The following is a 60,948-nucleotide window of genomic DNA, read 5'->3' as shown; positions in this document are numbered from 1 at the left end:
ATTGCTTCTGTTTATGTGATTGTTCTAGTAAATTGTTATGGGTTTTTTTTGTATTCTTATAGCATTTTATAGTGTTTTCAGTGTTTTATTGTACAATGTTTTATGCTGATTTTATATTGGAAACCACCCCGAGTCCCTTTTGGGAGAGAGGGCAGTATACAAATAAACTTTTACTTACTTACTTACTTACTATTCCTGTGTGGAATGAATACAATTACATGGATCAGGAGAACCGTAGTTTTACCAGGCCTTGATCCATCTCTGCCAAAGAAGGCACCAAAGTACAAAGCCAAGCAATAGAGCAAAGGTGGTGTCGAACTGCATTCCGTGTGGATGCAGCCTTTGTTTTGCTTCCCAGGGAGGGGGGTGGCAGTCACAAGGCCGCTTTGATTCCCCACCAGGAATGTGGACAAGCCAGGCATGGTGATGTTTCCTGGAAATGTCCTCTGCCTGGCAGCCAGAGCCCAGCCTTCCCCGCCTTCCCTCCCCTTCGGACTGGACCCTTGCTCTCCCCGCGGCGAAGAGGAGCCCGGCAGGGAAGCCCATGCGGACTTCCTGCTCGCCTTCCCGGCCCCCGAGACAGCCCTCCTCCTCCGCCCCCTCCGCCCCTCATCTAAGCCCCAGCAAGAGCCGCAGCCGCCGCCACAGCGCTTCCCGCTCAGGATGAGGCTTCCCTGCCCGCTCTGCCTCCTCCTCTCCTGCGTCTTCCTCACCGCCCTGGCCGAGGCGAGGACGTGTAAGTCCAAGCTGACCAACTTCCCGTTATTATTGATTACTATTTATTATTAATTGCTCCTTCTTCCTTCCCCTTGTGCGCGTTGCCCTCTTGCTTGTAGCCAGAACCAAGCGGGGATTAGGACACCAGTCAAAGAGGGAGGGAAATAAATAAGATTAAATAATGAAAAGGGGAGGTGGTGCTTAAAAGGCACGTAGGTTTCAATGGAGGGGAAAAGCTTTCGCTCGGAGCAGAAAAGAAGTCTGGTTCTTCTCAAAACTAAACCCCATTGAGTAAGGGGTGTCTTTGAATGCAGTTTGACAAATTGACACCCTTTGTAACAGCCATGGCTTGATGAAGTTATAGTTTCATCAAGAGGGGCATCTGCTACGCTATTAACTGCCATGGCTCAGAGCTAAGGGATCATGGAAGTTGTAGTTTCCTCTGCCACAGACTGCTTATGCCTCATCAAACGCAGTTTGACTCCACTTTGACTGCCATCATTCAATCCTATGGGATCCTGGGAGTTGTATCTTTGCAAGGACTTCTCTGCCAAAGAGTGCTGATGCCTCACCGAAAGACAGATCTCATGATCCCATTGAGACATGTGGCTTTAAACTGCATTGATTGTTGAACAAACCTCTCAAGTGCAGTCCTTGTTCATGAGGCTGCAGGTTTAGGATGATTCAGCTCCTTGGATGAGATTTTTTTGTGTGTGTCAGGAGCGACTTGGGAAACTGCAAGTCACTTCTGGTGTGAGAAAATTTGCAAGGACGTTGCCCAGGGGGTGCCCGGACGTTTAATGTTTTACCATCCTTGTGGGAGGCTTCTCTCATGTCCCTGCATAGGGAGCTGGAGCTGACACAGAGAGCTCACCTGCTCTCCCCGCATTCGAACCGCCGACCTGTCAGTCAACAGTCCTGCCGGCACAACGTTTTAACCCATTGCACCACTGGGGACTTCTGGATGAGATGATAATAATAATAATAATAATAATAATAATATCTTTATTTATATCCCGCTTTTTTTCTCCCTCACGGGACCCAAAGCAGCTTACAACATATTAATGTCATACAAACAACAATCCAAATACATAAATCCAAACCAATAAGACAATAAATAAATATAAACACATCTTAAAATGAGTAATTTAAAGATGTGTTTATGAGAAGATGGGTTCATAATAAGACGAGGCAAAAAGCTGCTTTTCCGGGGAGGGACATTTATGTTTCTGCTTTTAAGCAAGTTCCCATCAGCTCACCCTCTGCAAACTTTTTTTTTTCAAAGGGGAGATAAGGTCTGCTGGAAGGGGAAGTCATTGCTCTGGAAAATAAACAGCAGAACTAGCAAGTAAACAGATTTCTGAAGGTTGTGAAATAATAGGGAAACTCGAAAGGAACAATTTATTTTCACAGGATGAAAACCTTTAATGTGAGTTATCCCAGATTATTGTTATTTTGACCAAAATGTATTGCTCTCACCCATCCATGGATAAGAAAGCCTTTGTCTCATAATATATCCACATAATTTAGAGATGTTGCCTTCCACATGGAGTCCTCCAGTTCTCCCACTGTTCTTTCATTATTGACCTTACCAGCAAAACAAAACAATACAAAGTGAAAGAGAGAATATCCATTTTGACATTTAGTATACATTTATTAGTTATATTTATATCGGACTCCTCCTCCAGTAAACTCATGCTCCTCTCATTTTATGTTCATAGCAGTCTTGTGAAACAGGTCAAGCTGAGAATGTAACTGTTCCTAAGGTCACCCAGTGAAGTTCATGGCTCACTGTTGACTAGAGTCCCATGTCATGAGCCAATTCTAGAGCTGGCACAGATTATGATGAGGGATGCTGGAAGTTGCAATCCAACAACACTTGGGGGCCTTCCACACAGCCATATAACCCAGGATATCAAGGCAGAAAAGGCACAATATCTGCTTTGAACTGGGATATCTGAGTCCACACTGCCATATATTCCAGTTCAAAGCAGAAAATGTGGGATTTTATTTAGTTGTGTGGAAGGGGCCTTGAAGGACTGATTTATTCACCCTTGCAATATATATGATCTAGTAAACTACTGTAGAGCCAGCATAATGTAGTGGTTAGAAAGATGGGTAGGACTTTGGGAGATCAGGATTCAAATCTTCTCTTTACTATGGAAATGCACTAGATGACCTTGGGCAAGTCATGCTTTCTCGGCCTTACATGAAGTCTATGACAAGCCTCCTCTGTACAAATCTTGCTAAGGAAACCCCACGACAGGTTCGTCATAGGATCATCATAAATTGGAAATTACTTGAAGGCACACATGAACAAGCACAAAATAATGTAGGGGAGTTTATTTTCAGACAAGGAACTTAAACTAGTAGATTTATGGTAGTTGTTGTTGTTATGTTTATTTATACCTCATGTTTTCTCTCCACAAAGGAGACGCAAACTGTCTTATATTAAAAGCCTTTCAATATAATTTAAAATCCATAAAACTGATTAAAAACGTATTTAAAGCTAAAACCACAGCACTTTAAAGAACCCTCCTTTTAAAGCCTGCCTGAATAGAAAGGTTTTAGCCTGCCGCTGGAAGGTCAGCAGGGGCCATTTTGGCTTCCCTGGGCAAGGAATTCCAGAGTCGAGGGGCAGACACCAAGAAGTCTCGCTCTCTCGTTCCCACCAATCGAGATTGAGATGAAGCTGGGACTGAAAGAAGGGCCTCTCCTGAGGATATCAGGGACTGAGCAGGTTCCTATGAGGAGATGCAGTCAGCCAAATCGCCTGGGCCTGAGTTGTATAGGGCTTTAAAGGTCGTAAACAGCACTTTGAATTGTGCCTGGAAAGAAACTGGCAGCCAGTGGAGCTGCTGCAACAGCGGGGTTGTCTGCTCCCTGTAGCTACTAGCCAGCCCCAGTGAGCAACCTGGCTGCAGCTCTTTGGACCAGCTGAAGTTTCCAAACACTCTTCAAAGGCAGGCTTATGTAGAGCATGCTACATAATCCAGATGGAATGATGATGATGATGATTATTATTATTATTATTATTTTCCTTACCCACTGTCAAATACCTGTCCACAGAATCTCTCTTAACTCAGCTACTTACCATATTTATAGGGAAATGACACCCCTGTTAAAGCAGTTTCCTGTCCCAATTCAAGGTGCAGGTTTTGACCTACAAAGCCCTAAATAGTTCGGGCCCTACCTATCTTCGGGATCGTACCTCCTCCTATAAACTGACGTGGGCTCAAAGATCTGCCGGGGAGGCTCTCCTCTCACTTCCATCGCCATCACAACCATGGCTGGTGGCGACCAAGGAGAGAGCCTTTTCGATGGTGGCCCCACATCTCTGGAACACACTCTCCAGGAAGATTAGGCAAGCTCCCACACTGCCCCTTGTTAGGGATCTGAAAACTTGGATGTTCCAGAAAGTTTTTGAGAATGATTAGTTCCTAGGCTCAATCCCTAGGTAACCAGATAGCACACTGTCCTGCACTTCATCCACCTCCCCAGCCCTGTGATATGTTGTTGCACTATCCCTGGCCCATCTCTTTTATAGTTGGCCACGGTCATTTTGAAATCCGGTCCATTGGTGTATTGAACCTTTTACTGATGGAGCCACAATGAAATTGATTTTTAATATTTTATTTTTACTTTTAGTGTGTTTTAACAGATTTTTGGCATTTTAGGATGCTTTAAGTTGTTGATATTTTGGTTGTTAAGTTAATTAAGCTATGTTACATTGCTATTTTGATGTATTGTCTGTACGGGTTTCTTTCCGGCAACTGAATGTTTGCCTTACATATTGGAAACCACCCTGAGACCCTTCGGGGAAATATGGCAGTATACAAATTATCATCATCATCATCGTCATTATCATCATCATCTCCTTGTAGTCAAAAGCAGTCTGAAATCATATACAGCAATCACTCCAACAAGGGCAAAGCATATGAATAGTCCAGAGTTCTTTCCAAGGGCCAAACCCAAGCAATCTCACCAACTCAAGCTGTAGTACAAAATGTAGTCCAGTCACCAAATCAAGGTATAATCAAAAAGTTCACCGACAAAGATTGCAACTGTATCCATTCCATAACATTGCCCCCAACAGCTACCAGTTCTAGCCATCAACTATTTATGCCACTTTCACAAGTGCTCTCACCTGTTGGCCCTCCTCTAAGCCATCTGACTAGATCTCCTCACTTGGATGGCATTAGTCCTTAATTGCATCCAGCTGGAATGCTTAACTCCTGGTCTGCTTCCTGAAACTCCTGATCCTAATGACATACATTTTAACTTATTAATTTGTTTAAATTTAGTATGCATTTTGTATTATCTGTACATTTGGCACACTTGGTACACAAGTTTTACTTGTTCAAAGACCTTCCTGGCCACCACAAATACCTGGCCCTCCAGGTTCAAGGCTGAGTCCAGGAGTATCCCCAAACTGTGAACCAGTGTCTTCAGGGGATGGGTAAACCTACCCAACACATCTGCCTTCTGACTGAACAGGAGCACGTCTGTCTTGTCTGTTTTAAGTTTCAATTTGTTTGCCCTCATCCAGTCCATTACTAATGGCACTGGTTTAGAGTCAGGACAGTTACCTTGACTTTAGATAGGAAGTTCACTTTATCCTCACTCCAACTTTGAGTGATAGGGTAAACAAGGTGACCAGTCCAAGATTGCCCACTAAAGTGCACAGTTGCTTACATTTTTACATTCGTATCTTTCTGGTCCTCGATTTGAATATCTAACCACTGTTCCATGCTGGTTCTCGAGATATTCCAAAGGACATACATTAAGTATGAAATAAATCTTGAGGAACAAGATAGATTTTACATTGATTTCAGACATGCTACAAACAATGTAATAAAAACTTGAGCTAAAAATAATGGGATTCTGTTCTAGCAAATTATACTCTAACTACAACTGGCAAGGTAAACAATGGTTTCCCCTTGAATTTCCAAATGCATGAAGAGCAAATAGAGAGAGAGATGGTAAGCCAATAAGCCTACATCAGCTGTCACCAACCTGTTTTAAAAAACCCAAACTAAAACATAAGTAGATCTAAACATTTAGCTACTAAATGCAGATAATAAGACAAAAAACTGGCAAAAGAAAAAAAATCATTGAGTGCATTTGGGAAAAATTTCTCAAACAGCATGTAGAAAGGTTCAAAATGTTTTTGTTTACTTATGAAAGGCTTGCCTGACCTGGTTGTTTCATTTTATGTGTGCATATTGTATTACTTTGGACATACTAGTAGATGATGTGAGTGATTGGAAAAGACAACATGCTTAGTAAACTGGAAAGCATTAGGAAAAAAGGAAGACCGCATGACAGATATATTGATTCAACAAAAGAGTTTTTAAGACCTGAGCAGGACTATTGAGGACCATAGAGCTTTCTTATTCAAAGGGTCATTGTAAGGCTAAGTCAACTTTCTGGTAAGTTACAACAGCAACAGGGATAGGTATTAAACTAATAGAGAGTTGGAAGAATTCTAGATTCCAACAACTATCATGTCAGACTACACAGAGAAGCCATTGAAATCCACAAGCATGTGGACAACTTTAACAGAAAGGAAGAAACCATGAAAATGAACAAAATCTGGCTAACAGTATTACAAAACTCCAAAATCAAAACAGTAGATGGGAACCAACACAATGAAGGCTTGACTGAACAAAGGATGCCCCCAGGCAAGGGACAAAACATCTCCAATGCTAATTAGGGTGATTAACTGAAACATTAATGCTGGCTCCCAGTGACAAAGGACTCTTGCCATACCTTGGACTCTACACAGATATATATTCTTTCCTTTCCTTACTTAGTTTATCCATACCTCACAACCTCTGAGGATGCCTGCCATAGATGTGGGTGAAACGTCAGGAGAGTACTTCTGGAACATGGCCACACAGCCCAAAAAACATACAACAACCCTGTGATCCCGGCCATGAAAGCCTTCGACAACAAATTCTAGATTAGCTTTACTGTGAATATCACACAAGTTCAATGATTATGTGACTATTGAACTTCATCAGACAGTTGGGGAGAAAGTGGAAGGAAATGTCTTACCCCATTTCCTCTCATTTTTCCCCATATTCTGGAATGGCCATCTATCCCATGTCCTTTCACTGTCTTCCCTTGTCTTTTGTCCGCTTACCCCATTTTTCTCTGTTAGGAGTGGATTAACACCTGACTCCTGATAGAGGTCTTTGGGCTTTGTTTCCTTGAGTTTGGGAAGCGGAGTACCATGGAGTCCCACAGAAAGTGCCCTTATGTCATCTGAAGGCCTCCATGGGACTCCTGTGGCGCTCCGTTTCCCAAACCTATGGAAGCAGGGCCCAAAGACCTTCTGATGAAGTCCTAGATCTTGAAACAGGATGCTCTCTCCATATAGACAGAATATGCAAATGGTTAAAGATCAGAACACTGGGAAAAAGTGGAAATGGCTGAAATGCAGAACCCAATCTTTTATATACAGTATATAACCTAGTATTATTATATATACTGTATATTATATACTGTTATTATTGCTATATATTATAAGCACCAACATAAGCACTATATGAATGCTGTATTAAAATCACAAATGCAGTATAAGAGATGTATGTGACTGAACCCAGACTGAATGAAAAAGACGGCACTTAGTCGACTGAGAGGAAAATAGGCGCCAAGCTGACTGAAAGGGTAAAAGAAGCAGTGCATGGTCTCAAAAGGATTGTCCAAACAATGATGAAAGAACAGATTACGTGTTGAATATGTAGGTTCTTGGAATAGTCAAAATAGCAGGTTGTCAAAAAATGAGACTTTAAAAAGTGGGGCATGCTTGCAATTCATGAATATCCATGATTGCCATGTTGCAAGTAGATTAAAGCAAGGGACTAAAGTCATAATATTTAAAGAAGAAGATTTTTCTTAAAATTTTAGAAAGCATTGATAGAACAAACCCTATTGGTTTCCATAGAAGTTAACCCCTAACTATCTTGACAGTCACTAAAATTACATGAGAATAGAATTTCAGCAAAAATGAGAAGATAAGGGGATCCTTGACCATTTGATTTGCCATTCCAACCTGCATTGCTGTGTTGTGCCAGAAGATCTCTTGCACCTTTAAACCTTAATAACAGGCGAAAATCTCATGCTTGCTAACTCATGTCACTTCAAAACCACCAGGAAGCTCTAAATAATAACCCCCCCCCCCAAAAAAAAAAAACAAAAAACGGGGGGAAATAGACTGTTTTCAGGATATGGACTTAGAAACTGCACCCAAACCACCTCAAAAGATTATTTAGCAGGGGTCACCCAAGTTTTTATTTCAATTTCAACATCTTTGGTACAAAAAGACCAGTTTTACATACTAAAATGCCTGAACAATTTTATGCCAAAAGTTGCATATTATGCCCCTATTCATTTGATAAATGCACATTCTGTTGCCAGATCACTTTTGATAAAACTTTAGTCTTAAACCAGTGGTTCCCAACCTTTGGTCCTCCAAGTTTTTTGGACTTCAACTCCCAGAAATCCCAGCAAGCTTACCAGCTGCTGGGAACTGTGGGAGCTGTAATCCAAAACACCTGAAGGCCCAAAGGTTGGAAACCAATGTTAAACATGCAGTAAACACAGAAAGAGAGAAAGCGTGAGAAGCCATACTATGAATGAAATAACATTTTAAAAATATAGTATTATTCAAAGTCTGTATTTGCCTAACTAGGGAGTCTTACCTGTGAGTAAACATCTTTGAAATTCCACAATAAATGGAATTAAATTGCAGAATTTATCACCCGAAGCCCTGTATTATACTGTTTAAACAATAGTATATCCCACTAACTAAATTCAACAATGCTTACTTACATAGGCCAACCAGATGCAAAAAAGGGGCAAAAGCCAGGGTGCAAGAGCCATGCTATTATATCTGGCTTCCTTTCTCAAGTAAGTATGCACAGAATTTGCATGTTTGCAGTACCCTCTGTTCTGTGTAATTGGGCTTACATTCTGTTTGCCATTTAATGCCAGCAAAACAGCTGAACAGAAAGTCTTGAAAGGGGAAAAAGTTGAGTTATAACATCAGTGCATTACTTTGGGCCAACAATTGCCCAAAAATCATGCTATGTTAGGGGAAAAAAATAAATATATGGGGACAGGGATGTTTTAGGGGCTGCAAGGAAAAGGCCTTCAGGGACCACAAGAGTGACATTCAGAGATCACATGAGAGGCAACATGCTTCCACCTTTACCCTAGTACAGTGGTGGTCAACTTTGGTCTTCCAGCTGCTTTGGATTTCAGTTCCTGGAAACACTAGCTAAGAAGACCCATGTTTAGCAATTCTAAGAGCTCAGGGACAAAACCAATTGAGAGCCAAAGGTTGACAACACCTACTCTGTTGTGTTTAGGACTGAATATTCAAAATTTCAGAAGTATGCGATTTCTGTGTTTCACAGTTCTCATGTCAGAAACAAAATCTATGTAGATTATTACACAGAACTCTTCTTCAGAATTAATATGAAAAACGAAAATCAGTTATGATGCTACATAGCTGCTGAGTAATTTTTTAAAGAAGAAAAATGCTTCACCACTGGTTTTAAAATTATTCTCTTGTACATTTTTCTGATATTTTGTACATTTTTAATCAGTTTTGGTTTTAATGTTCTGTAAGCTGGTTGAGGAGCTCCCAGTTGTGGAGCAGGTTAAACCGCTGAGCTTGCTGACTGAAAGGTTGGTGGTTTGAATCCGGGGAGCAGAATGAGCTCCTGCTGTTAGCTCCAGCTCCTGCCAACCTAGCAGTTCGAAAACATGCAAATATGAGTAGATCAATAGGTACTGCTCCTCAGGAAGGTAACGGCACTCCATGCAGTTATGTCGGCCACATGACCTTGGAGGTGTCTATGGACAACATCAGATCTTCGGCTTAGAAATGGAGATGAGCACCAGCCCCCAGAGTCAGACACAACTAAACTTAATGTCAAGGGAAAACCATTACCTTTACCTTAAACTAGTTTGAATTCCAGTTCTGGGGAAAAGGCATGATAATATCTGTACCATCTCCAATATAACTCAATTCAAAGTTATGGTTGCGCCTATAAAACCTTATATGGCTCAAGACCAGGTTATTTGAAATATGACACCTCCCTGTTTGAGCCTGCCAATGTCTTGAAATTTTCTGGGAAAATTGCTACCTCTGTCTACCATTCTCACAGGTATATGTGATTAGAAAAAGGGAGAGGGTCTTCTTGGTGGTTGCAGCCAAGTTGGTTCTCAACTCCAGAAGTTTTGGCCTTCAGCTCCCAGAAATCCTAATACAGTAGAATCCCGGTTAACGGAGCTCTGGTTAACCGAGGCTCTGTATTATCCGAGGCGCCGCCAGGAACCAGGGGTTTGAGAGAGGGAGAGGGAGGAGGAAGCGCCCCACGATAGCTGCTGCCTAACAGCAATGGCGAGGCGCTTCCCAAGGGGCGAGGTCTCACTGAGGGATGTCCCTCGGCAAGACCTCAGCCCAGGCAAGTGCCTCGCCATTGCGGCTGCCTAGACAGCCACGATGGCGAGGGGCTTCCCAAGGGGCGAGGTCTAGCCAAGGGATGTCTCTCAGTGAAACCTTGGCCCAGGCAAGCACCTTACCATCGTGGCTGCCTAGACAGCCGTGATGATGATGGGCTTCCCGAGAGGTGAGGTCTCACCAAGGGACGTCCCTCGGCGAGACCTCGGCCCAGGCAAGCCCCTCACCATTGCTGTTGCCTAGACAGCCGCGATGGCGGGGGGCTTCCCATGGGGCGAGGTCTCGCCAAGAGATGTCTCTCCGTGAGACTTCACCCTATCCGAGAAATTCAGTTATCCAAGGTGGGGCCCCTTTATCTCGGATAACCGGGGCTCTACTGTTGCTGGTAAATTGGCTGTGATTTCTAGGAGTTGTAGGCCAAAACACCTGGGGACCCACAAGCTGAAAATCACTGAGCTAGAGTTTCTTTGTTTATCTGTTTGGAAGGGCCTTGGAGGAATTATTTCTCAAAGGAGAAGGGTTTTACACAGCATCCTATATTTTTGATGATGATGATGATTGGTGTAATTATTAGTGGAATATTAAAGAGTGTTTTTCCTAGAAGCTCATATTGAAGCTCCTTTCTTGACAAAACAACTGAATTTCAGTACTGGTATAGTTTTGCACCACTTAGTAAAACCTCTCTTATAAAAAGCATGCAGTTAATTTGGAAAGGTGGTCAGAGAAATTGACCAAAGTTAGATGTGCTAGTGAAGAAAATAGAAGGTAGAAATGTTAGTGGCAAACCTGTGGTGCCATTCAAAAGAATTGTGCTGAGCCTAGTGAAATAGAACTTCTTTTCTCACAGAAGTTCATTACATGCCAATCTGTGTTGAATGCCGTTTGCCTCTTATGTGTGCCCAGTACACACATTGCTTTGGAAACCAAGCACCACTCTCTTCTTTGACTTTTGTTGCTGGCAGCGTCCCTTGGCATCAACAACAGTCTTAGAGCTTTTCTTCTCTTTAGAAATGTAATTCTTATACCTGACTATGGTGAAGTATATGTTAGTGTTGAGAAGGACTTGGGGATAAACACGCTACAGAGAAGCAGCTATTCGGCTGTTTATTCCACTGCTCTTTTTTAAGGGTCCGTCCAGACAGTACCTTTATCCCAGGAGCTCCGCAGCAATCAGGAGGGTGGCCAGACGCCGTTCCCTGTAAATCTGAAGCAATGTCTACAAAAGGCAAAAAATGTGAGATTTCCAGGTGCAGGAATATCACGGTTTTTAGCCAAATATATGGATCTTCACATGTCTCTATGTCCCTACAATCGGAAATCACAGAATTTTTATCTGGGCTTGTTCCCAGGTTTTAGATGTTTGTTCCTGACTGGTCAGTTCCTAAAAAGTAGGTGATACTTGAGTAGAAGGCAAAAACTTTGTCCAGGGAAGAGGAAATTTGTGGCAGAAAAATGAAGTTCCTGGGATGCAACAAGTACTTTCATACTAAGTAGTACACAATGAAACAGGAACAGACACTTTCAAACCAGGAACAGAATATCATCATTATTGTAGTTAGTCAGACCTTGTTGTATGGCCATCTCTGCAGACAGGTTTCATGGTGTACTTGTGCCAGAGAACAACAGGATGATGTTGCTGGGTTATACATGTTGGTTCCTCATTGGGTATATGCTGACAACATGGATACAGTTTAGTAAAAGGCAAAAACTTACTACTGGCTGTTGAGACATGGATGTGCTGAAGAGGAATGTAAATACTGAGAGCCAAGGTCATGCAGGTAACTAATAGAAACAGCTATGTATAACCCAGGAACAGCACCCTATTGCTCCTGGCCACAAGTACACAACTAAATCTGTCTGGACAGATGCCCAGGCTCTAAAAAGTGTCAATAATGACAAAGTTTTGTTCCTGGCTTGAAAGTGCGTGTTCCTGTTTCTTTGTGCAGTGCTGACTTGGGTAATAGTGGTTCTACCCCATGAGATTTATTTGTGTGGCAGATACTTCATGAAATGTGTAGAGGGCACAGTTTTTCTGGCCAGGACAAAGAACAGAACTCTTGCAGAGATCCGCATATCCATGTATCCGCATATCCGTATATCTGCATCCTGGGGCTTTAAAAAATAAAAGCTGCCAAGGTTTCCGGCGGAAGTCTAGCGGAGGCCGTCTTGGGAGTCTCTAAATCTCAGAACAAAGCAGCAAGTCTAGAGAATCGAGGCAGAAATCCCAGGATTAACAGATCTGTATGTGGACCTCTTCTGAAGTCCTGGGATTTTTTGCCCCTGTTTAAAACCTGTGATTTAGTGCTGTCTGGAAGCTCTCTAAGTTTTCCATTTTTACTTACCTGCTTTCATATAACTTGGATTCAGTCATCACTGAATGTGATGGTTGAGAGGGGCAAGAGAAGGAGGAAAATATACTATCACCTTAAAAATAAATGCATTATTATTATTATTATTATTATTATTATTATTATTATTATTATTATTATTATTTCTGTCTGCCAGTCTTTTGTATCTCCCAGATTCCATTTTAGCTCTATATCTGTCAGCACCCATCTCTATTGTCAGCTGGGGGACAGATTATTTTAATATAAGAGATGTGTTTTCTTGCAACATATGGGTGTATTATCACTTTGAAACAAGTTGCATGACATGACAAGCTATGGCATTTACAACGTTTACAGTAAATGTTTGAGACCTCATTCTCACTCTCTGGGATTTCATACCCTCCAACACTGCACAGTTGAAAACCAGTATAGCTATGACCATGCAACATCAGAATATGCTCAAGATGACGAAGTGTAATAATGAGGAAGAATAGATAATCCAGGAGAGGTGGCAGCAATTTGCCTTTGCTGAACCTGATGGAAAGTGGTCCTTTTCTAAATTCATGTATATATTCATGGATAAATCTAGAAATTTTAATTAAAAAAATGAACACCAAAAACTGGGTTGATTTACCAATTGGTCAGTATAAGTACTGTAACTTAACTCTCTCTCTCTCTCTCTCTCTCTCTCTCTCTATATATATATATATATATATATATATATATATATATAAAAGGATTTATCACCTTCTCAGAGTAGAATGGTGAAAAGGTAGAGCACCAACTTCAGCAACTCTTCCTGCCATGGCACTGTTTCTGGCCTTTTTGAATGACTGGATGGGAAAATGGCAGCCAGGAGTCACTGACCCCCTGTGCTAGTGCTTTCCCCTCTCTGCCAAATGACCCTCAACATACTTATGGGTCATATCTATAATTATATATCTATAATTTTGGCCCCCAAACCTCCCTTGACACATGGTCAACAAACACAGGTATCTATGGTAATTGTATTGCACATTGAACTCAAATTTGTGACTGAAATATGCTGAGGACAAAGGGGAAAAGTAGAAAGAAGAGAGAACGGGGACATTTTAAAAGTGGGATGACATAGCGTTAATCGGAAATGTCCCATTTATTTTGGTGCACTTTGAATACTTACTGTGGAAAAAAACTGCTCAAGAGGAAGTGCTACCGCTTGTCACTTAAAAGATTTGGGAAGTTTTCTTTTTCCCTTTCTTTCCAAACAAATTCTGAGGATGTACCTTCAGGTCTAGTTAATTTCACTTCCAAAATGAGAGGGGATTTTATAGTCAGTAGTCTCCTACTCTTTGACTGAAGGTGACTAAATCAGCCTTCATAATATGGGTTCATCTATATGGATCCCCACTAAAGTGGAATATGTTGAGTGCTTAATAGCTCCTTGTTGTTTCAGGATTTTAACAGGATTTTAAAGCAATCTTGGCATTTTATTTCTCTTTATATTTTTCTGCCAATGCTCCAAGTGGGCACTAAAACCTTGACTTTTAATATTTGTTCTGTGACATGGCGGGATTGAACAGCAGAGACTCATAAATGCAAAATGTTTATTTAGTTTTATCTCAGCATCATGCCTCAGAGTTTCTGGTCCGAAAACGTCGGGCAAATTCCTTTATGGAAGAAAGTAAGAAAGGGAATTTGGAACGGGAGTGTATTGAAGAATACTGCAATAAAGAAGAAGCCAGGGAAATCTTTGAAAATAACCCTGAGACGGTAAGAGATTGAAAGACGCTCACCAGAAACTGAAAGCTGGGATAATCTTAATAGAGCATTGTCTGGTTCTATCCAAATTTTCTTTGCTAGATTACCACTGTGCTTAAATGGTGAATCCCAATCCAAAATGAGATCCCCTTAGATCAGTGCTGGGGTCACAAAAATTTTTGGCAGCAATAAACCTAGTGCAGGCTTTAGACATTTGGACAAGTCTATTAGCAAAGTGCAGTTTTTACAGTAGATCCTGCAGAAAGTTCTTTAGATATAGTTTGTAAAAAGGAAAACCAGCCTGTAGCTCTTGCAAATTCTGAGTTATTATCAGTAAATGTTTGATTTTTATACCTATTACTTATATAGCTAAATAGCGGGGTTGTGTAAACATTTCTAGGGCAAAAAGGGGTTACAGTGGAAAACTTTTAAAAAGTCTTCTTCTAGACTACTGATCATTGTGTACACAGGATTCTGTAGTAAAAAAAGTAACTTTGCCCAGCTGTTTCTGTGACTTTGTTCATTGATTTCCAGTGTCCAAGAAGCACATATTTATTTGGCAGATATCTTAATAAGTTCATATTTTATGTGATGGGAATTTATTGTGAATCCCTCCCAAAACTAGACACCTATGAGAAAGTTAAAATAACATGCCAGTTTCACTACCCAGTTTTTAGATAACAATAAGACATGTAAGGTTTACCCCTCTTTTTACAGCTTCATTCAGACTTTCATATTTAAACCTGTACTTGCTCTTATGCAATGTGTTTAACTGAAAACCCATTTCCTCTCAGGAAATAATTTTATCCCTTGGTGTTGTCTAGAATTAAGCTTGCTTAGCTTTAGCCTAGTACTTTCCAGTAAGTTGTCAGTGGCATAGGCTACTGTGTTTGTGTGTATGTGTCAGAAACGACTTTAGAAACTGTAAGTTGCTTCTGGTGTGAGACAATTGGCCATGTGCAAGGACGTTGCCCAGGTGATGCCCAGATTTTGATGTTTTTACCATCCTTGTGGGAGGCTTCTCTCATGTCCCCACATGGGGAGCTGGAGCTGACAGAGAGAGCTCATACACGTTCTCCCCATTCAAACTGACAACCTTCAAGTCAGCAATCCAACCTTTAAGTCAGCAGTCCTGCCAGTACAAGGGTTTAACTCATTGTGCCACCGGGGACTCCTGGCTTGTGTTAAAGAACATAACCTAGAAGGTCCACTCCTTACATCAAAATTTATTTTTGCTATAAACTTATTATATTGCCTTTGGTAAAGCCTTTATCCTTTTTTTAATTTACTTTCTCGTTCTCATAGTAATATGGAGATGCTTCTATTCTACTTCACAGTCTCATTGTAAGGATGGCTGATATGATTTATGTGAAGTACATGGATCAGATAAAATTCACTGAATGAATTCTAAGGCTACAATCTTAAATAAATGTACTTAGGAGTAAGTTCCATGAACGTCAGGATGCTGCAAGAAAAATATTTTGTTTTTATGCCCTTTCCCCGGATTTAATAAAGACTTTGAGAGTCATTTTGAAACTTAAGTTTAATTAAACTTTTAAACACTATCCAACAAGCAAGAAAACTAAATACAGTAAATTAGTTTTCTTTATGACCTATTAAAAGTAACATCACAAGTAAATGTTAATTACCCTGCTAAACAATGTATATAATTAAACTGTCTCTCCTATTAGACTAACATTCTAATTCTAATTTTCTTTTTCCTTTTTAAAACACAGGATTATTTCTACCCCTTATATTTAGGTAAGTGTTGTTTTAAAAATACTCATCACCCTAACACACACACATATTTAGATTATTTTAGTGACTGGAGAACATTAGGAGTAAATTAAAAAAGAACTGAGAAGAAATAGCACTGTTAACAAGCTCCTGTAATGTAATTATATGCCTGAACTGTATGCCTGTGTAGTCAGTGCCTCCAAATATTGCCTTCTTTGAAAACAGAAATCATAACATACAATTGTTCTCTGTAAAATGGTCTTGTCTTGAGGAGTCCTACTTTTCAAACTTGGTTGTGAAATGCATTACTACCCTAGCCTAAATCTAACCTGATAGCCCCAATCAGAGTAGATATATAGATCTTTGTTGTTTGGAGTAAATCCATAGACTAAATAAATCGGTACTTATCCAAGTTCCATTAATTCAATGGATCTACTCTAGTTAGAGCTCATAATTGGATTTTGATCACAAAACACTATGTGAAATTGTCTTTGGAATGAATTCTGCCATTAAAAGATGACTAGTCACACATATACTGCTTCCCTGTCCATAACTACATGGAATAGATCCCATGCAACTACATGATCTGGATCCCATTCACATTATACAATCTTAGCACTATTTTGTTTTAACTGCCATGGTTCCATCCAATGGAATCCTGGGATTTATAGGTTGATGAGGCACGGGATTGCTTTGGTTGAGTATTACAAATGACCCTCCCTAAAATTCTAATCCTAGCATTCCATGGGATGGAACTATAACACTTAAAGTGGAATAACAGCATTATACGAGGGCTATCCAGAAAGTAGGCTACGTTTTGGATTTTAAAAAGATCAAAGTACTGTATAGGATAAATCATTTACCATATCCAGCTGAAAGACACATCCCAAAACTACTGCACCAGTAAATTTGCCGCCTCTCTCCTCCGTTTCCAACAATGGGGGCGTGGCTGGCAGGGCAGCGTTTTGGCTAAGCTGCAGGAAGGGAGAAGGGGGAAGGGCTGACGATACAAGCGGGGAATTTACTGGTGCAGTACTTTTCAAACTCATTTATCTATAAGAAACGTGGCTAAATTTAAATGGGGATTACATGAGATTGTAGTATTTATACTTAAAACTAGGGAGTTCTTTTTCAAACACCCTGTACTTTCCGGCATATGATGAGCAAGTGGGTGATGCGGGATGCTGGGAGCCATTATTTCCTCTGCCCCATGATTTGCCCCACTGCCCTACGTATTCCCCAGCATCAAGGACCACCATGAGATGAAGTCCCAAGTATCAAAACAAAATCACATGCATTTTGCACTAAACCCATGTGTAGGATTATGTGAACTCCCACAAAATACAGAACTTATCACCAACTGTGGTAAAGAGTAAAGTTTAAAGGAAATTGGTTTGCACATCTGGATTAATTTATCTCTCCCCTCCAATTTTAACATGAGAAATGTTTTTTGCCCTGAAAGCTGGACAAGGCTGACATGCACAAACAGCAAAGTTACATTGCATAATCCTACTTGGTTTTATAGCTCCAAGAACAGACTTCCAAGGTGGAAAATCATATTTTTCATTCTTGTCTTGCACAGGAAGAATAGCAAAGAAAGGGAGGAGGCTGCCAAAAACACTGCTTCTTGACATATTAATGCTAGATATTATGAAAAATGTAACTTTCTCCCTCAGTAGTCTGAACTAACACAGTGAAAAAAGGACTGCTGTGTAACTTAATTGAATGTGTAGCTCCATTTTTAATTCTTTTGTAGATTACATTGTGGTTGCATTGATGACGGCATGTCCATACGGCACTTTTTCATGCTTTCACAGACTGCCTAGCTTCATTTCGGACAGGAATGTTCAGGGTGCCATCACCATCTTCAGATTCCCCAACGGATCTGCGGTCTTGTGTGCGAGGTAAGACTGCAAATATATATTGTATTTCCTAAGCCAATGTAAAAATAGAGCTGGTCTGTATACTAGTTGCAAATATTACATTTATTTGTTTTCCATAATTGAGCTGCTCAATCAAAAAAAAAACACGGCTGGATTTTATGGTGGAATAGTGTCATTGTTCAAAAAATTGTTCTCGGATTCAGATATGCACTAAAAGGCAGAATGTAGGCTAACAGAATTTCTCATTTTGAATAAAATGGTGAGATTGAAATCAAATCCTCAAGACCTAATTTCATCTGTTTGATCAGAAACAAAGCACCTCAGAGACCATAAAAGCAGTATACAGGTATAGCAAATAACACATACAAATTATATGCAAAAAATAGTCAAAATCTATGGGATGTTTCCTTTACTGAAGCTGCTGCTTCTCACTGCTTTTATGACAAAAATGCATAGGTGAAATCCTGAAGGATGGGGACCTTATTTATTTATTTATTTCTAATATTTCTACCCCGCCCTTCTCCCCGAGGGGGAGTATTGGTCTTCATTTCTTGTCCAGACGAGAACAAAAAAGAATCCTCGATAACTAAGTTATATGCTACACTAGAAATAAAACACATTTGCCTGCAGTCATAAATTAAAATGTACTCTACTTTTTTTGATACCCTCATTATATGTTCTTGAGAGGATGACAGGTATATATAAGCATATTTTGCTGAGTAGTTTCTAGTGAAGAACGTTGATGGACTTTCTGTTAATTTTCCTCCTCATCTGCACTTGTGCCAGAAAATAGTTATCGCAGATTAAGCACAAGAGTATATTGACAATATTACAAGCAGCACTAATCAAGTATAAGTGTGACTCTTTACTCCACTGTTCCAGCTCTCAGAATTCTGCTATGCTGCCTCATGGCAACCTGAGATGTATTGGAATTGCAGCTGCAGCAAAGTACTTGGGATCTAGGCCTGCAGCAAGCACTGTTTTGCTTCAGCATTGCTGCAGGTCGAATTACATCACAACATCTCAGTTTCTTCAGTCCCAGGGAAACATTATTTTGTGAACCATTTCCTGAATTGTATGTATGAGTAGAAGACCTTTAGTTTGAAGTATAGCCGGATGCAATCATTTGCCTGCTCTATAAATACAGCACTTGGTTAACCCAGTTTTTTGGATGTCAGATTGGGTGGTAGCTTCTGTATTACAAGTGAGCTTATCAACACGCACCTTTTGGCGAATGACCACATAAATCAGGACATTAGCCATAAAATGTGTATTGTTGTATGCATACAGTAAGATTCAATTTAATTGTCAATGTATTGCTCTATGGGTCTGTGTCTTGTTTTTCTGTTCTTCCTACCACTTACAAAGGGGGTATAATTCAGTAGTCATCATTTATCAAAATCCAGTAAGTGATTTTTGATAAACTATGGAATGAACTGGAAACAAAACACATTAAACTACCATCCAGCAGTCTCGCCAAAAGACTGTCCATCTTAAAATTGACTGGGTGCAGGTACATTATCTATGTCATATCATGTTCTTATAGAGCAAATGCCTCCTGTCTTATGAATAAAATGAACAAGAAAGATTAGAAAGGTGATCATAATACTGATATTTTTCCCTTAAAATATTTCTTTTTTGTTATTTTTTTCTTTAGTAATATCAGACCAATGTATTCCTCTTCCATGCAATGAAGATGGTTATAAAGAATGTAGAGATGGACAAGCCCAGTTCACATGTATCTGTAAACCTGGGTGGCAAGGAGTAAGATGTGAAGAAGGTATAGTTTTGTGGGGGGGGGGGGGGGTATTATGGAGAACAGTTATGGCTTGCTTTGGAATACACATTTCTTTTTGAGAGTTCAAGGTTTTGGTTAAGGTTTTGTTTTTGCTTGGTTTTCTTTCTTAGATATAAATGAATGTGAAGACCCCAAAAATAGAAACGGAGGGTGTAGTCAAATTTGTCTTAATTATCCTGGAAGCTTCCGTTGTCATTGTGAAGATGGTTATTATATACAACCAAATAGACTGGACTGTAAAGGTAAGAGGAAAAGGTGAAAAATAAACATTCTAGGACCACATACTCAAAGAAAAACAAAGACACTGCAATAAGGTGAAATGGTTGCTCTTGGTCCCACTGCCAGAGTTCCTTCTGACAATTTCAAAAATGTCTGTCTCAGGCTGGATCTACAATGCCTTATAATGAACTATGAATTGCATTACATGGGATCAAACTGCATAATATGGCAATGTAGATCCAGCCTCAGTTAATATTAATGATCCAATCCAAACAGTAGCTGCTATTGTGATGAAAATAGAGTGTTTTACCGTAAGTGTAACGTCTCAGTCCATTTACCCTATTAACAAATTTGGTCTATATTTTAGCCAAATGGAATCAATTCAAAAATCAAGGTCAAGCAAGAGATGTGAAGCTCATACCTGCCGGGACCCATGTGTTTGCAAAGCACCATCTGCCTAACTTAGTACTGAACCACCCAGCCCATGCAGAGCTCAGGATGGTGACAATAGTGCTAATTAAAAGGAAATGGGGATTAAGTACGTCCAGTATGAAAAAAATAGAATACTTTTGGAGATGGATCACAGGAAAGGAACTGTTCCACCTGGTTAACCACATGGGACCTATAAAGATACAATGAAAACATGCAAAGTGAGATGATTATTCCTTAAAGCTATTCATTCTCACTTAAAAATTACAAAAATATCTATATCCTTTTTTACTTTCCTATAGCAGCAGGTTCAACCGCTGAGCTGCTGAATTTGCTGACCGAAAGGTTGGCGGTTCAAATCCGTGGAGTGGAGTGAGCTCCCATGGTTAGCCCCAGCTTCTGCCAACCTAGCAGTTTGAAAACATGGAAATTGAGTAAATCTATAGGTACTGTTTCGGTGGGAAGGTAACACCGCTCCATGCAGTCATGCCAGCCACATGACCTTGGAAGTGTCTACGGACAAAACCAGCTCTTCGGCTTAGAAATTGAGATGAGCACCATCCCCAGAGTAGAACATGATTAGACTTCATGTCAGGGGAAAACCTTTGTCTTTAAGTAGCTGCATGGTGTATCTTTCATATGATGCTATTTTGCACACACAGTATTTTTAGTGTGCAATCAGAGGAGGGGGAAGCTGCAGTTGGTAAACAGATGGTGATCAAATGGAAAAATATGGGAGGGAAACTGGAAATATTAGGCTTATAAGGTATTCATTGAACTTTTACATGATAGAGACAGTATGCAAACTACTTAACATACAGTTTCAAAACTAAATGCCTAAAGAATATTAAAATATCTTCATCTTTTTGGCCAGAACCACTCCTTTTCTCTACTGACTATAATATTGACTCTATCTTCAAAGGACTTGATTAAAGTGGTTTGCTTATTAAGCTTCATGAAAATAGGAGAAGCACAGCTTTTGAAAAATACTAGTTTTGTGGAATGAATTTGATGAGATATAAAGCATGACCCTTTTACTGGTATTAAATCTCTCATTGATTTGGGATTTACATTGGTTCATTAGCCATTGTATTGTCCTGTTAGTTAATGGATTATAGCAGGTTCATAAATGAATCATTGCTGCATCGTAGATAAAAACTCCTGATCACTTTGTTGTAACTGCCACTGATAAAGTTGAAAGCAAGGAGCAAATGAATGCTTCCTATTTATTTTTCTTCCCCTCTCCCTTTTAGTATGTGGTAGAGAATTTGTATGATAGGAATAGCCAGTTAAAAAAGAAACAAAAAGCCTGTTTGCTTATTTCACTGGGGACTAGCTAATGTTTCCAAAACATTGATATTGTCCCCAGATTTCCCAGGACATACTAACAGGAGATGACTGCAACAGGAATGAAAAGTATTCAGTTCTTTTTTGTGGGAGATTAATACACATTCTTTATGTGCAGACATGAATGAATGCTTGTTACACCAGAACATTTGTGGCACAGCACAATGCAAGAATACCCCTGGAAAATATGAATGCGAATGTCCACCAGGTTATGCCTACAACGCAACTGCAAAGAAATGTGAAGGTAGATTTTACATTGATCCAATTAAATATTTATATGTGGTTTGCATTATTTGTCCATCAAAAAGGAAATATAATGATATTGTGTTTGTGCCATCTAAACTTCCCATCATTAGTTTCTACCAACTTTTAGTATGGGGATGTTGTTGTGCTTTACTGATTCCATTATGAGTCCAAACCTCAAAAAAATCTGAAAGGGAAAGGGACTTTATATATTATTAAAAAGTGAATGAGTTTTTACAATGGATATATAGAAAATAATATCCAAGATCTAAGTAAACCCATTGTTACTTCCCTTCCATTACTGCTGACCACATCTCTATTAATTTAGATGAGATATTTTTTTTATCTGACAAATAATGTGTGCTGAAATACCCCTCTTCAATACAATTTTTTTTCTGTGTCAGGAGTGACGTGAGAAACTGCAAGTCGCTTCTGATGTGAAAGAATTGGTCGTCTGCAAGGACGTTGCCCAGGGGACGCCCGGATGTGTTCCCATCCTGCTGGGAGGCTTCTCTCATGTCCCTGCAAGCTAGAGCTGACAGACAGGAGCTCACCCCAGTCCCCGGATTTTAACTGCCGACCTTTCAGTCAGCAGTCCTGCTGGCACAAGGGTCTAGCTCATTGCGCCACCGGGGGGCTCCTTCATTCAATAGAATGAATAGAATTTTTTTTTAAAAAAACCCTGCACTGTATTTCACCTCATCTCTATTTCCAGATACGCTAAATCAGTCATCTGATTTAGCGTATCTTGAAAAAGCAGAATTTATTTATTTAATATGTAATTTTCATGGAGTAGGAAACAATGCAGGATGATTTGCCTTTAGTGTCAAAATCATCACCGTATGTTCTATTCAACATCACTCATCATCATTTTATACTCTAACTGCACTTTAATTATTTAGATTTTTACAATGTAAATGTGTATGATGAGGTTTATGTGTTTTAACTACTCTTTGGTTTTAATCATTTACGTTTTAAATTTATATTGATGTTTTTTATTTCTTTTTTTGATTAGTTTTGTTGTTTATTATGGCATTGAATGTTTGCCACTTTTGGTGTGAAAACCACCCTGAATCCACTCGGGGAGAGAGGGGAGATTACAAATAAATTTGTTGTTGTTATTATTGTTGTTGTTGTTTTACTATGAACTATAGCCTGTCAGGAACTGGACCTACCTGTTCTATATGCAGAGCCAAGACAAAGCCACCATTCCACACTGGTTGAAATACAAGTACTTTTCCAGACTTCTTAGCTGATTTGATTTTGTTAGAGGTCTGTACTTATTGCAGATAGATTTTAGAGCAGGGGTCCCCAAACTTTTTAAACAGGGAGCCAGTTCATGATCCTTCGGACCATTGGAGGGCCGGACTATAGTTGGCCACCAAGCAATAATAATTAATAATAGTAATAATAATAACAAAATAATAACAGCAATAATAATAATAAAAAGAGGGTTGGAAGACACCCTTTGGGCCATTCAGTCCAATCCCTTTCTGCCTTTGTGCACCAAAAGCACAAACAAAGCACCCCTGACAGATGACCACCCAGCCTCAATGTTAATAATAATAATAATAATAATAATAATAATAATAATAAAGAGGGTTGGAAGAAACCCCTTGGGCCATTTAGTCCAATCCCCTTCTTCCTTTGTGCACCAAAAGCACAAGCAAAACATCCCTGACAGATGGCCACCCTGCCTCAATGTTAATAATAATAATAATAATAATAATAATAATAATAATAATAATAATAATAAAGAGGGTTGGAAGAAACCCCTTGGGCTATTTAGTCCAATCGCCTTCTGCCTTTGTCCACCAAAAGCTGTTAGTATTGCCCCTGACAGATGTCCACCCAGCCTCAATGTTAATAGTATTAATAATAATAATAATAATAATAATAATAATAATAATAATAATAATGGTTGTAAGAGGCCCCTTGGGTCACTTAGCCCAACCCCCTTCTGCCCTTGTGCTATGGGGGCCAGATAAATGGCTTCGATGGGCCGCATCCGGCCCCCGGGCCTTAGTTTGGGGACCCCTGTTTTAGAGCATCAAGTGTTACAGCAGGTTTTCAACACACCGAGGGCTGCAGTTCAAGTAGGGATATATATACGGTATCACCCAAAATTTGGGGATCATGTCTCACTCCAAAAACCTTTGGGAGAAATACACAGCTTTGTGCACACGATGGGTCTGCCTATATAATAAAAACATAGTGGCTGAATGATGTACTACATCTTTAAATATTCAGTCCAGCCAAGATGCCCCAGTGAGAATTCTCAACTCTTGGTATGTAATCTAGGTGTCATTTTTGTCAGAAGCTTAGTATAAAATTGATTTAGCTTTTAATGTGTAAAACCATCCTTAAATCAACCCATTCATTAACTAATTGACCCCACATTTCTTTTGTTTAATGTTATATATATATATATATATATATATATATATATATATATATATCTCCATTATATTTTTTAAGATGTTCTTTTTTCATTGAGCACATTCTCCCATCATGTTGTCCACACACACACCCTTAGTGTCAAGGTGTCATTTAATTCTCAAAAGGCTTTTTAATTCTTTTCATTTAGACTTCATAGAAAATTAGCATTTTCTGAGGCAGGCGGCCATCACAAAGATTTATAGTGTTATAAAAACCAAGCTATACAATTTTAAAGTCTCTTGTTTCAATGCATAGAAAGTTTCCATTTTTCAAGTCTAGTATTTTAGGAATAGGCTTTGTGACATTTTCCAAGCCTCTGTTCATCCCAGTAGGATCTTCTCAGTCAGTATCTGTTTACTAACTGGGAAGGGAAGTTACTAATGCTGTCTTTCACACAGCCTTGCACTCCTAAATTATTTATTGCGCTTAGCCAACAAAAGAGAGAACGCAGCCAGCTTCACTGTCAGGACAAAAATGTATTTTGCCCTGGTCAGACTACATTTTGTTTCTGAATGATTGCTTCCCAAACCCCCTGGGCTTTGGAGTTTGGCACACACACACACAAACACACACATTCAATCTCCCATAGTCTTGAACTGATTTTTGCAGCATAAAGACAGAGTAAATGTAGAAAGTGCATAGTGTTTGAGTATAGAATAAAGGATATCCTAGGATTCTGCCTTACATTTTTTAAAAACAAAACAAAAAAACACCCTTCAGATTCATTAATAGCATGTCCAGCAGTCATGTATGTTCTTTTACCATAGGATCAGTAAAACGTATTGTTCTTGTTGATAGGCAGATACTGAAAAATTTGCCTCACCAGCATATTTGCCCTATCTTTTCATGCCAAAAAATAATATTTCTGAGCTTGTTTTGATTGGTCACAAGCTTCTAATTCAGCAGGAAAGAAATACCTGCATGCATGTACTATCAGGAACCTCCTCATTTTTACATCTTCAGTACATGTCTGTTGTACTCTTCCAACACTACACATTCATGCCACATAACTCCAGTTGAATCTTCAGAGTTCAGCCGTGTGACAGAGTTCAGCCGTGTTACTAAGGTAGATCTTTATTTTTTACATTTCTTTGCAGATGTGGATGAATGTGCTGAAAACATTTGTTCTCAGATGTGTGTTAATTCTCCGGGAAGCTACACCTGCTATTGTGATGGGAAAAAAGGGTACAAGCTGTCCAGGGACATGCGAACCTGTGAGGTAATGTATTGCAGTTATTCCTGGGAAATTTGTTGTTGTTGTTGTTGTTGTAAAACGTAAGATAGTAATATACCTCGCAAACATATTAATTAATTAATATTCACGAGCACAAGGGGAGAAACAACCAATTCTATGCCACCAGCCACACACACAGGGTCTGGCACAGGAGGAAAAATGCAAGTTTAGACCATTCTGCACTGTCTGCTTAATCCGGGTCAGTCCAGAGTATTATGCTGTACACTGGTCCTGGATTGACCATGATGTCGGCCACACACACCAAGATGAATCTCCCTTGAGATTGCACAAATGTCCAGCTGGACTGAACAGTTCAGGGGAAATACGATGGTGCAGTATGCATGTAGACAATGGATTAGGCCAAATGGAACCTAATGTCCACACAATTGAAAGCCCAAGGATATTCCAGAGTTTCCTGCAAATTCCAGAGTGTTCCTCAACTTTGCTTACTCCAGAATGAGGAAAGGTTACGATCTTAAAGGTCCAGATTCTTGCAAGAAGTTGTTGAGTATCATGTACACTGGCTTTTGGCCAAGGAGTTGGGTTTTTGTTTTTGTTTTTTTACTTCTGTGGATACAGCCTATGTCATCTTGGTAAAATATATGTGGTACCTTTGGTTATAACTGTAAAAGATTATAATGTCTGTCATGACGAGTGGCTCTACTCCTTCAAACAATGAAAAGTAAGGAAAACAATATACCACAAAATGGGGAGACAAACAAACAGAGACTTAACTGCAGATTAACAGAGGTCTAAGGAGACAAAGAAAAAGACAGCACATGACAAGGCCAACAAACAGGAAAGGAAATGAATGCATGTTATACTGACACTCAGAGAATGACAATTGAGATTATTGTGATTAAAGCTGCTTACTCAGCATAGTCTTTTCTTGGTAACAATAAAATGTCCTGTTCAGATTTAGTTTTAAATGTCAAGGTCTGGGTCAGTATGATTCAAAATCTAAAGTAAGTGGTAATAAAACACTAGTGAGCCCTGTTCAGATCAGGAGCATGGTGTGGGGAAAAGAGGACAAAAGGGGGAAATATTTTCAGTGTATTTGCAGACACAGGGAATATGATCTGGATCAGGTCCACCAGGAAATAGAAACAAAAGCCTGGATTTGGTGATCCTTGACTGCAGTTTTCTCTGTACAAATGAATCCCACATTTAAAACAGTTTCTAAATGTGAAGAAGCAAGCAGTGGTGGATCATCTCCATGAGATTGCATCTGAGCACCCAATTTCACAAATAATGGTGAAATTTCCAAGTATTCTTTACATCCCTATCTCACTGTCCAATTTATATTATTATCTTTACCTTTAAAATTTAAAACATCTTACTTTCTTAGAATGAGAAGTGAATTTCATCATGTTACTACCCACACACCTTTTTTAGTTGTGGCAGAATCTTTGGAACAGCAATAGTTTGAGGTTGTCAGTGGATGGTCCTCTGGGTGCTGTGGCTATGGCCTCTGGTTGTCCATACCTGATTTAATGCAGAGAATTGGACTTTGCATTCCATGTAGTTTTGGTTTCAGGAGGAATTTGGAAGTTTCCTGGCTCAGTGCCATCTTGATTGATCGTTTCTTTAACTTGTACTTCCATTTCACTCCATATCTCACACTTTAAGAGGAGTAGGAATTCCTCCAAATACAATTGTAGCAGATCAGCATAATCACAGAGAAGGACTGCTGGGAGTTGCAGCCAAAGAACATCTGGAGGGACTCATGTTTCCTACACCTACTTGCCATCTTAAAATGCCTTGTTTATACTTCAAAAATCTGCAGATCATTTTGACTGGAGATAGCAGACTGACAAAACAAATAATTTTCTATCTTACCAGCATCAAATGTCTTGCACACCATTGTCTGATTTTAGCTATTGTCTACAGTTTTCATTTAAATCATTGTTGTTTTTGTTGTCTTGTCATTTATTTTGTATATATAACGTCATTTTCTAATTTTAACATGAGGGTTTAATAATAAGTGTAATTGTCTTGCCACAAAGTAAGAATTCCTAGGAAGTATATTAAGTGGTCAAAGCATTTAATGCTTCTGTCTGGAGAAACCATAAGTCTTCTTCAGATTCCAATGAAAACATTTCTCTGTGAATGACTTCCTTTATAGTCCTTTGGCAAGGCTTGGCATGTTGAAGTGTATTCAGACAGTTCCTGCTTACAACAGGCTTTGACACACTTCAGTGTAATGGGGCTTAAATAGTTCACAGATCAAAGGTTGCAGTTGTGCTTTAATATATTTATGAGAACCTGGTGAGAGGTAGTTAACTGTGATTTAATGATTAGGCAAATGGAGAGATAATGGAAGCCAAAACCAGGCAATTTATCCTCTAAATATTGCTCTAGAAAATTTCAGCTTTTTAGGAGTTTTAATAGTTTTAATACTATACAAAATAAACAAAAATTTCAACTGGAACATGGAAACTAGTTCCTAATCTAATGTGTGGGAAGTTCATTGCCAGAAATATCATTGAAATATCAGTGAAACCAGCAATTGTTCCACTATGATCGACAGCATCACTTACATTAGAAATGTGCTGTACACTGAGGCTATCTTTTTGGATACAGTGGTATTAGTATTGCCATATGCATGAAAATAATAAGCTATGTCAAATTGAATCATAACAAGGCACAGACCATGGTCAAAATGCAGTTCTGGTACCAGAACCAGCCCTAAATTGGGCAGAATGAGATGGTAGTCTTAGAAATCAAATTTTGGGAACCATAAAGAAGCACCAGTATTTGACCCAGATGTTATTAAGAGATATTTATAAACTCGTATTTACTGATTATATAATATGTGTTGTATGTATTAGTTTGTTAAACAACAATTGGTTATGGGCTTAAGTAACCAATACATTTGGCTGTTTGACACAATACTTGCAACTTGCATCTGGTAATTAAACATTACCTATAACCCCACCTGATATTAGACCTGCCTAGCTAGATTCCAACATCTAAACCATGCCACTAAACACATATTATCAAGTCTAGCAGGTGGTGTATGTCCACACAACAGTAATTTATATTTTACTTCCCGAAAAAATATATTTAATGATACCTTCCCAATAGACACGTGATTGTTCTTCAAGATAATTATTTCAATATCTCTTTTGTATGTCAAACATTTCTCTCCCTTTCAAGTGAGGAGATCCCAGAATTTTATATACGTATATCTTTGTATTTACTTTGAAGTGTTACGGAGTTATTTCCCTATCAATTTCTTCTCTGGCTATTTTCCTTAACACAGTTTCTACAAGATCCGAGCTATCAGTGCTGGATTTACTATTGTGCTTAGGTATGCTTAAGCACAGGGCCCCCATTGGCTATTTATGATGGGATTTTGCTAATGTGGTGAAATTCTAAATTTGAAGGCATTTTGTACACAATACATTTGGATGTTTGACGCAATACTTGCAACTTAGGCCCAGTAATTAAACATTACTGATAACCCACCTGATATTAGACCTGCCTAGATAAGAGTTCAACATCTACACCATGTTACTAAATACATCTTATCAAATCTAGCAGGTGGTGTATGCCCACACAACAGTTATTTATATATTATTTCCTGAAAGAATATATTTAATGATACCTTCCCAATAGACATATGATTGTTCTTCAAGACGATTATTTCAATATCTCTTTTGAATGTCCAACTCTTTTGAATGTCTCCCTTTCAAGTGAGGAGATCCCAGAATTTTATATACGTATATCTTTGTATTTACTTTGAAGTATTAAGGAGTTACTTCCCTATCAATTTCTTCTCTGGCTACTTTCCTTAACACAGTTTCTACAATATCCGAGCTATCAGTGCCGGATTTACCATTGTGCTTAGGTATGCTTAAGCACAAGGTCCCTGTTGGCTGTTTACGATTGATTTTGCTTATGTGGTGAAATTCTAAATTTGAAGGTATTTTGTTTTGGAGCAATTCCAGACATAATGATAGAGTTGATAGTCTATGGGAGGGTGCCACAAAGCAGGCAGTATAGGCTTACTGGAACTACCTCCATCATTTTTTAAATGAGGGGCTCCCTGGTTGATTTTTGCCATTTTGTTTTACTCTGCTGTAAATCTAAATTCTAGATATTTTACATCTCATAAAGAAGTATATTTTATTAATGCTTTGAGTCTCCTTGAAAGAGAGATAGAAAGCAGAATACAAATACTAGAAAGAAAGAAAAAAATGTCATGTGGGCATATTAATGGTAAAACTGCATGGCCTATTTATTATTTCTTCTCATCTAGCAAATAGAGTCAGAACTTGATAAGCCACCACTTACAAACCAGAAATGGAGTTGGCTTCAAACACCTACAACCTCCAAGGCTACACTACCTGCCCCTGCCCTAAATCTCGAGGGCCAACCATTCATTTTTGAACAAATTACAGACCCCACCTGCCCAGTTTAACTTTAAAAAATGGGAAAGAAAAACCAATGTCTGACCACTCTAGGGTGTTTTTCCATTTATTTTTTGACAGTCTGTGTGGCCCTCAGAAGATCTTAGGGGCAGAAATTGGCCCCAGGCCCATGGAAGTTTGTCAGCTGTGTCTTAGGGCTTGTCTGCACGGGCCAAAACAAAAATGTACTCACTGCGAATGGACCGCTGGTAGTCTTCACAATGCACAGCGGCTTCCGGTGAGTATCCTGGGTTTTTCAATTTAAAATAGTTTCCCCCACTTTAAGCAAAGTTAGGTGATACTCCCAAGTCTGCTTGAAACTCTGGAATATCTTGGAGCTTCAGGGCAGTCTGGGTAGTGGGATCAATTAGATCCGATTCTCTGTCCAGATGGACACTGCCACCATCACCCTTTCCCTGTGGTGATCAACATAGGAAAAGGGGAAGAAGGATTGTGTCAATGTCGCCACTACCATTGCTCCCCCTGAGCCACAGTTCTCTGTCTGAACCCCTGGCTACTAGGGTCCTTCTGCTGATGTCAGAATGGGGAGCCTGTGCATTCAGCAACGAAGGAGGAAAGATCAAGATGAAGAAGGTAATGGTCCAGTCACGTAGATGCTGTTTCAGGACAACTGGGTAATAGCCCCAGATTCAACATGTATATGGTATATAGGAGCCCCAGTGGCGAAATGTGTTAAAGGACTGAGCTGCTGAACTTGCAGACCGAAAGGTCCCAGGTTCAAATCCCGGGAGTGGAGTGAGCGCCCACTGTTAGCTCCAGCTTCTGCCAACCTAGCAGTTTGAAAACACGCCAATGTGAGTAGATCAGTAGGTACCTCTCCGGTGACCTTGGAGGTGTCTACGGACAATGCCAGCTCTTTGGTTTAGAAATGGAGATGAGCACCAACCCCCAGAGTCAGACATGACTGGACTTAACGTCAGGGGAAAATCTTTACCTTTAACTATGGTGGTACCAGTGCTCCTCTGGATTTATACCGGCGTAACATGTTTGGTGTAGATATAACCTTAGTGTGTTTTCAAGCAACCAGCAATCTCAAATATTCAAGCTAGATAGATTTTATTTGACTGCAGAGCCAAAATGGTGAGAGGCAAGAAAATGGGCAGAAACTAAACACAATCTTGACTTCTGCAAACTCACTTCCCACTCATATGGCAGGTCATATAGGACCTCATGTTTTTCAAAATAAAATGTTTAGAGGTAATCTTTTTTAATCTTGGATATTGGGATGGTGAATAATAACTGATGACTTTAGACAGACCCACCAATCAGAAAATGAAACCAGATAGAAAGCATTAATACCCAGAACATCTTTGCAGAAGATAGCTTTTCCCGCAAGGAGGAAAGATGGGAAGGAACTTTGTATCCAAGCTACCTCTTGTGAATACTGGTGGAAACATCTGTAGTATATTGATAGAAAGAGGACTTCTTAAAAGACAATATCTGTTGTTTTCCTTCATAAATGTACATAGCTTTACTAGCAGCTTTGCAATTTTTTGTAGAATGAATGAAATACTGCTGTGTCTAATTTTCTTATTCTATTGATATTATCATATTATTAGAACCTTCATTATTTTGGTTTCTGTATCCCAGATTCCTTTGTTTGTTGATTTTAGTGTCTCCAAGCTATGTTTTCTTTTGGTTTTAAATTTACACTTTGCCACTGCACCTGTTGTTATACTGGCTAGTTGTAATAATGATGTTCACACAGTTTTCTAGATCACCTAAAACAAATTCTCAGATGAAGGCTTAGGGAGGTTCCATAAGAAAGTGTCTGAAGATATTGTAATACTGAAGAACTTGGAGGATGGAGTGGACTGATATATGTTGTTTTTCTTTCTCTAACAATTTCTTAATTTTTACACACTTCAACTTTATTGTGCACAAAATAAATATAGTGCACAATTTTCTCTACAAATTGCACTTTTTCCTTTAATATATCCGTTTTATACACACCTTTGATCAGAGAATTACATCACATGAATCAGTATGAAAAGTGAAGGAATGTCACATTGTGTATGCTAATGACAACTCCAAGAATTTCATAGTGGCTTCTTTGTCAAAACATTTTCAGAGGTGATTTGTCAGTGCCTTCCCCTGAAATACAGCATACAGCACCCAGAATGGCATAACAGTTCCCCATCCAAATCCTGACCATGCCTTCTCCTGATTAATTTCAAAGAATGGATGGGATGGGATGCCTTCAGGATATTTTAGGCCATTATAATTGTTATCACATTTCAGTTCACATATACTTTGGGTTGTTTTATATTGAAGTATAAATAAGATTAATTTCTCCCTGATCCTATATGAAAATGCATCAAATTTTCCACAGTGGCAGGAAACTAGTTTCCTTGTTGAGTCTACAGTCTGTTGGATTTCACAGCCAACATATACTTTCAAGTTACTGAGATCCAGATTCTTCACCAACTGTTGGTTTCAGATATCTTTCACTGAAAATACTTTTACCTTCAGTCAACCCAATTGCAATTAATTGACATAGCCATAACAAATGACAGCTTGGATCTAGTTGTAGTGCGCTGCTAGTGCTTGCTGGTACATCTGTTCCCTCTCTGTCACAACGGGGGCCAAATTGCATTGACCATAAGTGCCAGCACCCTATGGCAGCATCACATACATGTGTAACATGTGCTTTGCAAGGAACAACAAGAACCACAGGAGCTGGTGAGGTGGCTGAGCTTAGGGCCATTTGAAAATCTATGGAGAAACCTTGATGGAGCAACCTAAATGGGAGTAGGCACATATAGCAGGAGAAGCTGAAGTTCTAGCTGCAAAATCAAGGCAGAGAAGAAATATAATTGGAAAATAGGAGATGGTCAAGGCATCAAGTAGATAAGTTGTTTTCAACCTGGGGTCCCCAGATGTTTTTGGCCTACAACTCCCAGAAATCTCAGCCAGTTACCAGCTGTTAGGATTTCTGGAAGTAAAAGGCCAAAAACATCTGGGGACCCCAGGTTGAGAATCACTGAAGTAGAGGAAGTAGACCATGAAATACTCAACAGGAGATTTAGGGAATGAAAAAAAACTGGATAAAAACATTTGCCTATCAGAGCAAAAATTAGACCAGCCATAGAAGTAAAAGGATGTTATTTTAAAAAGCTTGTATTACCACCCTCCTGATACATTTGCCCAATCATGCCCACTTTTTTCATCACAGTCACCATCTTGGTTCTCCAGAAGGAGAAGAGGCAAAGACAACGAGACTAAGCATGCTTTTAAACAGTCCAACCTCCAGAGCTGAGGTTGCGGACCCTGTAACTCCCAAAGGCCCAGATTCACATTTAAGAGATGACACAGACACAGACATATGCACAGACTTTTTTCAGTTTTTTTTGCTTAAAAAACCAGCCAAAAGCACACAAAGAAGTTGCAGATGCTTTCCCCAATGCTTGAGCAAAATCACCTCCTTATCCCACTTGAGGTCTGCAACCCCCTTTTTCTTATTTGTTTTGGGCCACCAAGTGAAATAAACAGTGAGCTGAAAGAGTCAGCCCTGGATAATTATTTGTTAAGGATTTGCTTCTTTCTAGGTCAAAGTGTAGAAAATGGGATTTTAGTCATGGCCTTCTCCACTGAGGCAATGACACCATTCTACAGATTAAGAATAAGAAACTAAAATTGACTAAGAGCAGACAAACGGTCTCATCTGATCAAATTATAATTTAGTGCTTCTTTTCCTGTCATTTCTAGACTGTACCAGATTGTCTCGCTCTGAATCTTGAAAAGAATTATGAATTGCTTTATCTGGCAGAGCAATTTATAGGGATCCCTGTTTTGTATTTAAGGTTTAGATTGCCAGAAGTTACAAGGTAAGTTGATATTAGCCTGCATGCACATTAAGTCCTGTTATTAATTGTAACCACATTAATGTACTTTTGAGTAACATTTGTATGCAGCATTATATCTGCACCCTGGTCAATAATTTTATTTCATTTTATAACACTTTTTAAATGTACAATCCAAGTCTCTCCATTGTGTCTCATACTCCTCCCCACTTTCTCTTACAACCCAGATTTTCTGCAGAATTCGACTTTCGAACTTACGATAATGAGGGTGTTATACTGTATGCTGAATCCACTGACAACACAGCATGGTTTTTGCTAGCCCTGCGTGAGGGAAAGATTGAAATTCAGTTCAAGAATGAGCTTGGAACTAAAGTGACAAGTGGAGGCAAAGCCATTAACGATGGCTTATGGCATATGGTACGTCTTCTTTTCCCCATTGAGTTAAAAAATGGAAACTGAATTACTTATAAAGGAATCCGCTTTCAAAGTAACTTGATAAATATGGAATAGTAGCATCCATTTGTCACCCCATTGTCACAAAATACTTTTATGTCTTCATAAAAAAATTAAGGTTTAGCAACAAAGACCTCCAAGAGAGCTCTGAGCCTAGGATTCAGGAGAGTTTTCATTCAGAGAGGAGTAACTCATGGGGAGGGGGATATCACTAGGGTGACAAAATGAATATTCTCTTTTCCAGCAGCACCTCTTTTTAAGGACCTATATTATGTAGATTTTGTTTCAAGTTCATGCTTTGGCGCAAAGCAATTCACTCTTTGAAAGTATGAAATGCAAAAGTGTCCTAAATTTCATACCAAATGCTCGCATTGATTGAGGCTGCCAAGGTGGTATCTTGATTTGCTGAAAGAAATGCAAATAGACCTGTTCCAGCAACTGTCCCTTTGCATACAACCTTGGGTGCTGGACATACGTAGCAGCTTAAATCCAGTTACTACTACTTCTAGCTAGATTATGCCCATTGTAGCTAATGAAGTTTGAGCTACCATCCAGCAACTGATTCAGTGACACAACCCTAGAAGTGAATTTAGGCTGCTAGTTTTTACTTATTACAATCCTTTTTCTCAGTAGCAGTTGCTTCTGGGAAAGCACAGCACAGACTACATTCCTCCACCTCCTGTTTATTTAGATTATTTATATTTATTTTAAAGAGACTCAAAGCAGTGAAGGGGGTTGTTTTTCTCAGCATCTCATATTTGTTTTCGTTTCTGTTTAGGTATCTGTGGAAGAACTGGAACATAGTATCAGTGTAAAAATAGCAAAAGAAGCAGTAATGAACATTAACAGCCCACGAAATCTTTTTAAGCCATCCAATGGCTTTCTGGAAACAAAAGTGTATATTGCAGGGCTACCTCGAAAAGTGGACAATGCCCTCATTAAGCCGGTAATTTTTGCTATTTTGAATGTGACTTGTTCATTATTATATTCCATCCTGCATAGTAATTTTTTATTTTCGTTTAAAACGGCATTCGAGTTGTGCATTACTTGAACGGAGTAATGCTTTCATGATTTATATATGTATGCATGTGGAATTGCATCAACAATTTTATCTACTGTAAACACATATGGTTTTTTTCAGTAATAAATGGAAACCACTGAGATTTCAGTTAGAAGTAGGAGCCATTAGGATTTCAGCAAAACTGGATGCCATTGGGATTTCAGCAGGGAGGGCTTGTATAAAGCTACTCAACGTGCAAAAAGCAAATCTGTAAGAAGTACAATTCCCTAGCTATTTCATACTGGCACTACTGCTGGATTTGCGTGAGAGGAGGCTGGGCTTGTGTTTGATCTACGGTAGTTTGGAAATAAATTACAGCTGGAAGAAGCAGCTTTAGTTTCAAGCATTCATTCCTAAGGAAATAGTGCTAAAAAAGATAGTAAGAATGACTATTACACAGAAGGTGACTATTTTTTCCATCTTAGAAAGCCATTCTGCTATAAAGAGTGTGTTTTAGGGAGGAGATATCTTGTATGTTTCTTAAATCCTTGATGGAAATAAGAGAATAGTACAGTAGAGTCTCACTTATCCAACACTCGCTTATCCAATGTTCTGGATTATCCAACGCATTTTTGGAGTCAATGTTTTCAATATATCGTGATATTTTGGTGCTAAATTTGTAAATACGGTAATTACTACATAACATTACTGTGTATTGAACTACTTTTTCTGTCAAATTTGTTGTATAACATGATGTTTTGGTGCTTAATTTGTAAAATCATAACCTAATTTAATGTTTAATAGGCTTTTCCTTAATCTCTCCTTATTATCCAACATATTCGCTTATCCAACGTTCTGCCGGCCCGTTTACGTTGGATAAGCGAGACTCTACTGTATTTAATTAACAGCAAAGGCAGGAATAATTAGAAATAACTTTATCCATCCTACATTGGCAACATAAAATAAAATAAAGAAGATTGATTTGGACTATTTAAGTTTTTTTTTTGAAATAAGTGTTGTATAAACATACTCATGTTTTAAGGATTGTATTTATCTTCAGCTTTTGAGTAATACATTTTGATAATTCCTCACAGAAACTATTGGATGGATGTGGGATGGGCTGTAAAAAATCATTTGGTTGCATGTGTCATTTTGACTTCGATGATCTAATTAAAAGCCTTTTGGGCATGAGTCAGTCTTGCCATACTAACACAAGGCAAACTCCCAGTCATGGATGCATTTCATATCACATTGTTTTCTATTTAAAACAAGATGTGTCTGTGTTCATTTGCACCCACCTATTTTTGTATAATGTGTAATTTAACTCTTGCAATGGAACCTGTCTTGTTAAATGTGTCTCCTTTGGGAGAGATAAAGTTGGTATAAATAAATATAATAATAATGTGGTATCTCCGATTAAGGTGAAGTAGCATGTTTTGCATTAATTGACAGCTTCTCTGGACATTTGTAAAATAAGATATCATAACTGCTCCTGGAACATCTTTTGCAGATTAATCCCCGTCTAGATGGGTGCATTCGTGCCTGGAACTTGTTGAATCAAGGAAATTCTGGTGTAAAAGATATCATTCAACAGAAGCAAAGCAAACACTGCTTAATAAGTGTTGGGAAAGGATCTTACTATCCTGGCACTGGAGTAGCAATGTTTCATATTAACTACAGTAAGTTTTTTCCCCATGTCCTTTGATGCTGTTCTTATGCTTTCTGTTGCTAAATTGAATAAACAAAGGACCTCCAGAGAAATAATTGCATGATTATTTTAGGAACTTGGTAATACTTTATTAATCTTGAGTATGAGAATCAATCTAATATATGACTGTATAAAGCTACAACATGTTTTCATAGTAAACCTTAAGTAAGGGGGGGGGCATGTGTTACCTTTACCAACTTCAAATACAAAAAATGTGCTGACATTTCCTCTGAAATGCAGCAAGCATATGATCAATTGCACTTCAATAGATATTAAGGACAAATACTGCAAAAGGAGGTCTTTGTAGGGCTCCCCTTGATTCTTTAACTTGATATGAAATAGTTCTTTTCATATGGGTCATGGCTTAACATATGTGAAGAGATCGTCCATCAGATGTATAGAGTCTATGTAGTTGTCCTGCATTCCAGATGTAAAGCTTTTAATCATGTGCCTTATCTCTTTTCTGTGAACATGGCAATCATACAATTCAGCAAATAACTAAATGAAATATTTCAAGGCATGCTAGCAGCTGTTGACTCTGTTTTTAGCCACTATGTATTGTAATGAACCAAAAGGAGTCTATTTGTAAATGTTAGTAACATGGATGATAAAGAGATTCCTAAGAGATGGTGTAACGTACATGATTACACGTTCAATTTTGTTTCAAAAATTTCTTATTTATTTTCTTTTGCTTTTTCATTTTGTTGAAATATAACAGATAACAGCCTAACCAGTAAAGAAGATTGGTTAATAAACATGACCATGACCATCCGTCCATCCACAGGCACTGGTGTAATGTTTGCCTTGGTTTCTGGTGAAAAAGTGCCTCTTGCTTTGTCAGTTGTAGACTCCAACTCGTCATATTCACAGGTAATCGTTTGCTTCCACTGTACATGCTTAGTGGGGCGGAGGGGAGAGATATTGAGTGCCTCCCTTTGATGAGAGGGATAATTTGAAGTGAAAAAATGTGGATACCACTTTAGATGTCACTTTGCCATGGAAATCTAACCTGACTGAAAGCCGATATTTCTCATTCCACAGAGACTCAAAGCAAGATACGGACTTGAGGGGAAGTTTAAAGTGTTGAGACATATGAATGACTAGTTTGATTTGGAAAAGCATGGATTAGTTTTCTTCATTGAGCTGGTTGAGAAGTGAAGCTTCTGGGCTCCATTTTTCTTTCTTTCCTAAACCACTTCTGAATGCTTATTAGAGACTGCGTGATTGAATTCTCTGGGTCAGGAGGTCTGCTTTGCATGCTAGTGTTCACAATACAGGTTCATTATGATCCCTTGTTTTAAGTTGTCTTGGATCCCAAATTGGAAAACAGGTGGGATATTAAATAAATAAATGACCGAATGCTTTAAGAAGAACTGCTTTCTGTGTAGTCCTGACTCTTAATAAATAGTTTGAATCTTTGGAAGTACTGATTTTGAATATACTGGAACTATCCTCTTGTGATACCATGTGCAAATAAATGTAATAGATCCCAGAACTCCTGCCCACCTGGAACTGTGCCATTGGCCTCTTAAAATCAAGAACACTCCAAGATCAGCTGCATTGACACTCTTCATTTGCCATCACTTATGACAGTTCCACCAGTCATATTGGCTATGCTGAGAGGTCAGCTTTTAAAAGAGGGTTTATGAAGGTACAAGTCTTTCAATATGCTTTCCTGATATAGCATTGATTGGATATCTGGTTTGACCATCATATGGCATGCTGGCCCATTTCTGTTAGTTCTTGACATGTCAAGTAAAAGTTTGTCTACTTGAATAGTTTCTGCCAGTATTTTGGTATACTATATCGTAAGCTACATGTGAAGAGTAATTTCCCTAAAATATGAGTTGTTGTTACTGTATGTTCCTGTCTTCAAGTCATTTTTTAAGTATTGCCACTGGATACAAGTAATTAAATAGTTATACTGTTGGTACAGTATAACCTGTATCCATGGTTTCATAAATCCATGTCCAACAAAATGTTGCATCTCTAGGCATTTTCTAGGTCCTTCAGCATGTCTGTATGGTTTTCTTCAGCCAGATGTTCTTCATTTCAATAAGGTTCACTGTTATCTATAGTTCCACATGAAGTCTGGGAATGTGTCCCCTGTGGATGCAGGGCTTGTACTATTGATTGGATGGCTATGAATTGTGTACTATATATCAATTGAAATGTTGTTTTTCCTTCTTATATATTAAAATGTTGACAGATTATTCTGTTGTTTCGTTTAGATTTTTCAACATTGTTTGGTTGTTGCATTTGTTTTGCCATTTCTTTGCTTCTTCGAGTGTCCTTATGGATTTAAAATTGAAATGCAAATACTGAAATACAACTAAAGTAATATTTCCACTGCCCTTCTATTCTTCCTCCTTCTCCTGTTTTCTTGCCCTTAGGATATAATTATATCCATTGAAAATGTCATTGTTGCCCGCTTGGAGTCAAACAGACTGTGCACTTCAAGAAGAGTGCTGCTGGACCTCCGAGTAACCAGAGAGCTGCTTGAACTTACGGTTGATTTGCATTCAGAGATCACCTACTCAGGAGAACACCTCTCATCTCTTGATCAAGCAATGAATGGATCTGTTGATACCTACTTAGGCGGCATTCCTGGTAAAATCATATTTCTTTGCATACCTTTAATTGATTGGCCTCCTTCAATCACCTAGGAATACTACATTTCTAATTTGTATTTGCTTTTTCTTTTGAAATAATTTTGTGCAGTATCTAGTGAACCCTGGTGTTGCAATAGTCATTAAAACTGCATTAGCCTAAAGCTAGTAGACGCTGAGCCTCTTTCAAAAAGTCTATTTTTGGACATGACCCTAGGGAAACTCTATTCTCTCCTTCTTCTGGAATCATAAGATGCCCTTGTTTTTAATATACCATCATTGCCCTCTACTGGCAAATCTAAAGAATTGCATTGACAATTCAGCTAATAAAGTTTTTTTATAATTTCCTTTCAAAATTATTATTAACTGAGAGATGTCTGAAGAAGGCACAACATATTTATAGGAGCTCACTCAAATGACAACTGTGTTAGACTTCCTTTTTTAAAAACAAAAACAAAAACTGGAAATCTGTAAAAAAATTCCCAAACCTGAATAGATAATATTATAATATCCTTTTTTTCTTACATGTCTTCAAGTCAACTCTAACTTATGGTGACCCCATCCTAGGGTTATCTTTGCATTAATATATCGAGAGGAGGTGTGCCGTTGCATTCCTCTTAAGTTGAGAAAGTGTAAGTGAGAGCCCAAAAGTGATCCTTGGGCCCTTCCACACAGCCATATAATTCAGAATGTCAAGGCAGATAATTCACAATATCTGCTTTGAACTGGTTTATCTGAGTCCACACTGCCATATGGATTTTATAAAGCTGTGTGGAAGGGGCCTAAGTCAGTTTCCATATCTGAGCAAGGATTCATATCATAGTCTCCCAGCATCTTAGCCCAACATCCAAGACACTTCACCATGCTGTCTCTTTTTTTAAAAAACCCAGATGATAATTTTAATGAATAGTATATGGTTTCCAGGTTGCAACTAAAATTTTGTTTTCAGATTAGCTCTGAGTAGACTCAAAAGTTGCAATGACTCAACACTTTCCTGTTCAGGTATCATTTTCTTATGCCAAATGTGAGCAACAGATATTTCAGAGGTTATGTGCAACATTCTCCCATTTTCTAAGGCCTCATCCAGATTATGCCCCTATTCACCCCAAAGCCCTTTGTTCAAAAACAAGGAAAATCTGACTTCTAGTATCCAAGAAACTCAATTCTCCTCTATAGCTACTCAGGCTATCTGATGTGGGGACCAGTATTTTTCTTTCCTGATTTCTCAGGAACCAGTACCTTTTGTGTCCATTGGCTGCAACTATATTTTTCTTCCTTGGAAAGTTGCCAGGGACCTTGCCTGGCTGGTACCTATCCACAGACTAACCACATTTGAGATTCACTGCCTTAAAGGAAAGCTTTACTTAGTGATAATGTGCTTTGTCACATCAAGTGCACTTCTGGTAGGCATGCAGCTTGCAGCAAGGGAAGAAAATGGCCCCCAGACCTGCCAGAGTTGCCCATCCTTGACTTCTATGGCATGTGAGAGGGAGAATTGGGCTCGTTACCTGCTGGCACCCTATCAGCCCTGCATCATCACTGGCTTTTTCTCCCCACTGTTCATACTTGAAGAGGACGCTCTGAACAGCATGGTTGACCATATGTGCATAGGATTCCCTGTGACATAGAAATCTGTACCCCATTTTTTACCTTCTGTGGATACCGGGCAGCAAGAAGTCAGGCAGAGTCAGCAAGCACAACCCCTAAGTGGAATAACACCTAACATGTGTGGTTAATTCAGCTATGTGATGCCTTAAACCAAAAATATGGGCATCATTATTGCTCAGATGACTAAGTTGCAAAGGCAAGACTTTGCAATATGCCAAGGGTTGGTTTGACCATTATTGGCTTGACTTCTAATGTGTTGGGCATGGATTTCAAATATTTTGCTACAATATTATATATTATAAATTATTGGTCTGTTAGATACACTGAATTTGAATTCCAGAACCAGCAATATCTGCCCAGTAGAGATATTTAAATATGCACTGGCAAACTGTTAGGTAGTAGAAACTGCCATTCAGACAAGGTTATGAGAATGCTCTCAAAACTATTTCTAACTGTGTGTTAAAAATCCTAATTTGATACAAGTTATTTTTCTTCTTCTGTGGAGAAGCCAGAAGGGCTAAACAATGCACCCGATCTGAGTTTCGGATTGCTCAGAGATAGCTATGTTAATCTGTTTTAACATGAACTCCAGTAGTACTTCTGATAGTAACTGGAAAGAATTTCCTGGCACAAGTTTTCATGGACATTATATACTTCATCAGATATAAGATCATCTTGCATCTTATGAGGCAGAGCCCCTGGTGGTGCAATGGATTAAACCCTTGTGCCGGCAGGACTGCTGACAGAAAGGCCGACGGTTCGAATCTGGGGAGGGGGTGAGCTCCCGTCTGTCAGCTCTAGCTTCCCAAGCGGGGACATGGGAGAAGCCTCCCACAAGATGGTAAAACATCAAACATCCGGGCATCCCCTGGGTAACACCCTTGCAGATGGCCAATTGTCTCACACCAGAAGTGACTTGCAGTTTCTCAAGTCACTTCTGACACACATAAAAAAACCTTATGAGGTGGTTTGTGCTAGAAATTCCATCATCCCAGCTCAAACTAGAAATTTCTTCTTCCCAGTTAGTCTCAGAGGTGCCACTGGATTCCTTTATGTTTTTGGATTACTAGGAACTTCACCACATCACATTACTTTCTGAAAATTAATAATGGAAATGTAAATTATATTTTTAGGAAAAGAAAAATGCCATATACGATCTTCTGTACGTCTATCAAAGATCAAGCATTAATAATAACAATAACAATAATAAAATTTTATTTATATACTGCTCCATCTCCTTGAAAGGACTCAGGGCGGTTTCCAACATGAACATAAAAAACATTCAATTGTCAAAAAACACCATACAACAAAGTTAAACATAGTAAACATAATAAACAACATCAGAAGACAGAACCAAAACAATTCTATTAAAAACAGTCATAAAATTACAAATCCAAATCAATATAAAGGCAAATCAGACAATGACAATAATTCTGGTCTAAGTGTTATTTATTAAAATATTTTGATCTTGCCCTATATCATAAAATCTCAGGGAAGCACACAGAAGACATCTTAAAGACAACATGTGTCTTAAAAATGAAGAATAAACATCAGTTTAAACAATTTAAAGCACAATTTGGTAACAACAGAAATAGAAAATGCAAACCAGATTTGCATGATTCTACCATCCCCTTGAAGATTTTCAAGAACTTGGAAAAGACTGCACAAACAACACAAAATGCAGGTATATCAACAAGTGCAGCAAAAAGCTGAAGGGCACCTTGTCCGTTGTCAGAAACAAAGGCCAGTGGAAAATAGCAAGGAAAGTGTCATTTTTTTTGCCTGTCAACCTTAGGAAGGCCACCGTCTGTTATAAGCAACTTAGCTGTTTGCAGTTTGCCCATGAGACGCATTTTTAAAAAATGATAAATTGAAGAATGTGGGGAAAGAGAAGGAGGTGTTAACTTTTTGCACTGGTCCTCTGTTTGTCAAGGGTCTCTCATCTTACAAGCTTATACAATGTTTTGTGGCAAAAGGGGGATATAACAGCATCCATAATAGCAAATGCAATCAGAGAACTGTGGGTGTCAGGCTTGGCAGTTCATCAAGAGTGCTTAATAGTGGAACTACCTAATACATAGAAACCCTGCTGGGCTACCTTCAGCAGCATAGAAGTGAAGGATTGTCTTTCAGTGTTCTTTCTTTATTCTTGTTGTTGCTAAAAAACTTTCTCTTCCAAGGTTGGTGTATCTTATGTGTACAGGTACATGTTGCCCTCTGGAAACTGGGCATCCAAAGCCTTTCCCATTTCACCAATGCCATATTTTTGATCTTCCTTTGCCCCTGTGTAGCATTCAGAGAATAGAGGGAAGGCTTTGGATCCAAACCCCACCAGATATCTGTTCTCCAACATAAGTTTTAAAATTTAGGGTTGCTGCAGAAGAGTTGTGAATTTTTCCTTGAGGAAAGGGAAAGGGGATCTCTTTTGGAATATCTTCTTCATTGGTCAGAATTGTGCTTTCCTACAATCATATGGAGCATGTATTGCACTATTAATAAGAGCTCAAATATGAATAATACACATAATAACACAAATTATACAAATTCTTATCATCATTATTTCATGGAATCATAGAGTTGGAAGAGACCACATGGGCCATCTAATCCAACACTCTGCCATGCAGGAAAGTACCCCTGAAAGATCTGTTGTTGTTGTTGTTGTTGTTGTTGTTGTTGTTGTTGTTGTTGTTGTATTATTTGTTCCCTAGTTTTCTTTCAGGAGCCAAGCAGCTCACAGCCTTAAAAACTATCCAGTTTAAAAACCTACAAAATATAAATATCAGAATAGAATTAAATATTACCATTCTCAGGACAATTCAGTCAAAATCTCATTAAAACAAGTAAGAAAAACCGTTAAAAATATTTCATACCACCATGCAGCACCCCTTGGACTGTTCTTATAAACTTTCATCTTCAAAAGCCTACCTGAAAAGAGAGGTTTAAGCCTGCCGCTAGAAGGACAGCAGGGAGGAGGCCATTCAGGCTTCCCTAGGCAGGAAGTTCCAGAGTTGAGGGGCAGCCACCGAGATGGCTCTCTCTCTCTCTTGTTCCAACCAATCGTGTTTCTGATGGGGGTGAGTCCAATAGAAGGCCATCTCCTGAATATCTCGGGGCCCAGGCAGGCTTGCACAGAGAGATACAATCTGCCAAATAGCTTGTGTCTGAATTACATAGGTCATAGCCAATACTTTAAATTGTGCCCCAAAACAAACTGGTTGCCAGTGGAGCTGTTGCAAAAAGTAGCCAGTCCCAGTTAACAATCTGTTAACTGCCTTACATCTTCTTAGCACTTTTGTGCAGTCTAGATTTATATTGGTCACATTGTTTTAATATGTAATTTTAATACTAAGATTAAACTTGAAATATGTTATATGCTAGAATACACTCTTTAAAAAGACATATATTTAACATTTGAGTAATTATTCCTGATTTTATTGGATTTTTTATACAGATGTTCCAGTTGAAGCAACTCCGGTCACAGTTTTCTATAATGGCTGCATGGAGGTGAAAATTAATGATAAGCAGCTGGATCTGGATGAAGCCATCTCCAAAAAGAATGACATTAGGTCACATTCCTGCCCATTGCTCATGGATGAAATGCTGAGTTCTGAAGCCCCTGATCTGTTCATAAATCTTTCATAGGGAAACCCTGTTTATTTTGCCCAAATTGGATAAAGACACAAAGGTTGAACTAAAACATTATCTATTTTCTAATGATCTGTTCTGAGAACAAATCAGTTACATTCTTTTCCAATATAAAGGGACCATATCAAGGTTAATATTCCATCAAAATAGTGTCATTTATAACATTTCAAGATTTTTAGTTGTATAGTTTCCTCGTCAACATTTATACGCTTCATGTTTTGTATTTTATTTACCTTGGAGAATAAAATCAGAAAACATATGTCTGAGTTCACTTTGCTAATTTAATTCTAATATGTTGAGACTGCAAATCTGACACTGAATACACTGAATCAAGATATTCCATTTTTTTCTAAGAAACATCAAAAAGGACTTAAAGATCTAGAGAGGTCTGGACAACTGCTTTGTGACTATAAAGTCATCACATCTTACAGTAGTGTTTCTGGAAATAATAGTCACAGACTAACAACAGTGATGTGTATGTTTCGGAGCAAAGCATCAATGAGGCAATCGTTTTTTTAAAAGTATATATAGCTAGCTCTCCACATTTGCTGGGGTTAGGAGCATGGGAGCCCCACAAAAGTGGAAAAGCACATATTTAAAAGACCATTTGTTAACCTGAAAGAATACCTCTCTAGAAATATCTAGGTCTTCCAGTAGAACTGTATGGCCAAGTTTAGTAAATTTAAGAGCCTCTCAAGAGCTACAGCTTAATATTACCACTCAAAGAGCAACGGGATTTCAATTCATATGGAGGAATTTTGTTGAAAAGATCCTAGCATATTTAAATAGTTCCAGAAAATAAGTAAGACTTGCAAATTTCTTTTAGATAACTGCTCGATCAGATTCCAAAAACAACCATAGGTAAAGGTAAAGGTAAAGGTTTCCTCTGACGTTAAGTCCAGTCATGTCTGACTCTGGGGGTTGGTGCTCATCTCCATTTCTAAGCCGAAGAGCCGGCGTTGTCCATAGACACCTCCAAGGTCATGTGGCTGGCATGACTGCATGGAGCGCCGTTACCTCCCTGCCGGAGCGGTACCTATTGATCTACTCACATTGGCATGTTTTCGAACTGCTAGGTTGGCAGGAGCTGGAGCTAACAGCAGCGGCTAACACCGCTCCCGGGGTTTGAACCTGGTACCTTTCGGTCTCCAGCTCATTGCTTTAACCACTTCACCACCGGGGCTCCATACATGTGTAAAATAACTTGCTCATATATAGCCATAATTGGGATTAATTTTAATAGTCAATTCAGACTGTATTTTGACACTTGCTCTTAACCGCATAATGCTTAGATTTAAGACAACTTTATGCGAAAAGAAATTACTTTCAAGTAAGTGTATGTAGGATAAATTATTTAAACAGGTAAGTTTCAAGCAATCTAACAGCCTGGTCCAAAATTAAGAACACAAGAAAGGTATGTCATATACATTTTTAAAATATGTGAAGATGCATTGTTTCTGCTTCTTATTTACAGAAACTTGCTGTCACACTTAAAACTGGTTAAATGATTTGGTGATGTTGCACAGAATTCCTGGGAGAACAATAAGTAGGCCAAGATGGCTCTGTACTTTATCTATATGTACCTATTCAAATTTTCATATCTCACTATGTATATGCAAATATTCCAAAATCAAAAAAAAATTGGAACACTATTGGTCCCAAACATTTCAGCTAAGGACTACTAAACTATTTATTTATTTATTTACATCACTTCTATCTCGTCTTTCTCACCCAAGGGGACTCAGGGCGGCTTACAAATCTGGCAAGATTCAATGCCAATAAACAATAGTACTTTATTCAACACTCTGTTTATCTGTGCCACCAAGCAAAAGTTAGCATTTGGATGTTGAGGAGGAGGACAACACTTTACACCTGCATGATTCACTTCAACAGGAACACTCTTCAGGGGACATACACACTGTCTTGTACAAAAGGGACCCTGTCAATCCTCAAAGGAAACAGGTCTTGGTAGTAGGTGACTCCCTCCTTAGAGGAACGGAAGCCATCATTTCCAGACCGGATGGGATGGCTCGAGAAACATGCTGCCTCCCGGGGGCAAAAATACACCATATCACTCAGAGGCTCAGCAGGCTCCTAAAGCCCCATCACCCTCCCCACCTTATGTTGATTCATGTAGGTACCAATGACACCGCTAGGCATACTTTTCAAAAGATCACAAATGATTTTTGAGCTCTGGGAACAAAGTTAAAACTGTATAATATACATGTGATCTTTTCATCCCTCCTCCCCGTTGTAGGACACGGCTCTACAAGGGCCGGAAAAATAGTACAGGTCAATAACTGGCTCAGAAAATGGTGCCAAGAGGAGCATTTTGGCTTCCTTGACCATGGTCTACTCTTCCAGGAGGATGGCCTATTGGCAAGTGATGGGGTGCATCTCACACAAGCAGGAAAACATCTTTTTGCACACAGACTCACAAACCTCATCAGGCGCACTTTAAACTAGATCCACTGGGGGAGGGGAACAACAGCCTGGCGAACACTATATTACCCACGACCACAGGGAACTGCCAAAAGGCTAAACGGAGGGCTGCACAAACACAGCAAGGACCAAGTACGGAGAGCACAATAATCCCAAATAAACAGCTCAAGGGGAGGTCACAGGGGCTTACATGTCTTTACACCAATGCTCAGAGCATGGGAAATAAGCAAGACGAACTCCAACTCTTAGCACAGCACCACACATACGATGTCATAGGCATCACTGAAACCTGGTGGGATGACTCCCATCACTGGAATGTAGCCATTGAGGGCTATAACCTCTTTCACAGAAATAGAACAAAAGGGAGAGGAGGGGGAGTAGCTTTATATGTCAAAAACAGTTACATTGCAGAAGAAATGCAAGACTGTAATCCGGGAAACCAGCTTGAAAGCATCTGGATAAGAATCAAGGGAACCGGGACTCAAAAAGATCTTGTCGTGGGTGTCTACTACAGACCTCCGAGTCAGGATGAAGGACTTGATGAAGCCTTCTGTCAACAGCTGACCAAACAGGCACAAAGAAGAGATATAGTAGTCACGGGCGATTTCAATTATTCTGATATCTGCTGGAAAACAAACTCAGCCAAGAGTACAAAGTCCAACAAATTCCTCACTTGCCTTGCAGACAATTTTATGGTCCAGAAGGTAGAAGAGGCAACAAGAGGATCAGCAACTCTTGATCTAATCTTAACAAATGTGGAAGACCTGATCAATACAGTTGAAGTGGTTGGATCCTTAGGGGCAAGTGACCATGTGCTCCTGGAGTTTGCAATACAAAGGAATGCTGAAACTAAGAGAAGTCAAACACGCATTCTCGACTTTAAGAGAGCTGACTTCCAAAAAATGAAGGAATTACTGAGCGGCATTCCATGGACGCCAACATTAAAAAACAAGGGAGTTAAGGATGGATGGGAGTTTTTCAAAAGTGAAATACTCAAGGCGCAAATGCAAACAGTGCCAACAAAGAAGAAAAATAAGACAAGTGCAAAGAAGCCAGAATGGATGTCCAAAGAACTTCTAACTGAGCTAAAGCTCAAAAGTGACATGCACAAGAAGTGGAAAAGGGGAGAAATCACCAAAGAAGAATTCAAACGTATAGCCAACACCTGTAGGGAAAAGGTTCACAAGGCTAAAGCACAAAATGAGCTCAGGCTTGCCAGGGACATAAAAAACAACAAAAAAGGCTTTTTTGCTTACATTGGTAGAAAAAGGAAGAAAAAGGAGGCGATAGGGCATCTGCAAGGAGAAGACGGGGTGATGGCGACAGGGGACAGGGAAAAGGCAGAACTGCTCAATGCCTTCTTTGCCTCGGTCTTCTCACAAAAAGAAAGCCATCTTCAACCTCAGCAACATGGAATGGACGAAGGATTGGGGGAAATCCAACCCCAAATAGGGAAACAAGTTGTCCAGGAACACCTGGCCTCTCTAAACGAATTCAAGTCCCCAGGGCCAGATCAGCTACATCCAAGAGTATTGAAGGAATTAGCGGAAGTTATTTCAGAACCACTAGCAATTATCTTCGAGAGTTCTTGGAGAATGGGAGAAGTCCCAGCAGATTGGAGGAGGGCGAATGTGGTCCCTATCTTCAAGAAGGGAAAAAAGAACGACCCAAACAATTACCGTCCGGTCAGCCTCACATCGATACCAGGCAAGATTCTGGAAAAGATCATCAAGGAAGTGGTCTGCGAACACTTAGAAACAAATGCGGTCATTGCTAATAGTCAATACGGATTTACCAAAAACAAGTCATGCCAGACTAATCTGATCTCTTTTTTCGATAGAGTTACGAGTTGGGTCGATACAGGGAATGCTGTGGATGTAGCGTACCTGGATTTCAGTAAGGCCTTCGACAAAGTCCCCCACGACCTTCTGGCAAATAAACTATTAAATGTGGGCTAGACAAAACTACGGTTAGGTGGATCTGCAATTGGCTAAGCGAACGAACCCAAAGGGTGCTCACCAATGCGTCATCTTCATCATGGAAAGAAGTGACAAGTGGAGTGCCGCAGGGCTCTCTCCTGGGCCCGGTTCTGTTCAACATCTTTATTAACGACTTAGACGAAGGGTTAGAAGGCACGATCATCAAGTTTGCAGACGACACAAAACTGGGAGGGATAGCTAACACTCCAGAAGACAGGAGCAGAATTCAAAATGATCTTGACAGACTAGAGAGATGGGCCGAAACTAACAAAATGAAGTTCAACAGGGACAAATGCAAGATACTTCATTTTGGCAGAAAAAATGGAAATCAAAGATACAGAATGGGGACACCTGGCTTGACAGCAGTGTGTGTGAAAAAGACCTTGGAGTCCTCGTGGACAACAAGTTAAACATGAGCCAACAATGTGATGCAGCAGCTAAAAAAGCCAACGGGATTCTGGCCTGCATCAATAGGGGTATAGCGTCTAGATCCAGGGAAGTCATGCTCCCCCTCTATACTGCCTTGGTCAGACCACACCTGGAATACTGTGTCCAATTCTGGGCACCACAGTTGAAGGGAGATGTTGACAAGCTGGAAAGCGTCCAGAGGAGGGTGACTAAAATGATTAAGGGTCTGGAGAACAAGCCCTATGAGGAGCGGCTTAAAGAGCTTGGCATGTTTAGCCTGCAGAAGAGAAGGCTGAGAGGAGACATGATAGCCATGTACAAATACGTGAAGGGAAGTCATAGGAGGGAGCAAGCTTGTTTTCTGCTGCCCTGCAGACTAGGACACGGAACAATGGCTTCAAACTACAGGAAAGGAGATTCCATCTGAACATCAGGAAGAACTTCCTCACTGTGAGGGCTGTTCGACAGTGGAACTCTCTCCCCCGGGCTGTGGTGGAGGCTCCTTCCTTGGAGGCTTTTAAGCAGAGGCTGGATGGCCATCTGTCGGGGGTGCTCTGAATGCGATTTCCTGCTTCTTGGCAGGGGGTTGGACTGGATGGCCCATGAGGTCTCTTCCAACTCTACTATTCTATGATTCTATGATTCTATTATATTTTTAATGTATTCCACACAAAGAATGATAAATACAACCAGGAAAATCATTTCTATCTAGTATTTCCTTATCTTTCAAAAAATCCTACTTTTAATAAGTTCTTAGATTTATCAGTTTGATAGATAGATATAGATAGATAGATAGATAGATAGATAGATAGATAGATAGACAGACAGAAATATTCCTTAAATTAAATTGGCATAAACAAATACATTTTACTAGACATTTATTAAACAAATTTAATTGACCTTTGTTGTACAAGTTGAGTATCTCTTATCGGAAATGCTTGGAATCAGAAAGGTTTTGTGTTTTGGACCTTTCAAATTTTGGAATATTTGTATTTACATAGACATACATAATGAGATATCTTGAAAATGGGACCCGGTCTAAACACAAAACTAGTTTGTGCTTCATATACCTTATAAACATAACCTAAAAGTAATTTTATACAATAGTTGAAACACTGGTAATTTTGTGCATGAATCAAAGTTTTTGTACAGTGAAGCAACAAAGATATCACCATTTCAGGCACCTGTGTGCACCATTTTGGAATATTTCAGAAGATGCTCAATCTACAATGTACTTTGGTTCGAATGAAAATTACTTGGTTGCATTTTTACAAAATACAAATGCAGCTTGATTTTAACAATGGAAAACTTACAGGACAATTTATCATTTCTTTTCTACTTCTGTATATTCCTATGTTATTAGTGAAATGCAGGATCATCCAAATGAGATGGTTTTGAAACTTGAGAATTTAAAAGAGATAAGCCTGAAGTAGCAGGTGATTCAATCATTTGTCTAAGGCGAAATAGAGATGTCACTTTTACAGAAAAGCATGTGTTAGCCCAAACTGACAGACAAAATTCTTGCCTGAGTGTCCTCACCAGGGAGTCTTTTTAACAGTTCAACTATGAACTTTTTACAATACACAATTGAGAAATATCAATGGAAAACCATGCATTTTACAAGGGAAGAGAAGAACAGCTGCTAAATAAGTTTGAATATCTGACTTGAATTATGAAATATGCTATTTTTTGAATTTGTTTGCATTCTTGGCTGAAATATCTCTTGATTTGGATGCAGGCAGTATCACTTAAATTATGGAGTAATGTGAATTCACTTAAGATGAATGTTTAACCAAAGATGCTGCATATTATTTGAGGAAATACATCATATATCCCACCAAAAATTTCAAAAAGCTAATGTTCATTTTTTTAAAATTAATTCAGGAGTCCTTTTCATCCTGCTTTTCAATTAGGAAGATTTAATAACAACAACAACAACAACAACTTTATTCTTATAACCTACCTCCATCTCCCTGAAGGAATTCAAGGTGGTTTACATGGGGACCAAGGCTGGCAGACAAGTATGCAAGATATAAAAATAAAGCGCATAACAATAATAATGATTTTTTTTTGTATCAGGAGCAACTTGAGAAACTGCAAGTCGCTTCTGGTGTGAGAGAATTGGCCTCGGAAAACCAAGGAGCTGAGTTGACTGCGTAGCGAGAGGGGACGCTCGAGGGCGATTGTGTCAAGAGCCCTGGTCATCTCGGTGTTATAGAGGTCGACCAGATGACTTATGGATCGTCAGCCAACATGACAGGAAAATCCCCAAGAGACATCTGTCTCCTGGGGCGGACCGTCTTAGTCGGTCCACCACCCCTGGGGAAGTTTGGGGGGAAGATAAGTCTAACACTGACCAGATGATGGTTGGTCCACACCAACTGGTCCAAACCCCATAGGATACAAGAGACAGTGATCCAAGTTAAAACCCTTGCTTTCAATGTGATCCTATTGCTCTGCACCAAACCCTATAGGATAAAAGAGACAGTGAGCCAGGTTAAAACCATTTATTTCTATGGGATCCTATTATTCTGCATCAAACTCCACAGGATACTGCTGATGGTTGAACAATGAAACAGGATGGGAAACCTTTGATGGTTCCCATCTCACCTGTTTTTCAGTTGTAAACATGGGAGTAAAGTGCCATTAGAGGTAGCAACATGATTGCTGGCCCATGTTCAGAGTTCCCTTCTTTCAGGACATTTCTGCCTCTTTTCAACCCTGGAACATATGATGAGTTCAGTGCCCCTCTATGCTTGAAAAGAGGCTGAAGTGTCCTACCAGGGGGGAATTTCTCAATGTGATGAGGTCGATTGCCGGAGTTCCCTCTTTTCAGGACACTTCTGGCTCTTTTCAACCACGGAGGGCTATGCATTACAGCCAGAAGTAGTTTAGCTCATGTGATGAGCTCAGTGCATCTCTATGCTTGAAAAGAGGCTGAAGTGTCCTACGACTGGGAAATTTCTCATGATAAAGTCATCAAGTGTAGGAAACCCACAACTAAAGCAACAATGGATACCTAGCCTTGCTTCCTGAGGATGATTCCCACTCCTGTTTAACTGGTTCCAGTGTCAAAATGTCCCTTCCATCAAGAAATTTCTCCTAAGTTTCACTTGTAATCTACCTTCCTGCGGCTTAAGTCTTGTTTGCTGCTAGGTATTTCAACAATGCTATTATATTCTCAGCATTCTTTTTTACTCTAAGCACACTTCTTACCCAGGCCAAACTGAGATCTTACAGTTGCTACCTTTGTGGAGGATAGAGGAAACTGCTTTCCCTCCCAGCTAGGAGAAAATAATCATTATTTTCTTCCCCCATGAGTCTTCCATGGATATAGGGGAAGATAACATACAGGTTTTTGGGCTGGATGTTTGCCATTAGTTGTAGAAACTCCAATGGGATTGTTGCCTAAAGTAGTGGGTTTGGTTGGGTATACTGATGTCAGCCTAATCTAACGGTTGTTGTAGCAACGTAAAATGCCACTTTATGTTGTTTGGTGAAATGGTAGGATGAATGCTCTTTCTCGTTCTCATTTTTCTCTACAAGCAAGGGGAATAATAACGACTTACAAGGTCATTTTTCACAGAAACAATGCAATCTTAAATATGTCTCCAAAGATATGTATGTTTCAGGTAAGTACAGAACTGTAGCTGAAAGTTGTAATATAGATTTTTGTAGAACAATACATAAGAATGCTATACAATCAGAAAACAATTTCTATATATATCATGCAACAATTGGTGCTGTGCATCTGGAAACCAGAAGATGGAGCTGAATGACTGCAATAATTCCGCACAAATGAAGCTAATAACTTAAGGATGGCAATTTTGCTAAATGCTGAAGGCCTTTGTTCATCCCAGTAGTACAAAACTTTTTTTTAAATGGACTTGAAATATCTTTTTAATCTGGTGTTTTACAATGAACAGAGTTGCTACTATATTCAGAAATTGTGATTTTTGTTCCCTCATAGATTCTACCTTGATGATGGCAATACACTGAAAAGATCTTTCATTCAGGGGACAAAATGACTATTGTACATTTCTCACTCTTTTCAGTGTGGCATGTGCAGGACATTTTTGAATTCTGTCCTAATTTTTGTTCTTGATACTAACAAATAAGTTTGCATTTTGACATTTATTTGCCAGGTAAGCAATTAAATGTTCCTGCAATGTCATTTTGTCATTATAATGTTTATTTTCTATATTTTATTAGCAGCTTTCTCTAAAACCTTAAACATGTTTCCCAGGGAGCAAGCTCCACTGAACATAAGTGCTTTACTTCAGAGTGAACTGGCCCAGAATTATATTCTTTGGCTACAACTCAGTGTGGAGAAAACAGACTTGATTTCAACTACTGGTTACATCAAGGCTACACTATAATGTTTTCTACATTTAAAAAAATAATTGACTGGATCAGAGAAATGTGATCTATGGTCCACCTGCAATCCTCAAGGAAATTTTTCAACCCCAGGATCCTTAGTGATCCTATTTATCACCCTGAGTCTCTCTGGGGAGAGAGGGGGGGATAGAAAGGAAGTTTTATAATAATTATTATTTATGCTATTTTTCTTCTTGCTCAGACTGTCATTTTCTTGCATTTGGTAGTATCCTGGAGAAGAATTTCTGTATTAAAACAATATCCAAAGTCTCTTAGTTCCTTGCTTTGCCTTCTTGGGGCCCATTTATTGACTTGCCAAGTTCTCATTAATTCTTCAATTATATTCTTATTGGGACAAACAATTTGATTCAGATTTCAGTGTTACCATTGACCTGCAAATTGCATCTGGTGTAATTTCAACTGCCAGAACTCTTGTGACAACGCACCAATTTTGCATCCCTTCTAATAATAAACTTCCAATGCCTCCAGTGTTTGGACCACCTCAACTGAGCCAGCAGTTACCAACGATCTTATTTGTGGTGTCTTCATCCTTGTATTAGTCCTTCTCCTAACCACTCACCTTGGCCCCCTTTGTATATGCTTCCATCTGACATGTTTTCCTTTTATTTAAATCAGATTTTTTTAATATATTTTAACATGTAAATTTTAAGCTTTTTAGTAAGGGCTTCCCCCTAAAGACTAGAGTAGAAGCATCATCATAATCAACAACATACTAGCAACACCGCAAAATCAGAAGTGTCATTGATTCTTAACAGAACCATTCTAATAAACAATATTTAATTTTCCATTTCAAATCTAAGCTGTCATCTTGCATCAAGAAAATGTATTTCTGCATATGGAAATATGCACATCTAGATCTAAAATGCCCAAAACCACTTTTCAGATCTGTGGTTGCCTTATCACATTCTGGTAAATTGTAAACAAAATGAATCAAACAAAATGGGCATCCAAATTACACTGGCCAAAATTAGTATATACAGCTAAAATGTATAAGATATATCTGCCTGTCATACAGTTTTAAAAGAGAATTATGTTAGAAAAAAGACACTGCAGATCTAAATTTACCATCACAAACATAGTGGGATTCAAAGCCAGGCATTTAAGAATTGGATATGAATGACAATATTTAAAACCTCCACAAATGGTCGAAAAACATGTATCAAGAAAGTTTGATGAAAAGAATTCTGAACTGATAATATTCTTTACAGTTCAGGATTTATTCTGTACACAATTCACACATAATTGTTTTGCATAAAAAATAGCCCTTTCTGCACAGGACACAGAATTTTAAGTATCTATATATATAAAAATGTTCTGTGCATCATTAGGACAGAAGAAACAACAAAACCACTGGGCCAAATCACACCAAATTTGAACACAAAAGACATAGTCATCCAATCTATGTCTTTCAATCAAATAAACCTAGAAATATAAAGTACACATTTTAAAAAACCCCACCAAAAACACAATGTGGGGGGGGGGGAGAATGATGAGTAAGAGCCGTTCTCCCACTGGAGGCCATTCAGAAGGGTAGGCCCTGCCACTATTAGGCTCCACCCACTTCATGTCATAGCAAGCCCCTCTGTCACAATGGTGCCTGGAGGACAGGCAAAATTCACTTCGGCTTCTTTCACACTGCCTATAAAATACAGATTATCTGATTTAAACTGGATTATATGGCAGTGTAGACTCAAGATCCTTCTACACAGCTATATAACCCAGAATGCCAAGGCAGATAATCCACCGTATCTGCTTTGAACTGGAAGATAATCTGCCATATAATCCAGTTCAGTGTGGATTTTATACAGCTGTGTAGAAGGGTCCTTATGTAATCCATTTCAAATCAGATATTATAAATATAATATATAAAAATTACTGTGGTATAATAAAACAGAACAATATAATCTCTAAAATCAGGACAGTAAATAAAGAACAACACTCTGAAAAAGGGGGATTCCAGGCAGGAAACAATCAGGGCCAGTTAACACCTCCTAACAAAGGATTCTGCCAGGGAGGAAGCAGCCAAGCTTTGAAGCTGAAAGGCCATTAAATCCTAATCATTCTGGCTGTTGTGACTCAGCCTGATGATGATGACAGATTTGGGGTTTTGCAATCTGAGAATGAGACTTTGAGCGTCCCATGGGCTGGGAACCAGGCTGACATAACAGAGAAGGGAGAGAAGGGAGTGAGTGATGTTCATCTTACAGATCAGCCTGACCCTGACATGCTAGATGGAGGAGTGAATGTGAGAGATTCACGGCTTTCAGAAAAAGATGTGGAAAATCAGCAATCACCAGGTGGTTCACTTTCAGTTAGTGATAATGAGGAAGAGCAATTAGACTGGAATGCTAGATTGCTTATGAGAAACTGGCCTCCGAGGCATTATCTTAGAATTTTGGCTAGGAGATAGCCATAGAAATGCATTCATGCCCTGTACGAATCGGTAAATAGAGAAGGGTTTGGGACAGACTCTCAGATCAAGCAACGTTGCTTTCTTGGTATGATCTCCTGACGTGTTCCTGGTGAAGCTTCCAGTGTCCTGATGTGTTCCTGATGAAGCTTCCAGTGTCCTGCTCAAGTTTTTACTATGTTTTTGGAATATAATGGGCCTCTTTGTTCTTGTTTTGGATCTTATGTTTGGACTTTGCTCTGGGAATCTTATTCATGTTTTGAGCCTACTACTTAGGGATTTAAGGGCTGGCTTTTGGACTCATTTTTTTTTTTGCTTTTATACATTTATCTTTGTTTTCACTTTGCTACTCTTTTTCCAATAAACTGTTTATATCAAGCCTGTTTTTGTGGTGTGGATTGCGAGCAAGATGGACCTCCGGTTGGGGTGCAACATTGGCTAATTGCAGCCTCCAACAGACAAGATTTCTTTCTCCCACCCTGGACATTATTCCACAGGGATATGAACCTCACTTGCTTGGCTGCTTCCTACCTAAAGGAATCAATTGTTGGCCAGCATGAATAGCACTGAATCATCAAAGCCTGGGAAATCCCTTTTTTTCTGAAGGCCACAGCCTTTCTTTTTGAGTCTGTGCACTCAAGTACTGCACATTGATACTTCTTCATCTACACATACTGTAGAAGAACAGAAAATATTGCAAAGAACAACACTCTGAAAACAGGAGAATTCCAGACATGAAACAATCAGAGCCAGCTAACACCACCCAACACCACACAGCTAGTAAAATTTAATATTGTATGTTACTCCACTGCATGAACCTTCACTGGCCATGCTGGGCACTAGTGCTTCACTGTTGCATCAAGAATTACCGTCTAAGTTATAAGATCAACCAGGAACTAAATCAAATGTAGAAAACATATGGCTCTCCAAATGTTACTGGATTACAGCTTCCACCATTATTATTATTATTATTATTATTATTATTATTATTATTATTATTATTATTATTAAACTTTATTTCTACCCCGCTAGCATCTCCCGAAGAACTCGATGCGGCTTACAAAGGCCAAGGCCTCAACACACAATATAACAATACAAACAAAGGCAAATTAAAAGAATTAAAACAGTATAAACCACAAGCAATAACAATACGCTAAAACACAATAGAACTGGGCCGGGCCAGAGTAATGGGTACAAGATTAAAAGTGCTGATGTGACAGGTGATATATAAGGCTTATAGGGCAAGTGCAGAGTGCGATATGCGATCTTAATTCTAATAAAGTGCTTATGGGACTTGGTATTTGAGATTTCCTATTAATCTGGGAAGGCACATTGGAACAGCCAGGTCTTCAAGTTCTTTCTGAAGACTGCCAATGTAGGGGCCTGTCTGAGATCCTTGGGGAGGGTGTTCCAGAGTCGGGGGGCCACCACGGAGAAGGCCCTGTCTCATGTCCCCACCAACCGTGCTTGCGACGCAGGTGGGATCACGAGCAGGGCCTCTCCAGATGACCGAAGTGAATGTGTGGGTTCGTAGACAGAGATGCGGTCACGGAGGTAGGATGGTCCCAAACTGTTCAGGGCTTTGTAGGTAAGCACCTGCACCTTAAATTGGGCTCGGAAAATAAATGGCAGCCAGTGGAGCTCCTTGAACAGGAGGGTTGACCTCTCTCTGTAAGGGGCCCCAGTTAACATCCTGGCTGCTGCTCGTTGGACCAGTTGGAACTTCAGAGCCATTTTCAAGGGCAGCCCCACGTAGAGCGCATTACAGTAGTCCAGACCAGGTGACCAAGGCATGGACCAGCCCAGCCAGATCAGCCTTCGCGAGGTACAGTCGCAGTTGGCGCACGAGTCTCAATTGTGCGAAGGCCCTCCCAGACACTGCCGACGCCTGGGCCTCAAGCGTAAGCGATGAATCCAGGAGGACTCCCAAACTGCGGACCTGTGGCTTCAGGGGGAGTGTAACCCCGTCCAGCACAGGTTGCCACCCTGTACCCCGTTCAGGTTTACGATCGACCAGGAGGACCTCTGTCTTGTCGGGATTGATCTTCAGCTTGTTCCTCCTCATCCAGATAGACACAGCGGCCAGGCACTCGTTCAGCACCCGAGAGGCCTCCTTGGAATTAGGTGGAAAGGAGTAGTAGAGTTGTGTGTCATCTGCATAGAGGTGACACCCAACTCCAAAACTCCGGATGACCTCTCCCAGCGGTTTCATGTAGATGTTAAAGAGCATGGGAGAAAGAGTAGAACCTTGCGGGACCCCACAGCTCAAAGGCCAGGGGTCCGAGCAGACGTCTCCCAGCTACACCATCTGGGATCGACCCTCCAGAAAGGATCGGAGCCACGACAAAACCGTGCCCCCAAGACCCATCCCGGAGAGTCGTCCCGGAAGGATACCATGATCGATGGTATTGAAAACCGCTGAGATGTCCAAGAGAACCAACAGGGTCACACTCCCCCTGTCCAGCTCTCTACGGAGGTCATCCACCAAGGCGACCAAGGCGGTCTCGGTGCCGTGACCAGGCCTGAAACCAGACTGTGACTGATCTAGGTAGATGATGTTATCTAGAAAGCCCTGGAGCTGGGAGGCAACCACCCACTCCAGCACCTTACCCAAGAAAGGGAGGTTGGAGATTGGTCTGAAATTGTTCAGCACCGTGGAGTCAAGGGAAACCTTTTTAAGGAGTGGACGAACCACGGCTTGTTTCAGATAAGATGGAAAAAAACCCTGCACCATCACTTATCATTGGCTATGCCAGTTGAGGCTGATAGGACCTGAAGTCCAATAACTTCTGGAGAGCTACATTTTTCTCACTCTTAAGGCACGCATGTCAAAAAGCAATGGCCATGGGCTTGATTCATGCCCCCCCCCCCATGTCATTTTATGTGGCCTGCAAGGCTTTCAATTCCAGTGCAACGTAGTATTATTTACTGTATACAGTCTTACAACTAGAAATGGCCCTTTGAAAGTAACCATGTAGTTGATGTGGCCCTTGTTGAAAATGAATTTGTCACCTCTTCTTTCTGGTCCATTACAGCAGACTATTATTTCACTTAAATATCTCATCAGTGTGGAAGGAAGCTGGTTTGTGATACATGGACTTTGTTGTTCTTGTATGATTAGAAGTAATTTCTGGTTTATGGCAACCCCAAGGTGAACCTATCATGGAGTTTCACTGACAAGATTTTTCCGCAAGGTTTTTGACCTTGCCTTTCTCTGAGGGTGAGAGAAGATGACTTGCCAGAAGTCACCTAGTAGGTTTTTCTAGTTTAGAGGGAATTCAAACCCTGGTCGCTCAGGCTCCTTTACACTGTTATATAAAATCCAGTTATCTGTTTTGAACTGAATTATATGGCAGTATAGACTCATATAATCCAGTTTAAATCAGATAATGTGGATTATTTAATTTGATAATCTGGATTATATGGCAGTGTAGAAAGGGCCTCAGTGTCCTAGTCCAACATTTGAAGCACTGAACCATGAAAGTGAGAAATCCTATTTTGTGCTTCAGATTTATCTAGTGCTAGAGTCTCCGGCATATATTATATGCTGATAGTGTAGACCAGCAGGACATCAGATAGCATATCACATTTATGTACTGGTGATTGGAGGCTCATATAGCAATGGGGTGGTGAAACCACTGGTTTCCAGTACCAACTTCAAAAGAAATGTCCAAGGAGCCAAACCTCTTCTAGGCATCTTAGATAGTTCCTTTTCATTCAGACTCAAACCCTGAGTGGATTCATCACACACTTTCTGAGTATCCCTCCTTCCATCCCAAAAAGTATAAATGAAACTATGTTTGCCAGCTTCATGATCGTAAAGTTCCCATGTTGGGATATCTGTTAGGACAGTGGGTGCACTGCAAACCTTCGCTGACTTGCTCACCATCCATCAATTCTACATCTCTAACTTTAGAAAATAAAGGATTGAGAGAGCTTTGAAGGTCAGATCTCCTTCACCCCATAGAGAACTCTGCTTTTGAAAGAGGATTAGTCCTATGACCCATGAGATGTTCCTACATAAACCACAGGTAGAGCTATTATAATCACATTTTTCAATTAGCGTTACTTTTATTCTTATAATTCTGCATGGTGTCATTAAAGTTCCAATGAAAGATCATGACAGAGGGATATTATTGTGCTGTAAATATAATAAGTTTTATGAAGGGGTTAACTGAAACATGAACACTATTTCAAGGGTTTCTCCAGGGTCTGAGATACGCTACTTTACCCAAGGTAAAAGGTAAAGGTTTCCCCTGGCGTTAACTCCAGTCGTGACCAACTCTGGGGGTTGGTGCTCATCTCCATTTCTAAGCCGAAGAGCCAGCATTGTCCATAGACACCTCCAAGGTCATGTGGCCAGCATGACTGCATGGAGCGCCGTTACCTTCCAGCCGGAGCGGTACCTATTGATCTACTCCCATTTGCATGTTTTCGAACTGCTAGGTTGGCAGGAGCTGG

The 60,948-nt window shown here is 39.5% G+C and overlaps 1 protein-coding gene across 3 annotated transcripts; it reads left to right on the top strand.

Moving 5' to 3' along the window:
- The first annotated feature begins 405 nt into the window (after nucleotides 1-405).
- Nucleotides 406-45,109, top strand: pros1 (protein S). 3 transcript variants are annotated; one of them, XM_008107746.3, is made up of 15 exons: nucleotides 406-736; nucleotides 14,114-14,271; nucleotides 15,996-16,020; nucleotides 17,814-17,900; nucleotides 19,537-19,659; nucleotides 19,788-19,919; nucleotides 21,791-21,916; nucleotides 25,452-25,573; nucleotides 33,733-33,851; nucleotides 34,055-34,244; nucleotides 35,059-35,226; nucleotides 36,791-36,959; nucleotides 37,707-37,858; nucleotides 39,382-39,598; nucleotides 44,657-45,109. In XM_008107746.3, exons 1-15 carry the CDS (start codon nucleotides 421-423, stop codon nucleotides 44,845-44,847), a joined length of 2,295 nt encoding a protein of 764 aa, XP_008105953.2. In that variant the 5' UTR covers nucleotides 406-420; the 3' UTR covers nucleotides 44,848-45,109. The 3 variants fall into 3 exon arrangements, with proteins under 3 accessions (XP_008105953.2, XP_062830976.1, XP_062830977.1); XM_062974906.1 differs by lacking the exon at nucleotides 14,114-14,271 and adding an exon at nucleotides 8,561-8,634; XM_062974907.1 differs by lacking the exon at nucleotides 14,114-14,271 and having other exon boundaries at nucleotides 616-736.
- Nucleotides 45,110-60,948: the final 15,839 nt, after the last annotated feature.

Source organism: Anolis carolinensis, chromosome 3, assembly GCF_035594765.1.
Source record: "Anolis carolinensis isolate JA03-04 chromosome 3, rAnoCar3.1.pri, whole genome shotgun sequence".
Classification (NCBI taxonomy): Eukaryota; Metazoa; Chordata; class Lepidosauria; order Squamata; family Dactyloidae; genus Anolis; species Anolis carolinensis.
The sequence above is the reverse complement of the archived record's forward strand: the minus strand, read 5'-3'. Positions and strand labels throughout refer to the sequence as shown.

Bases quoted from the DNA above. Each gene is read 5' to 3' on its own strand.
- pros1 (XM_008107746.3), top strand. From the start codon at position 421: ATGGTGATGTTTCCTGGAAATGTCCTCTGCCTGGCAGCCAGAGCCCAG. The intron at 19,660-19,787 runs GTATAGTTTTGT...TTTCTTTCTTAG, and splicing joins AGGAGTAAGATGTGAAGAAG to ATATAAATGAATGTGAAGAC. The intron at 33,852-34,054 runs GTAAGTTGATAT...CTTACAACCCAG, and splicing joins AGATTGCCAGAAGTTACAAG to ATTTTCTGCAGAATTCGACT.